The sequence below is a fragment of the Vigna angularis genome, chromosome 1 (genome assembly GCF_016808095.1).
Source record: "Vigna angularis cultivar LongXiaoDou No.4 chromosome 1, ASM1680809v1, whole genome shotgun sequence".
Lineage (NCBI taxonomy): Eukaryota > Viridiplantae > Streptophyta > Magnoliopsida > Fabales > Fabaceae > Vigna > Vigna angularis.
In genome coordinates this window covers 55,765,804-55,837,892 of record NC_068970.1, presented here as the reverse complement: position 1 = coordinate 55,837,892, position 72,089 = coordinate 55,765,804, and the positions used below count along the sequence as shown (strand labels likewise).

General features: G+C 32.0%; 5 protein-coding genes and 1 long non-coding RNA gene across 20 annotated transcripts in view; 3 read left to right on the top strand and 3 right to left on the bottom strand.

Moving 5' to 3' along the window:
- The window catches only part of LOC108346471 (probable LRR receptor-like serine/threonine-protein kinase RFK1), a 14,345-nt gene extending 5,619 nt beyond the window's left edge, over nt 1-8,726 (bottom strand). Inside the window, exons 1-17 of one of the 14 annotated variants that reach the window (XM_052871947.1) lie at nt 8,605-8,726; nt 8,280-8,408; nt 5,764-5,956; nt 5,495-5,566; nt 5,271-5,339; nt 5,125-5,196; nt 4,686-4,757; nt 4,499-4,570; nt 4,350-4,424; nt 4,198-4,269; nt 4,027-4,098; nt 3,877-3,948; nt 1,816-1,884; nt 1,472-1,537; nt 986-1,048; nt 706-750; nt 581-624 (exon numbers count right to left, since the gene is read on the bottom strand). In XM_052871947.1, coding sequence (XP_052727907.1) covers nt 581-624; nt 706-750; nt 986-1,048; nt 1,472-1,537; nt 1,816-1,884; nt 3,877-3,948; nt 4,027-4,098; nt 4,198-4,269; nt 4,350-4,424; nt 4,499-4,570; nt 4,686-4,757; nt 5,125-5,196; nt 5,271-5,339; nt 5,495-5,566; nt 5,764-5,956; nt 8,280-8,373 — 1,222 coding nt within the window. In that variant the 5' untranslated portion in view covers nt 8,374-8,408; nt 8,605-8,726. The other 13 variants (XM_052871946.1, XM_052871944.1, XM_052871945.1 and 10 more) reach the window with 13 other exon arrangements.
- An 8,642-nt stretch (nt 8,727-17,368) lies between these two features.
- On the top strand, nt 17,369-19,654 carry LOC108325889 (ankyrin repeat-containing protein ITN1). The gene is made up of 3 exons (XM_017559017.2): nt 17,369-17,864; nt 18,202-18,611; nt 18,817-19,654. The coding sequence occupies exons 1-3, from the start codon at nt 17,369-17,371 to the stop codon at nt 19,633-19,635; spliced, it is 1,725 nt and encodes a 574-aa protein (XP_017414506.1). The 3' UTR covers nt 19,636-19,654.
- Nucleotides 19,655-21,076: 1,422 nt separating this feature from the next.
- Nucleotides 21,077-23,814, top strand: LOC108332389 (seipin-2). Its single transcript, XM_017567641.2, has 2 exons — nt 21,077-22,239; nt 23,125-23,814. The coding sequence occupies exons 1-2, from the start codon at nt 21,151-21,153 to the stop codon at nt 23,584-23,586; spliced, it is 1,551 nt and encodes a 516-aa protein (XP_017423130.1). The 5' UTR covers nt 21,077-21,150; the 3' UTR covers nt 23,587-23,814.
- A 2,538-nt stretch (nt 23,815-26,352) lies between these two features.
- Nucleotides 26,353-28,588, bottom strand: LOC108323735 (nodulin-26). 2 transcript variants are annotated; one of them, XM_017556358.2, is made up of 5 exons: nt 28,365-28,586; nt 27,960-28,184; nt 27,394-27,591; nt 27,010-27,071; nt 26,353-26,801 (listed from the first exon to the last, which is right to left on the bottom strand). In XM_017556358.2, the coding sequence occupies exons 1-5, from the start codon at nt 28,473-28,475 to the stop codon at nt 26,579-26,581; spliced, it is 819 nt and encodes a 272-aa protein (XP_017411847.1). In that variant the 5' UTR covers nt 28,476-28,586; the 3' UTR covers nt 26,353-26,578. The 2 variants fall into 2 exon arrangements, with proteins under 2 accessions (XP_017411847.1, XP_052727916.1); XM_052871956.1 differs by having other exon boundaries at nt 26,592-26,801; nt 26,895-27,071; nt 28,365-28,588.
- Nucleotides 28,589-35,288: 6,700 nt separating this feature from the next.
- Nucleotides 35,289-37,347, bottom strand: LOC108323733 (nodulin-26). The gene is made up of 5 exons (XM_017556345.2): nt 37,161-37,347; nt 36,767-36,991; nt 36,445-36,642; nt 35,715-35,776; nt 35,289-35,631 (listed from the first exon to the last, which is right to left on the bottom strand). The coding sequence occupies exons 1-5, from the start codon at nt 37,275-37,277 to the stop codon at nt 35,415-35,417; spliced, it is 819 nt and encodes a 272-aa protein (XP_017411834.1). The 5' UTR covers nt 37,278-37,347; the 3' UTR covers nt 35,289-35,414.
- Nucleotides 37,348-68,320: 30,973 nt separating this feature from the next.
- Nucleotides 68,321-69,343, top strand: LOC128195034 (uncharacterized). The gene is made up of 2 exons (XR_008246588.1): nt 68,321-68,487; nt 68,753-69,343. It is a non-coding gene; the product is annotated as an uncharacterized LOC128195034 (long non-coding RNA).
- Nucleotides 69,344-72,089: the final 2,746 nt, after the last annotated feature.

Below are 72,089 nucleotides of genomic sequence, written 5' to 3'. Positions count from 1 at the left end.
AAAGTTTTGATATGATAATAACAGTCAGCACATTATATAGTATATATCATTAAAGTATAAAGCTATAACGCTTTTAGGTAAGTTGGGCTTTTCAAGCACGGATTTAAGTTGTCAAAGTCGATTCACTGATACATTTATCCAATTCTGTATTTCCTACTGATCACATTCAGCAATATTCTTTGTCAAAATAACTATCTAGAAATTAAAAACGTATAAATCAAGTTAAAAGTAAATGAGATTAAGCAATTGACTTAAAAAGAGAAAAAAATTAAAATCAAAAGAACAAAAAGAAAAGAAAAATGATAAACACAGGCATACAAGTATCAGTATATCTACCATTATAGCCTTCTATGTGAGTTCATTTAATATGTTAAGTGAATACATGCATGCATATACACTGAAGTAGGTGTGCAAGGATACTCTATAACTTTCTAGGCTAAAATGAATGAAACCTCAAATGGATCATTCATTTTTGAAGAATAGGGAACGGACGTGAAAATGCAAATGAAAATGCCATGCAAATTCTCTCGGACTTGATCAAGTAGCAAAAGGGCCCAAATATAGAATAATATGTACTTACATGCAGGACAATTGGAGATCTCTAAACAGGGAAGAATCTGCTGTCTGTCAATAATCATGAACAACAACACAGTGATACAAAATACTTCAATCAAATTATTAACAACAGAAAGGATAGGTTCTTACAATTTGGTCCCGAAGAAGCTCCGGAACAAGTTTAAGTTTAAATTTCTGCCCAAGTCAAACAAGATGAAACAATAACTAGTTTTTCAATTACATCAAACATGAAGATATATATAAGAATAAAACAACAAAAGCACGCACTCTAACACTACTGTGCCTACTGCACTCACACACATACACTATCTTAATTTCCCGAAACTAGAAAAGAGTAAGAAGTGCAAGAATTAAAGTGTATAAACAGCAAAGTTATGAATAATTATTGCAAAAGACTTTGGATTCTAACAGGTTATCTCTACAAGCAGGTTCATCTGGTCCTTGCCACGTAAAATTGTTGTAAGAAAGATCACTGCAAACGAAACAAATATCAAAATAAAAAATTATCAATTGGCAAATTTTTTCACTATACCACCATAAACAAAATCATATTCTTCAATTAGTGCAGAATCCATCCAAGATGCTATTTTAGGAGAGTGGAACCAGAATACTTATAATAGATTCATAGCTAGAAAGCTGTAGATACATAGAGGAATAAAGAAATATTTGTAAACAAGAACAGTTTGTAATTAAATTAAAATAATGTTCTCACAATAGAGCAAAACAAATATAGGAGTTTCTACACAGTGGAGCAGAAAGATATAGAGTCAGTGTGCTTAAAATCTAAATTGCTTTTGTGGATTGCAAGAACAACTGCTCATATTACACTTGCATTGGAGTTAAAAAGGATACTTTGCAATATTGGAGTTAAATGAGAAAGAACTAAGAAACATACACGCTGCTTCCATCCGTCAAGACTGACTTGGGAATATTTCCACTTAGCATGTTGTGAGTTAGGAAGCTGGAAAAGAAAAAAGAAACAACAGAAAAGGGTTTACTAACTCCAAGGCAATAAAAAGGGAACATTTTTTATTGTATGTCTCGTTATATGGTTCTTTCTAAACACAAACTCGGCTTGAGGAAAAATATCAAATAATACCTACTTCGTTCCACACACATGAAGATATTCTCGCCATAAAATTTCATTTCCTTTGTGATAGTTGAGAGGTATAAGGTAAATTACTTATTCTACTTTTAGTTCAAAGCACAATCTCTTAAAATTTCGAGAAGCTCACTTACAGAAATCTCAGATACCCTGCATGTCGAGCATCTGGTATTTTCCCAACCAACTTATTGAAACTCACGTCCCTACAAAAGTTGAAGAAATAGTACAAAATCCATGGTTAACAGTTTGGATTCTGAAATAGGGTTATGTGAATGTACCAGCAAATTGTTTTCTTATGAATTATCATGATTATGCAATCAAGAATCTGAATCATGTAATTTGTTCATTGAAGCAAATTTTTTATTTATAAAAAAATATGTATTGTAGCATTCTAGAAATAAGTAATAAATGCAATTTAAAATGAGAAAAGTGAAAAAAGAAAGATTAGGTTCTGGCCAATAATAATAATAACAAAAAAAATAACAGCAATAAAAAAAAAACAGTAACAACAAATGGAGCTGGTAACTTACGGGTGGTGCAATTTGTCTCCACCATGACATATAATGATTAAATTAGCATAGGAATTGCTCCATGAAATGCAATATACATGCAGAGTTCCATTAGAAGTAGTACTATATATTGAATCAAGGGTAGATAAATTAGAGGAGATGACTGGTTTCATTTGTATCATATAACTGATCAAATGAAAAACATCAGATGATTTAATTTTACTATAGTTTTCCATTACAATTAAAAGTTCATGGTCTCCTTTTTACTTTTCTTGGGTTAATCTATTCTATTGCTCTAATTCCTAAGTACTTAGCAGAATGACTTTCTTCAATTGAAAATACCTTATATCCAAGGCAACGTTTCTTAATTTCACCAAGATTTCTATTATGACTAAACTGAAACTTGATACACTCTTAGGGTAAATGTGCATAGTTTTGCCCTGCAAGATGTAATGGCGATTCTTGGATTTCAACCAGCACCTCCAAGTCACAAGGCAACAACTTTATCATTGGTTCAAGGTTCACCCTCTTAACTTCATAGACTCAAGCACTTAAATAGTTTCATTGTACACATTCAGTTGCAGATACAGGTGTAAAATATGCATGAAAAACATAAAAGAGAAATAACATTGTTATTGAATTATTTTTATTTCAGTGCCAAATTTTTAATTAGTTATCTTAATTTTGTACAGTAAGTCCAAAATAATATTCTTCTAGGAATAAAATCTTGGCGGGGGTGAAAACTTTTCTTTATAGATGTAATATCATACCTTTGGTTCAATTTATTAAGAGTGTTGAATTACAAGTGTGAATGTGAGTGACTTCTGCATTGTATGTTCTCTCTTTAGCAGAAGCTTTCTATCTAGGAGTACTTGACAGAGGACTTTAGAGCTTAGTCATGACCGCTAGATACTTGTGTACCAATTTTATGCCCTTAGGACTAAAAAATTTAAGAAAGCCCTGGTTGCAAGGTTAGGAGGGAGAAGTGATGAACTCATTTAAAATTGAAAGATTTGAAGCAATTTAACATTGACTGTGGATGTCTATATACAAGCTTTCAAGTTCTCATCTTCTTAGGTAAAGAAATCATCGTAGGACCAATACTAGGGGTTATTTCATAGGAGGATTTCAAGCAAGTATTAAACCGAAACTACATATAAATTTCAATCTGCCTCCATATTTCGGTAGTTATGGGATGCAGCAGTTTCAGCTGTGATGAGGTCATTGAAGAGAAACAGAGGAGGAATGATAAGTGAGGCCACTAAAACATATGTAACAATGTATTATCAGTAGTAACAGTCATGTTAGCAGTTTAGAGCAGAAAGTAGGAACAATTTCATGTTATTAAGTATGTGGGTAATAGGAGGATGGGGGGATAACAGTGTCGTTCTATGTAATTTGGACAGAAAACTCATCTATACAGGAGTCAAATACATTGGGATAGCAAGTTCTGTTGTATTCTGTGTATTGTGTGTGATTTAATATAGTTGTTTTTCAATCTATCCATTGGTGTTGTATTCGATATTTTTATGTATGTGAGTTTGCCTCTGTTGGTGTCTATACATGTATAAGGAAATGATAATATTTGTATTTAAGGAAAAAGAAATATTGTACTTGTATTTGCTTCAATGATAGAAGAATTGAAAAGCAAACTTTGACAAAAAAATATCCAAAATTTCTACTTACAACATCTCCAATTTCTCCATACTCCACAAGTAGCTTGGAAGAACTCCAATAATATGGCAGTTTCTCAAAATCCTACATTGAATTACTTTACATTAAACAGTAGCAGAAAAAATATTCCAAATAGTTTTTTACAAAAAAAATTAAACATACAGTATTTTCATTCGTGTCATGTTGATTAAATTGGGAAAATCCTGACTTGGACCATTTATGTCACTAATCCTCCTGTATCAAATTTACCCGCATGAGATAAATATAGATGTAACAAGAAAACCAGGTGAAAACATTGAACTAATAAAAAAAATTAGTAGACATTTTACTTACAATTGATATAAATTACTCAAAAGAGATATATTTGATGGGATAGGTCCCTCCAGTCCACTTGCAAGCATGTCTCTTCAATGATGTACATTATAATGATAGTAAATGTGAAGTATTGTTAAAACAAGAAAAAAGCAAGTGAATTGCAATCTCACAATCTTTGAAGATATTTCCAATTCTGTATGAAGAAGCTAGGTATTTCTCCGCTAAAATTGTTGTCACTTATCCTGCTGCAGTGCACCATGAAATGACATTTTTCAGGGGAAAGTATTTACTTTCTAAGTAACAGTTAATCGGAACTTACAATTCTGTCATATTCTGCAACTTAGCAAGTGTCACCGGTAACTTCCCAGAAAAATTATTGGACGATAAAACCCTGCAAAGATAACATTGCATGTAAAAACAATCAGATACAGAGTGTAATCTTTCAAATTTATTCTGACAGTAATATAATGGAATCTTGGAAAATAAATACAAATCCATTGCCTTACAATAGTTCCAGCTTAAATAGACTTCCAAGTTCGTGGGGAACAACACCAGAAAATTGGTTTGCTTCAAGGTTCCTTTTTGAGGTCAGAGAAAAAGAAGTGAAAAAAGAAGAAAATTTAGAGATGTCCAATGAGAAAATAAGATCAAAAGCACTACCCCGTTAATGATAAAGTAATCATGCACTAATAAATTTATGTACAGTTTGCTGATTAGAGTTACCCTAATTTTCGATGAGTTGGCCGTGTAATTTTTTTACAATAAAAATTAAATTCACCATTAATATCCTTTAAGAATAGTGACTAGGTAATCTGGTAAATAATCACATCACATGACTAGAATATTGCTTGAAACTTCTGCAAGCATATATAATGACACAAAAAAATGAGCCAGAAATTTAGTTTCAGAGAATAACTAAATGAGCAAGTTTATTTATAAACTTACAGGTATGTTAGAGTGGTAATTCTTCCCAACTCTATAGGAATTTCCCCTGACAAATGATTAGCAAATACAGAGCTGCACAACATACTGTATTTAATACTGAAGGCCAGTAACTAGATGAATATTTCAATTAATAGAGAAGAACTTACATTGAAGTTAAATTTGTCGAACCCCATTCCTTCGGAATCGTACCACTTAGGTAGTTGAAAGCAAAATCACTACAACGAAAGCATATTTCATTTTAATTTGCAACATGACAAGTTAAAGTTCCACCAAAATGGTAAGAAAACTAAGTTGAGACCAAAAAACGAGACCTAAGTTTTAACTTAAAAACTGCATACGGAAGTACTTTTAAGATGTTACAAGTTCTTACACTTTGCTGAGGTAAGGAAGCTTAACCAATTGAGGTGGAAGCATGCCAGGAAGGTTGACCTTCTTGAAAAGGCTAAAACATGGAAAGTTATTTTAAACAACAATTAGGAGCAAAGCAATTTCCAAATTCAAAGTCCAGAATGATTTTCTTCTGATAGATGCTACTATAAGGAAACTATAGATTAAAGTATAAACAACTATCTGTGTCAAAAAATATAGCAAAGCATAAATTACTTCAAAACATTCAGGATAAGGTAAAGAGAATTTTACATCTCTACTACGTGACAGGTGTTGTTTTCAATAGAGCAATCACAAACAATTTTCCTTTCAGATTCTTTAGGTGGATCTGGTGTTGATCTCAGCATTTTAACAGAACAATAATCACTGTCAAACTCCCAATAGGTGGCCCCCATCGTGCTAGTGATTTCCTTAAGAGCATCAACTGTAATTTTTTTGACAGTCACTATAACATAACAAATCAAAATGCATGGAAGAAAAGGAAACAACATCAATCAATGTTTGAACTAGGAGTTCAATAAAGATAGACCTTAGGTATCCATATATATAATCAGATGAACTGACACCAGAGATTCACTGTCTAACTGATACCAACTAGAAAAAGCGGCAAAGTCTTCAAATCAAAGAGGTTTACATGTTTGAACTGCACATAATGTCATTGACAATTGTACGCAAGAAATTATTGGTTTAAAAGTTTAATAGAAAAATCTAAGAAACTTTTAAAGAGAGAAGAGAGATATTCATACTCCAAAAGGTATCATATTCATATCAACTAGTTTAGAATTGTCGTACTATAAATTCTTATAGAGAAAGTGACATCGTTTAGAATTGTCATGGTATCATATTCATATCAACTAGTTGGTTGCTGGAGCTGAAAAGGTAAATAGGAAAAAGGATATCTTTAACAAGAACAAGCAATCCCAGGATTAAAACCATCAAAACTGATTTATTGAATGAATTATTTCTGTGAAAAGTTTAGTTACTCATTATATCTTTGAACGTTAACTTTTTATTTATAACACCATTGCTTCTTACTCTATGTGTGTATGCATGTTTGAACTCCAAGTGTAAATCTAAATTCTACGTTAGGTAAACATGAGAAAATCGAAAGCTATATGAAAAAAAAATTCATAAATTCATTATTTTAAAGTTTTGACTTGAGAATGATGTTAATTCTTTTATGTAAGTTGGATTTATATCTGTTAATGTATTTGATTATGTTTTTATTAGATTATTATTTTCTAACTTAAAAAAATTGCTGTTAGAATTTATTCATATTTACTCTGTGTAAATATCTTTGTTGCATATCTCCTGCAATCTCCAATATTAATGTAAAAATATTCTATGTTGTCTATTTAAGAAAAGAGCGCTGCAGAATAAAAACAAACAATTCTAAGAAAAGAAATCTCTCATATGCTATCTCTTATCTTGATATTTTGACATGGAATCAGAGCGTGGTCTCTGACGTGGTCTTTTCTTGAGTTTTAGTGTTATTTCTTGTGGGGTATCTTGGGATTGAAGTAAACACTTCTTGTGGATGGTCAAACCTTCCACGGTCATCTTCTTTTTGTCTTGATTCGAAAAGTTTCATGAGTTTGCTGCACCATCTTCATACGCACCACACAAGTTTGAGAGGTTGGTATGTCTATCCGGTTGTCATCTTCTTTTTGTGTTGATCCAAAAGTTTCGTGAGTTCGTTGCACCGTCTTCATGCGCAGCACACAGGTTCGTGAGGTTGGTGTTGTCTACCTGACTGGCCGAGCTCCTTCAAAGAAAACCGAGTTCCTACCCGGCTGGCCGACCTCTCTTATCTTGATATTTTTACAATATCTCATTTATATTGTCTCTTTCTAATGAATCCTCTATCGAAAGAGAAAGAAAAACATCAAGGAGAATCAGGTTTGTCTTGATGATCAATTTAGAAAACACCAAGGTTTTGAGGTTGATGAACCCTATCACTTTAGAGATCCAAGATTTAGGAATACGGTTGCATAAACATAAAATAACAAAATATTCATTTAATTCAAAGGAATCAGAGTCTTAACCAAGTACAAGATAGAAACTATTCAAAACTCTTACCAAGTTCCTTTTAACCCAGACTTGGTGTGCTTTAATGGTGGATACGAATTTCAAGTTCTCACCTTTAAGAATTCTCTAATTTTAAAGTAATGAAATTGTCTTCATCCAATTTTAGAATTTTAATCTGTTTTCAAATTTCTTGCTCCAAGAACATATTTTACCATAAAATATTTTTACTTCTCTGTAAAATGAATTACACTATTAAACTCTGGTATTAAATTTAAAAACACACTATCACATACTTCTCTTAATCAGATTGATAGAAAAAGAAATACATTACAAAGCTGAGGAAAACTTGTCTTACTAACGGAGTAGTAACAAGACAGGGTTCCTTTATTTTCCTTTTTATTCATTTCTTTCTTTTTATTAAGATGAACAGGACGAAATTACAGAGAAGAGACTGTTCCTACTGTCAAATTAATTTTCAATTGGAACAAGTTCTGACATTTAACAGCAAAATGACACCTTTACCAATACGGGTCATACTTGTACTTTCAAAACTACAGAAGAAGTAGCAGAGATCAATTAAGATGCATGATGCAAACTTTTGCATAACATTTTCTTGGTTCAAGATGGCAGAGACAAGACAAGATGCTGTAATACTAGAATATGCGAGAGTGGTCCTTTTCAGACAAATGGTTAAACAGGTAAAATAAGCTGCAAACTAAGAATGAAATACTGATTCTTACCCTCCTCTTGGGGAACTTTGCATTCTGCATATTCTAGCCATCTGAAACAACTCGGAGTAAAGAGTAAGAAAGCAAACAGTATCCTAGGTAGCATCCTTAGGCACTTCGTACACAGAACGTGTCTTTGACCTGCAAAACCAATTAGTTGTCTTGTTGTGTCGATAACTTAAATTTGCATCTGAAAATGAACCGAGCAAATGGGCAGCTAGAAACATGAGATTCATAAGAATGGAGGTTGGAAAAGAAATACTCTCTACAGAAACAGTGAGAGAATACGCACGTGAAGGGTGCTTTGTTTTTTCTTAAACAGTGAGAGAACACGCACCTCCTCCATGTTGATAAGGTGATAAGATAAAGTTTGAATGCCACTTTTTGTTGAATGACACCTGAATGTCTGATCTTTAACACTATGAATAATAAAATACTTTGTAATCTATCATTTTTCTGCCGAAAGTCAGGTTTGCTAATTGTTCTTGTAGGAGGTTTAATACATATGTCTCTACAAGAATATATTATCCGTTTTGGATTAAATTTTTATAAATTTATTTTTAATACTATTTTAAATTTTTTTATATAAATTCGTATTTATCTCTTATTTTATCAGATTTTATAATTAATAATTTTATCCATTTAAATTTATATTTTATGTTCAACGAGTAAGAAATATTAAAGAAATTAATGGATGAACAAAGAAATATCTACTGTATTATTGTTCAGAAAAGACCACTTTAACACACGAAAGCTGCTTTTCGAATACAGCCACTCAGGCCTTGACGCCATGTTGCTGTCGCACTGCAACCAAAAAATTACCAACACATGCCATAGCAAATCGTGCTCTACCAAGAAAAACCAATATAAATTTTAATATAAATAAGTTAATTACTTTAGCATATTTGATTATACTATCTCAAAAATATCATTCAGCTAATCCACTTCTTATTTTTAATATTTTTTATTTATTGTATAATTTGTAATTAACGTGTTTAAAAAAAAGCAATTTTAAATATGATTAATGAAATAAAATTGTAATATCTTTCTTTTAACTTTACGGAATAAAAAATAATTTTTGGCTGCTAGAAAGAATTTATCTGGTCTTGGTTTAAATATCAATAAGCAATTGAGCCCATGTATGTCACAGCGTCACATAAATGTTATAAACGTGTATATGATTCCAAACATCCACGTCCAAGAATAAATTCTATTTCTGCACCTGTACTTACATTTTGTCTTTTAATAATCTATTATTAAATGTCGCTTTAGAGAATATTATATATATATATATATATATATATATATATATATATATATATTAAAAAAATTATTTCATCTGATTTTCTTACTAATATTTCATTTTTAATCGTATTAATCTTTCTAAAATCGTATTAATGAATTTTAAAATAGCACTCTATTATTTTATTATAAAAAGCTTATTTATAAATTATGTTAATCGAATTTCATTTCATAAAAATTATAATTTTGTAGAAACTTTTTAATTTTTTTTCTTTTATCTAATTCTTTGAGTTAGTCTCTCATATGTTTGACGATTAAATATTATCAGTAAATTTATGGTAAAGAGATCTACACTTAATCAGAATTTAAAACTGAGTAAATTAACTCTTTTCTCTATTTTTTTAATTAGTTTAACATTTTTAAATACACGTGATTCTAATATTCATGTATGTGATTCAAAATAGCTAAAAGTGAATCTTTGTTTAGGTTTGATCATTAGATTTGTGATTTGATGTATGTGAAAGAACTAGAGCTCTAAGAGCAACTTTGAGTCAAGGATTTTTCTATACCAAGTAAGGCAAGCTAGATTAAGTTTAAATAGTACTACTAAATGATTTGATAAACTAATTGTGACGTTGTGATTGGTATAGTGAAATTTAACTATTTGGTATAGTGAAATTTAACTATTTGATTTTATGCTTGTATATATATGTGTTGATCTAATATATTTAATTGGGTATCTAGTTGTTTGAGGTGGTATGTTATAATCTTTGAGTTAGAAATGACCAGAGATTGGCCTCACTTAGGTATATTGGATAGAAAATTTGGTATGTTAGCTTAGAAGAAAAAATATCAAATTGAATTGCTTATGTTGTGTTGATTGGTTGTTGGCAGGAATTTCTCTATAAGATATTAAATTGATCAAAGTGATGTTTCCTAAGCTAAAATATACTCATATTGCATTCAAATGAAACATAAATAACTCAAGAAGTGTCAAATTGACCAATCGAAACTCAACTTTTTTGGTGCAATGTCGGACACCCCTGTAGTGCCACTAGGCGGCAACCAAATAGGGCCTTACTATCTCAATTATGTTGGGCATAACTTTGGTATTGCGAGGCAAAATATTGACAATGAGCTCATTATTTTGATAGAGTTTGGTGCCACCTAGTGAACGTTGGATGTAATTGGAATGTGTTGGGCACTAAAAGGGTGTTAAGCGCCACCTTGGTTGCATTGGGCATAAATCTTCCAAGGGCACCTTGTTTGGTTGTGCTGAGTGGAACTCTAGGGGCAGTAGGAGGAAATTTTTGGATTCTTAGTTTTGGTTAATCTTTTAATTTCCTTATATCACTTGTATATATGTGAATGACTGGTTGGGATGTATGTTAGAAAGTGGGCTTTTAAGCCTAACTCAACCCCACAAAACCGACTTATAAGGTGAGGTTTTCACTCCACTTATATATTATAATTTGACCTTATCTCTAGTCGATGTGGGACTTCCAACACACCCCCTTCATACCGAGGTATAAACATCTTGAGTGTGATAGTAGAAATGGATGGTCCGATAGTGGCCCGACAACGGGTGAAAATAGAAATGCCCAAGAAACAAGATATATCGTTAGGATAGGCTCCAACCATGGCTCTGATACCATATTAGAAAGTGGTTTTAAGCCTAACTTTACCCCACAAAACCGGCTTGTAAGGTGAGATTTGCACCTCACTTATATATTATAAATTTGTTTTATCTTTAATCGATGTGGAACTTCCAATATTTCTTGTTTCTTGGGAATTTCTATTTCACCCGCTATCGGGCTGTTATCGGACCATCCAATTTCTACTATCACGCACGAGATGTCTATACCTCGGTGTGAAGGGGGTGTGTTAGAAGTCCCACATCGACTAGAGATAAGACCAATTTATAATATATATATATATATATATATATATATATATATATATATATATATATAAGTGAGGTGCAAACTTTACCTTAAAAGCCAGTTTTGTGGGGTTGAGTTAGGCTTAAAAACCACTTTCTAATAATGTATTTGAAAGTATATGAATGCTTGTTTTAAGAGTGTAGGAATTCATAAGGAGTGAATCTTATTGTATGATGATGCCATTAGATGTATTGAATTGAGATTCTAGAAGGGAACTGATCTCCTTACTTTACTGGCATGAAACTCACATAGAGAAAAATATTTAGCTATGAGAGTTGAAAGTGGTATTTACATCTAGGTACATAGGAGGCAGACCCATACATAGTCGATGTAGGGATTTACCTTATCATATTTGCAAGATGAGGAACAAGTATCCTCTTTTCTTTGAGTATAATGATAACTCATGTGTATTAGAAAGGATCGAATGATGATAGGTGCATGGTCCCTTAATCTCTGCAATACACTAAACTTTCATAAATAGTCTTATGACTTATGTCAACTTTAGTCATGAGGGTTGAGCCATGAGAGCTATGTGTGTGTGACGTGTTGAGCATTTGATTTCTGATGCCTAAGTTAAGTGTGATATGGTGTGGATGTTGTGATTTATATTTCTATAGAAAGTAGTATATTCTTAATTTACTCTAGCTTACAATATGTATTGTGGTTGTTGTAATAATAGTAAATTTAACCAAAGTACATTCTCAAATAAATTTTATTATGTTTAATCTTGTATATCCTTTTACCACCTTTATCAAGTAGAAAACTAATTACTTAAAGTATATTCTTGATTAATTCTTGTTAAAGTTTTCATCTTTAATCAAAGTACATTCTCGATTATGGATGAAAACTCATTTTATCACATGAAAGTTTCTAAATTTAATCAAAGTACATTCTTAATTAAAACTAAAATCCCTTTTAACTCATATTATACATATACATGTAGATTAACATTGTGCTAAATTTTTACTATGTGAAAATAATTATTTTTACTTGATTTGGAGACAAAAGACATCAACCATAAAAATAAGCAACCACAGTAATCAAAATAACAAACAAATTTATTTCATCTAACATCAAAATTCAGTTAAGAAATGATAGCAAAATCAACTGCAAAGGTTTAAAACTCCATGAAACGCAAAAATAACATAAAATTAGAAGAGAATAAAAGGAGGGATGTGAAAGGACAGGGAGAGGACGAAATTAGGTCCCTAGAGGGTTACTAAGCTCCTTTTCTTTAAGTAGAAATTAGGTTGGGCCTTTTCTATTGTTGTAATTTTCTTTTTTGATAATGTAATCTCCTCCAATTATTTTCTAAATAATCTAATATATTTAAGATATATTTGATTATTGTTGAGATCTAAAACAATTTAAGAAAATCTTGTCAAAATAAAAAAGACTTGACAAATATTATTTTTGTATTTACTAATATAGTTAAATATGATAATTATTTAAAAATATTAAATAAAATATCTAAAAATATATTTTCCCTAAATTGTCTTTTATCATAAAAATTTATCAATTATCAAAACCTTTTTATGTGGAAAAAGGTAGAGAAAATCGCAATGTTCAATTTTTGTTGCTCGTTCCCTCTTCTTGACTTTGCCAAATTCAGTTTGGTTTAGACAAATTTCTTCACTTTTTAATGCATGTCTTGTTTTATTCATGCGATTATTGGCTTGACCTTTTGTGATTTTGATTTTTTGTTATTCTTGACTTTATCTTTAAGATGTCATGAAGCTTCAATCTATTTATTTTCACACCTCCATAAGCTTAAGTTAGTTATAACTACATTAAAACACCTCAAATTATCTAAATAACATTTATGCAACTAAAAATTTGTTTTTAACATGTTTTTGTATCTCATACTCAATAAACCAAATTATAACTATGTTTATGAGATATACATAGATTAATGAAGCATAAGTATGAGCAATATCAAAATTTTTAAATACTACGATGATGAGAATGTGTATGTACATACTTGCCCCGTCATTGTCACCACAACTATCTTCGTTTCAAATTATTAAAAGACTCTTAGTTTTATTTTAAAATTTATGCTAGTATAATTCTTCATTATTATTGGGCAATAAAGAGAAAATAAAATGTGTTCCTTTAACACCTAATTCTTTATAGTGTTTTGTTTTTTTTTTTTGGCTTTATTTTTTGTAAAATAAATTATTTAATATATATTTATGTGAGTACAGGTACAAGTACGAGTATACTCATTACATTATGAGGTTATTGATGAGACATAAATTTTATACCTACTAAGTAATCGGGACATGGACAAGCATGAATTTTGTTAGAAGTGAACTTGAGGCCTAACTCATCCCCACAAAACCGGCTTGTAAGGTGAGGTCTGCACCCACTTATATACTTTAATTTGGCCTTATCTCTAGTCGATGTGGGACTTCCAACACACCCCCCTCACGTCGAGGTATATACATCTCGAGCGTGAGATTAGACATTAATGGGTGGTCCAATAGCGGCCCGATAATGGGTGGAACAATATGCCCAACAAACAACCAATAATGCTAGGATAAGCTCTAACCATAGCTCTGATACCATGTTAGAAGTGGACTTGAGGCCTAACTCATCCCCACAAAACCGGCTTGTAAGGTGAGGTCTGCACCCACTTATATACTTTAATTTGGCCTTATCTCTAGTCGATGTGGGACTTCCAACAAATTTCACTTCAAGGATGAGAGTGAGTACAATTAAATTTGTACTTATCCCACCCTCTTGGCATCCCTACTTGACATCTATTTGTTTTAGCTCAAGGTTAAACTCAAAAACCATGAGCAACAACATCCTAATGGAAATGTGTTTCACCACTAAAGAGAATACATCATTATAATCAACATCTTGTTTCTAAGTGACCGCTAGCCATCAATCTTACCTTTATTGTCTAAAAATCCATTTACAACTAACCATTTTAGAACACATAAATCCATGATGATTACATTTTTACTCAAATTATTTAGAACATATCATCTTAACTTTCTTAGAGTGCATTTGAAACTAAAGTCATTGTTTTAACTTATACTTATCTAATTCGTATTATCTAAGCTTCGGTGAACATCAGTAGTAAAAATCAACTTTTAGGCCTTAATAGATTTTAGATGAGCCTAACCAGATGAGTCTCACTACAAGATCTAATATGTTGAATTTCATTAGATGATTTGATGAATCATACATGGGCTAAGTGACTTTAAGAGTAAATTCACACATGCTTACTGAACGTTTTGATATGTGTTTTTGTGCAATTGTAAAATAAAGTTAAGTTGCATATTGACTAGCTAGACTAGTGTAATTAAATGGTTTGATTTGCTGAATTTTGATAGACAACCTCTCAATGGACCAACATTATATTTAATTTAATTTGCTAATTTGAATTGAACTATTTTATTGAAAAAGTGTGCATCCAATCTAATCATGGAAAGAAGTTGTTATTCTCAAATAGTGATATGTTGCTTGATTTATTTCTTTAAAGAAAATAAGCAAATAAATTTTGAAGATATTATTAAGACTTTCTTTATATAACATTTTATGCCAACAACCAATGTAATTCTTTACAAAAAGGTGTTTATTTACACAAAATATTTATAATAAACTCTCCACAAAGACATATGACAAACATTTTCAAATTAAGACAAGTGTAAAACATATAGATGATCTACACAATAGTATTAAGCAATCCTTCATTAGATTGTTGGATCGAGTTCTTAAGAGCATAGATGCAATTATAACTTGGCTCCCCTAGCCTCCCTTATAAGATAATTGACGCTTCTTGCAACGATCTTTCCCTTAGTAGTTGACCCACTAGTAATCAAACTATTTGACGATGACTTGATCACTTGACCTATGTCACAGGATAATTGTGCAATCCTTAAGAATCTCTCCCTAAACAATTGTTCTATTGAGAATTGAACTCGTAATCATGTTTTAATACCAATTTTTAGATCAAACACTTATCACTAGACCAAAATATATATTTTATAGTCAATATAAAATCTTTTCTACTTAAGAGTGTAGAGCATCATAATTCTATTATGACTTGACTTACCTAACCTCCATTACAAAATAATTCATAAAACGTACAATATAAATGAATGTACAAAATGAATTTTCATCATACAAATCCACGATACTATCTTCACTAAATAAGAGGATTAAACAATATTTACTTTGTAAGTTATCATACCATTTTTCACCACACAATCATAAAGAGTAATTAACTTTATACTATGACAATTTTGTTCAGATTTTGAACATACTCTTACCAAATCAATCTCTATATTAAAATTTTTATGATTAATTTGGCAAGTATTAAAATGCTTATCATTAAATATTGATAATGATATTTTATTGATTGATAATGTAAATTTTTATTTATACGTATTATTAAAATGTAACATTATAGACTTAATTAAATTTTATAAATTGATGTGTGAGATGAAGTATTTATATATAATTTGAATATATCTCGAATTGATATTTATGAAGTTTGCATTACACTTTTCATACATTAAGTCTACATAAAAGAGGTTTGTAAGACACAAATGTTGTAAATATATAATGCCCCTATGTGATATATTAAGTTCATAAGAATCGTACTAAAGAAAACTATCAATTATTACTAGTGCAAAAACAACGTATAACGTCCGCGTTCAACTTCTAATCACTGAATAACCAACATTAAAAATGACCGGTGACATTTTTGTAAATAAATGCAATTGTAGAACGTCGAAGCCCCCATTCAATTCGACGTTGTCAGTCAGAAACCAAAGAGTGACCCTTTTTATTTTTTTTTTTCTTTTTTCTTTTAAACAACAAATAATACGGTCTAACCGTAACTGCTTCGATATCATTTATCAGCCAGGAGCCAAAAAGTAACCCTTTTTAATTCTTTTTTTCTTTTTTTTTAAACCACATATAATACGTAGAATTTTGTAGGAGCTTTGACGTATTATTTGTCAGCCAAAAGTTTTTCCCTTTTAATTTGAGCGGGAGATTGAAAATTCATTCACTCTATCTTAGCGCACGAGACCCTCTTCTCTTTTCAAACTTTTCTCGAACGAAGTTTGACGACCATCACATGTAATCTTTCTTTCATTTGATACAAATGCATGTTATTAATTAACTACTTTATGCATAATTTTCGTTTGTTTTGACCGTTGTTTTCGTGTTCTTGTCCTTCATAGGCGCATTCTGTTTTCTTTGTCACCGGTGGAAACACTTTATTCCGACGAACCCACCTTTTGAAGGTTAGTTTTCGTTTTCGTTTTCGTTTTGAAAAACTTATTCGTTGAAATTGTTTGTTGTTGTTTTTTGTTGAACTTGTTTGTTGTTAGTTATTTGGTTGAACTTGTTTATTGTTCTTGTTTGATTGAACTTGTTTATTGTTTCTTTACGTTGTTTGTTTGAACTTGTTTATTGTTTCTTTACGTTGTTTGTTGTTGATATTATACTACACCTTCATAATTCATGCTTTATAAAATACAAAAAAAAAACAAAAAAATTTATTTAAGGTCGAATATTAACAAAATTCGATATCAATTTAACGTCTTTCGATGTGACGTCGACCTCAAAGACATAAAAGGCTAAAAAATAACGACGATATTTTTGTACTTGTGTATTAGAGTAATATATCTTGTTTAACACTATTCTTACACAAAATAATATTTTTGTTAGAGTCTAGTTTAGTTTTTTCCACGTCTAACACGAGTGCATTTCTTAGGGAAAAGAGAAGAGCATGCTTTCTCCCTGCGTTGAGATCACATGCATTGCGTCGCTTTGCTTATAGTACGGATCTAAAGGTTAAGTTTCTTGTGTCGCCACTGACTCATGATGAAAGGAACACATGATTGTGAATGACATAGCTCCTTCGATTCATTTCATCACTGTTTATTATTCATGGATAGAACGAAGGTTGAAGATAATGTTAATCAACACGAACCCAACACTCCGAAGAAAGCCACTTTGGTCCTCTCATCTTCCGGGAACGCTCTTCTGGTTTCCAACTCCAGCAAGTCCCTTTCGTCCTCCAAGCCCGTCGCTGGCCAGAAGAGGTACGTCAGGCAGGTGACGGGGCGCCACAACGACACCGAGCTCCACCTGGCGGCACGGCGAGGCGACTCGGCGGCCGTGAGGGAGATTATAGACGTGATCGATGCCCAGATGGTAAGGACTCAGAGCAGCTGCGATTTCGATGCGGAGGTTGCGGCCATAAGGTCTGCCATTGTGAATGATGTGAATGAGTTGGGAGAGACGGCGTTGTTCATTGCCGCTGATAAAGGGCACCTTGATGTGGTCCGAGATATTCTGTTATATTCTTCTACCGAAGGGATTTCGTTGAAGAATGATCTAGGGTTTGATGCCTTTCACATTGCTGCTAGCCGTGGTCACTTATGTATGTAATTAACAACCTCAACCTAATCAAATATTCACCTCTATTGTTAATTTTCTATCTTCTTCCCTGCCTCTGAAAAAAGTAATATTTTTACCATGTGACCAGAAATAACTAACAGCTAGAAGAGTATGCTCTTTAGGACAAAACATGACTGCAAATTTTAGGTTGGAATTTGAGTTTTTACCTTGAAATTTGTGTAACAAATGTTTTTAGTTGGTGCTAATCTTTGTTGATGATTAGGACTAAAAACACTGAGAAAATACAATTTTTTTCTCATTAGGTAGGCTATATCTACCAAACCTTCAATAGCTAATGAGAACTAATTCCATTTTTGCAGCTATTGTTAAGCTGCTACTAGAATATGATCCGGGGCTTATGAAGACAGTTACCCGATCAAATGCAACCCCTCTTATATCTGCAGCCACTGGGGGGCATACGAGTGTTGTTGAACTTTTGCTGTCACGTGACCCTAATCAAATAGAATTATCTAGATCAAACGGAAAGAATGCACTTCATTTGTCTGCCCGCCAGGGACATGTTGATGTTGTAAATTTGTTGCTCGCGAAGGATAAACAACTTGCTAGAAGAACTGATAAGAAAGGCCAAACTGCACTGCACATGGCTGTGAAGGGTGTGAGTTGTGAAGCAGTGAAGAGCATTCTTCGAGCTGATGCAGCAATTGTCATGCTGCCAGATAAGTTTGGCAATACTGCATTGCACATAGCCACAAGGAAAAAGAGGGTAGAGGTTTGTACAATGCCTGAATAACTCGACAAGATATTGCTATTATTCTTAAAACATGTTTGAATATAACTTTATATATCAGTTGAAAATATTATTTATGTTCATGATATGTTTATTAATTATGATCTTTGATTATGTGATGATGTAAAAATTGTTAGAATGATAATGCAGAGAGAATAAACTCCTATGATATGTTAGTTTAACGCAGATAGTGAATGAGCTATTGCTTCTTCCAGACACGAACGTGAATGCCTTAACAAGGGACCACAAAACAGCTCTTGATATTGCTCAATCCCTTCCACCATCAGAAGAAATATTACAGATAAGAGGTTCCCTAGTTCTTAACGGGGCACTTAATGCGAACAATCTGAACCAGCCAAGGGATGAGCCCATCAGGAACACCGTGACGCAAATTAGAAATGACGTTCGCTCACAGCTCAAACAAACTCGCAAAACCAACATGAACGTTAACGGAATCGCCATGGAGCTACGGAAGTTGCAAAGAGCAGGTATCAACAATGCCACCAACACAGTAACGGTGGTTGCAGTTCTCTTTGCGGCGCTTGCATTTGCTGCCATTTTCAGTGTTCCCGGTGGAGATTTTGATACTGGGGCGGCAGTGATGGAAGGCACAATACCTTTTGAAGTCTTCTTTTTGTGCAATTCCGTTGCGCTTTTCACGTCACTGGCTGTTGTGGTAGTTCAGATCACCCTTGTGAGAGGGAGAACAAAGTCTGAGATGAGGGTCGTGAAGGTGATCAATAAGATGATGTGGCTAGCATCTATATGCACCACTGTTGCATTCATATCAGCGTCTTATATAGTACTTGGTAGGCATCACAAGTGGGCTGCAATACTTGTCACTGTTGTTGGGGGAGTTACAATGGTTGGTGTTCTTGGTGCTATGACGTACTATGTGCTCAAGAGTAAACGTTATCAAATAGGCAGGAAGAAGAACACATTCATGAGTAGATCAAACTCCGGCTCAGAAACTGAAGTAGAAGCAGCACAAATTTATGCCATTTGAAGAGAAGGTTCATGTTCTTCTATATATGCTTTACTCTCTTAATTCTTAACTTAGTCCTTTTTAAGAATTTCAAAGCAGTTCTTCTGGAGAATTCTAATAGGGCTAGATTAGAAAAAAGATTGTAGATCAGAAAATAAACATGTAATGCTTTTTGTTGGCAAATCTATTGCATTCCATTACCTTACCGTCTTCAATAAGGTTCTAATATATTCACCGCTACTTTCTCTTGTTTTTATTAAATGTGAATATTATAATGAAAAAGAATAATAATTTGAAAAATAATGTGAACAAATAAATATAAACTTTCACATTAATTAAATAGCTAATTTTTATTTTAAAAAATAATATTATTTCAAAATTTTGTTGGCTGAAATGAAGGTTCAATCTCTTCATTTTGAAACAAAATTACCATTTTCTATCCATTTCTTTAATTCTTTTTATATATAAAGTACACTTTTCAATACTATGAATTGATTTTGAAAACCTCAAATAAAACAAGTACATATTAGAATAATTATATTTCTTATCCAATCTATCTGCCTTTTAATCTTTGACAAATTTTCACAAGACACTCATTGTTTTCATCCATAACAATTGACTGTCCCAAACGAACTATCTATGTTATTGATCATTCTCGTGACATGAAAATGAAAAGATTAATAAATATACATTTCCTTGCTATAAAATATAAAGGATTTTATTTTACATAAAGGCTAAAAAAAATAAGAATGTGTTTGATTTGTGTGACTCTCATATGAACTTATTTTCATATCAATATATTTGAAAAATGAATGTTACAAAAAATTTGTTGGTAACAAAAATTATGAATGAACTTACTTACGATATGGAAAATATTAATATTTAAAGTGCATCCGTGATATGGAATAGTAACTATATTTATATATCCTGAAAACTTACTAAGGTCTTAAACATTTTAATATTTTTTCAAATAAAAAAAAAATCTTAAGGTTATACATCCTATAACATTATAAAAAATATGGAAAACAAACAATCATCATAAAAGAGAGAAAAATATTAAAGTTAGTAATTCATTCACCTAAATTATTGAAATATAAAGCGTCATTCAATGAAAATGCAAAATAGAATATCAAAAAGTAAATTACAAAAAAAATGTTAATCATCATGAAAATACTGTATTTTATTTTCATATTGAATATTAATAAGTATATGCTGCTTTCTCCTGAGAACGTGTGAGTTGTGTTATAAATTAACTACTCAAACATGAGAAATCAAAAGAGATTTAAAGTGTAAGTACACTTCTTTTTATTTTTAGAGGAAATGTTTATTAGTTTATCCTAGAAAAATTGGTGGCAAAAAACGTGTAATTTTTTTTTAAAAAAAGAAAACCACTAGCTTTTTGTGTTTGTTTTGAAATATAATATTTTTGTTGTTTTCTTAGAAATATGCTTTCCTTTTTCAGAAAGCAAATTCTGAATTTGGTGGCTTCAAAATGACCCAGCCTCTCAAGTTCAATATTCCATCATTTCATCTTCAATGGACTCATCGTTTCAAGGCCCAAACAACCAAAACGACCAAAACGACGACGTTTTCCTCGACGCTCTACCGCACTGCCCCTTCAACCATTGCCCCGCTACCGCTGATACTTCGCCGGAATCTTCCGCTGAGGCTTCCATTCTTTCCGACCTCAACCCACTCTCCCCAACTCCGGCGACCACAGTCCGCCGTCGTTCGACCCGACGTCATTCTCCGGCTAGGGAGCCCAAGAAGACCTGTTCCGACGACAGTTCGTCCACCGTTCCCGGAGAAAACCTTCGGAGCGATCGAAACCTCGAAACTCCGAAAGAAAACGAGGATTCCCCCGAGAGATGCGATTCGAATCAAAAGAAACTTCGTTCCTCTCCATCTCCAAGCGTTGCCAGCGAAGAGGGGAATGAGGAATCGACGTTAACCACCGCCGAGAATGACGACAGAACCACCGATTTCGCGGACTCGGCCGTGGTATTCGGTAATTCCCCTATTAACTTGCTCGATTATATAACTGGGTTGGTTATTAGAGCAATTGTGTTTCAAATCAATGCTTTTTTTGTGTTAGTGAAATGCCCAGTGTGGCTTACGGTACACGCTTTCATGTTTTTTATGGACCCTTTTGGAGCAATTAGAAAGGGGAAAGGATTGTTGGTGGATATTTTGGGTAGAGTGTTGTGTGGTGTTTGTGGGTGCATTGGTTCTTCAGCTCAGGACTGGTTAAAAGAGCACAAGTCTTTGTGGAATGTTGCATTTAGGTGTGGATGGGGATTGTTGTGGTCGGTCTATGTTTGTTGCATTTTGTTTGCTCTTTTCGTTTGTTCTCTAGTGGTGAGTGGGTTTTTCGTGAAGAGTTTGGTTGAGAAGCCTTTTCAGATGAGTCAGGGTTTTAACTTCGATTACACCAAGCAGAGTCCTTTTGCTTTGGTGCCTGTGATGTCTTGTGATAATGTTAGGAGCGGGCATGATTCTGGAACGAACGTTGCTGTTGTAAGTCGGATGGGTAGAAGGGTTATACCTGCTAATCAGAAGGTGCAGGTCGCTGTTTCATTAGTGGTGCCAGAGTCAGAATACAACACAAACCTTGGCATCTTTCAGGTACTTATCACTTATCTGATTCATTTTAATTAATCCAGAGAATTACATGAACTTCTTGCATGATGTTTTACTTGCTCTAGTATAAACGTGTAGTGTTAGTATGGGGATCTTTGATGGTTGTGGTTATAGTGTTTATACTTTTGAAGATAGTTCTGTAGCATTTGAGTGGCAACCGGGTGCTTGCTTTAATTCTAGATTATTTATTTATTTGTTTATTTTTGGCTTTATACGAGTATATGGATTGGAGTTTGGACAGAATAAATGATTCCAACCGGGTGCTAGTGCTTTATGAATTAGTTTCTTTGAACAAGTTCAATAGCTTGTACTGTGGCTGTGTAGATCGGTGCTGCTCTTGGTCATCAAAAGATTTTTCAGCCATTCAACTTGCTTGGTAGGAGTTGAACTGGCTTAGAGAGTCCAATCCCTGGTGCCCTCATTGTTAAATTTTAATGGGTGACAACAGGGTAGAGAATTATCAGCACAATCCTCTTCTGCGATATATGCCAAGTGTGGTATTCACGTGAATGTCATGTACTTGTGTTAGAGATGACGACACTTCACTGCCCTTTACATAAAAGCTAAAACTTATAACTCAAGTGATTCTTTTTGTCTTTCTACGTACTATATTTCCTATCATTGTGGTGTTTATGCTGTAAAATAGCAGTTACTTGCATTAATTAGGCAAAGAAGGAATCAGTTTTCTTTGATTGCGTGATCATGATTTCTTTAATAATTTCGTTTTGTTTAACATTGCCATTTCCTTTTTCTTGTATTGTTCTGGTTAAAAATCTGAACTGTGATGGTGATTGATGATAATTGCAGTTCATTCATACTTCATAGGTTCCTGTTGCTTACGAATTCTTCTTTGAATTGTCTATTTTGTAGATCAAGGTAGACTTCTTGTCCTTTGATGGCAAAACAATTTGGACTGCGACCCAACCTTGCATGTTAAAATTCATAAGCGAGCCTATCCGGCTAATGATGACATTCCTCAAGATTGTACCACTTGTCACTGGTTTTATATCAGAAACCCAGACACTGAATGTCAAGCTGAGAGGTTTCGTTGAAGGAAATGTACCTACTTCATGCTTAAAAGTAACACTAGAGCACCGAGCAGAATATCCACCTGGTGCTGGCATTCCTCAAATATATGATTCATCAGTTATTATTGAATCAGAACTTCCCTTAATCAAGAGAATCTTATGGCGTTGGAAGATGGGCATATTTGTATGGATCGCAATGATGGCTTTCATGATGGAGTTACTATTTGTTTTGGTGTGTTGCTTGCCTATAATTATTCCAAGAACCAGGCAAGGTAGTGGTTCTGCTCCTGTTACTGGTAATTGAAGTAATCTTCAGGCATCAAGTTGTGGAAACTAGTTTCTTCCAAAGGCATCGTGACCACAACAGAAGATTTTTCTTTTTCTCCAATAATATTACCTAGCTTTTCATGACATGTATATCTTGTTTAGTGAGGCATCCTAACTTCAATTCTTTTGTCCTAACCTGTACATGTTTACTTGTAATGTTACTTTGCCATATCTTTGTCCATATGAATTTTACCCATTGTCATTATCGTTTTTTTATCAAGAATACTTAACTTTATTTGAAAAGAAAATCAGACAAAATGTATAGCAAAACTGAAAATAATATTTGATCATAGAATACTTGTTGGTTGTCAGATATTAAACTAAGTTAACCGTTTCTCCAATCAAAGAATATGCTTTTTTGTGGTTTGTGTGAAATGGGTACAAAAGCAGGGATAGTTTTTTAACTATGTATTGGTTCGTTTTGCCCTTGTCTCCAATTCGTTAAAAACAGGTTAGAAGAGTGGATTGCATAGTTAACTCATGGGTTATAAAAATCATGCTTCATCCTTTTTAGGGTGCACTGACTTGACCCTTAAAAATGAGAAAAAGGGAATTTTTTATTTTATTTCTTATAACTAACAAAAATTAAAAAAATTAGTTAATGGATCTAAAGTATATTAATAATTTAATTTAATGTTAGATGAATTAGTGTTAGATGAATTAATTTATAAAATAAGTTAACAGTGATAATGAATAAATGTTATGCCTTTTAACACTAAAATACATAATAAAAACTTTAAGCTTAAACATTAATAATACTTATTAAATGTTTTGAAATTTTTAACAATTTTATAATAAAAATCTTTAAGATAAAAAATAATAATAAATTTATCTGTGAGAAAAAAAAAATTATACAATAAAAGTATTTTTCGTATAAGTTGTAACATCTTATATTAGTGTAAAGAAACTATTAATATATAAATGAACATTTATGATATCAAGTCACGTAAGGACACGTATACAAAGTCCTTAAAATCTCCCAAAATGTAAGATGTAAAGTATCCAAATCCAAAACATGCATGAAAGTTTTTCAAAAGATAAGATATAAAAGAGTTGGGAGGATATTAAGTATTTATATATAAATATATAAATATATCTCAAAAAGACTTCAACTTCTTCTCTTGGAGCACCCAACACTAGAACCTCTGATGTTCTTTGACTTGGAACGCATCTAGCAGAAGGAGGCGCCCAATACCAAGTGCCCTAGAGCTCTCTACTAAGGAGGCACCTAGTGGTTTTTAATGTAATAACATATATCAAATTCTATAATTGAGTACCATCTTTGAAAATTACTATCAACTATTTTGTAGGTCTTAAACTTATTCTAATTTTTCATACACAACAAAATTGAATTGAATTTAGCTCGTAGGATCAAAAGTTAGTCATCCAAAGGGATATCAAGCCTAAGTCCAACATAAATGTTTAAGAGTTTGTTTGAACTTTTTTTTACATAAATAGTTACAGGAAAAAATTCTATAAAATTAAAATTTTTATTCTAAGTTAAAAATAAAAACTTAGAAAAAATTTATACGAAAGATTTTGCAGATTCTTTTTAGTTTAAAGAAAAGTTACATTTTTTTTTCTCTTTAAGAGTGTATAAATTTATCTAAATATGTACTGAGTTAGATTTATTATTATAGATAAAACCCAAATTAACACATTGGTTATCATTAACATATCAAGCTATATTATTATAGACAAAACTCAAATTGACTACTAATAAAATTTTAGTTAAATATATTTTTTATCTTTTAACTTTTTATGAAAGTTAAAATTAGTCTATTTTCAAAATTTTGGATCAATTTAGTCATTCATTTTTAGAAATGCATGAATTTAATTTTTTTAACTAAATTTTAAAAAAATTATTTGATGTTTCAGACATGTTTTTTATTTAACTAAATTTTATTCAAATTTCATCATCAAGCGCAATTGAAACATCAAATAAACCTAACATAATTTGATTGAAAGGACTAAATCCACAAAATGTATATAAACTTGAAAGATCAAATTAGATGAAAGTTTTAAAGAGAGACTAATTCAAATTTTCACTATAAGTCGAAGAATAAAAAACATATTTAATCTATAAAATTTCACTATAATATAGTAAAAAATATTAAAGAAAAAAAAATTAAGTAAGTGGTCCTAGATTCATATTTAATTTTACTGTTGATAAAGAAAGCATTAGTTTAGCATAATATTCATACGTGTAAAGAAAAATGATAGTCTTAATATATAAATTTTAGTTTTGTCAATTTTATTTAAATTCTATGAATGGTTAAAACAATTTAAAGTGTGGTTGATTTGTAGTAATTTTTATGTGTTTTTAAAAAGAAAAAGAAACTGTAATTATGTTTAGAAAACTTTTTACTCTTGTATTGTAATAGGACTGGATTTTTTTTATTGTGCTAAAAATAAAATATATCAATACTTTTGGTACTAAATTGATTTTTTATCATTTACTATATTCAAATTTGAAAACAAAATTCAAATAATGGTAATTTTATCATTTTGTAATATATATATATTGTTTTGAAATTGGTTTAGAAAATATTTATATATACATATTTTATTATATTTATAAAAAAACAATATATTATTAAATAAGGTTCATAGTATATAACTAGATAAACATATATCGTAGGAATCCGAAGCAAGTCACAAAATCTAGCAACAGAGAGTTCATAAAATGAAAAACAAAAGGCAAACTTTTAATTTCTTTATATGAGTTTTACAGCAACATAGACGTAAACCCATTAAGATTGATCTAGTAAGAAAGTTCAGTATATTCATAATAATAACCTAAACTTGATGAATTGTTACATTACATTGACACTGTAAAACGAAGAACAGAGAAAAAGGTATACAAGTATCTCCTCCCTTTACTTGGTTCTGATACATGATCTTGAAGATAATTAAAATTGGTGAGAACTAAATCTGCAAAAGTTACTCCTTTAAACCACACCTGAAAATCATCTAGAGCCACCACTATGCCCTTTTCCTTTGAGGAAAGACGCACTTTGGGTGATCTCACGCAGTGGCTTATCTGTGTAACGAATACTGTTATAAACCCATGCACCAACCACAGCCCCAGATGTTGGAGACACTAAATATATCCATATTCCTTTGAATTCATTGTGCACTAATGCAGGGCCTAAGCTTCTTGCTGGGTTCATTGATGCTCCTGTGATCGGTCTGTCACATAACAAAATCATCAAATCATGTTATCAGTAATTACATAATAACATCATTTTCATTATGATATCACGCTAATGCACGAGATCATACTTTGACCTTTACTTTGCTTCCGAAAGGTGTAACATATTTGGCTGAATAAAGCATTTTTTTTAATGTGTGTGCATAGTAATATTCAATTAGCTTTGGATAAGATATGCAATAATACCCTGCAAACAACACATTCAACAGCACAGTGGCCCCAACGGCAATCCCAGCCAACTCACCGATCTGCAAGATTGGAAAACAAATAAAATGAATAAATAAAGGCCACCATGTCACACGGTCCAAGAGAGACAAATATTCAAATCTGGATTCTTGTTTAGTATAAGACGTATCTTGTGATGCAAACTTGTAGCTTCTTCCAAATGATTCAAAACGCTACAAATATATTCAGACAACAAGTCCATTTTTAGTGGAGGTGATTAGCCAACCGTAATTGACTGTAAACTTGTTAATAAAAATGTTTTTGTTGCTGTTATCGAGAGCTAATTATATTATGTATAACCAAACAAGAAGCAAAACAAAAATTAAGGAGGGAATAAAACTTCACCGCTCTGTTATCGGTGGCCACCCCAGATATGACAAACATAAGGAAAAACGTGATAATGAATTCAACCGCAAAAGCTTGGGCGTGAGTCCCAGATGGAAGTGTTCCTGAAAACTGGTTCTCATTGCCACTGAATATTAGTCTGAGAGTCCCACTTGCAAGTGTGGATCCAACAACCTGTGCTACGACATAAACTGGTACCTACAATGTTCAATCAAACATAACTATAACCATGCCAATCATTTTAAGACGAATCGAGACAAGTAATTAACGCGTTTTTGTTTATCAATTATATATAAACTGGTGAAGGCAAATATGTATTTTAAGGTGAGATGTTATGTTTATACAACACATAGTTTTCTCAATAATTCCGTATGTCACATCAACAATTTTTCTTTTACTTGTCGTCTTATCTCTCTTTTAAAATTTAAGTTGCATTGAAATATTGTATAAAATAACCAAATTTCTCTTACAATACAATTTCCAATGATACTATCGTTTGACCTATATTTTCCCACCTACTTTAACTAATCGTGAATGAAGAAGAGAAAATAATGTGTTTGGTTCACCTGCTTCCAGGGAAACCTTTTGGTGGAGGCAAAGGCAATGGTGACAGCAGGATTGAAATGGGCACCAGAGATGTGACCAACCGAGTAAACCAGCACCATCACGACTAGTCCCCAAACAATTGATATCCCAGGAAGTGTTACCACGTTGTCGTTGTTCTTGTTTACAACCACTGCAGCACACCCTGCGAATATCAAGAAATACGTGCCCACCACCTCAGCCACCAACTGTATCCATCAAAGAAACAAACACCATGTTGGCATTTCCAATCTCAATGCTTTTAGTTCAACATGGTCAATAGATTAAGATTATGTTGATTAAAAGATATGCAGTGTAGTCTACAAAAAAAAAAACTAATTTTATCCTCTTTCTGCGGATTCAGGCAACGAAAAGAAATTAGGACACACCTTTTGCAAGAAAGAAACATTGAGACAGGAGCGTGAGTCTTCAGTTGTTCTAGAGACATCCTTGTTTACATCTAATACCACCTCGTGGTTTGTTGTTGAATTCTCGTCCATTCCAGAAAGAAAAATGAAGAAACAGCAGATAAGTGAAATGCTTCGTACAGTGAATATGAAGATAGGAGAAAATGGAATGTGATCTCTATTTATTTATCAGATGACGCGGCTATGGTGATGAACATGATGCATAGTAATACTATTTATCTGAAAGAGCTTACCCAATAAATAGTAATAATAATAATTGTTTTGTTTCCTTTTCTTCTTTGTTTTTGACTTATTTTGTTTCCTTTTCTTTTTGTTCTTTCTTTCTTAGTCAAAATAAAAAATTGATGCGTAATTAAGAATTATAAATGAATTTAACTAAAACGCATCCTCTTAATTAATGTTAAATTAGGTCTACCATATTCTCACATAAGAAACCAAATTATTAGAATTTTACATTAAACAAATGAGGAAATAAAGAATTAAATAAATCACAAATATTTTTAAGCATGATATTGGAACAATTTTCTATATTGATCGCGGCTATATTTTTAATATGTGGACGCGAAGATTTCGAAGATTGATGTCTACCAAATTATTTAAGCACAGTAGATTAAAAGAATTAAAAATGGGCTAGAAGATTCAACTATTTACGCGGAGTATATATGTCAAAGATTCACTCGGCTTCTTCTCATTGGCAAATTCAATATTTATTTTTTCACTAGTGACACTGTAAAACGAAGTAGAAAACCAATTAGAATAAATTGTTCTTCTCTAAAAGTAATTAATTTGTACTTATAACCTATAGGTAGCGTTAGACAGAAACAATTATTAAGTCTAATCTGTTTAATTATATTAAAACTTAACTTTTATTTTAGATAAATTTTAAATAAGTAAAGATTTCAATATCTTTGCAAATATATTTTTTTAGCTTTTTATTATTTAAAGAGAACAATTTTATTACTACCGTTTGCCGTCTCAGATTATATAGTAAAGAGGACCAACGTAGATAAAGACTTCACGAGACCAATTTAATTTGAGTGTGTCAAAGTAAATTATTCTTGACCACATTTTGTTTGTGTTGTGTTGAAGACAAAATGTTCTTGGTATAGAATTTGATTTTTGAAGTTTGGGTGGATGTTTCGGAATTTTCGAAATGATAGACAGAAGTTGTGTTAGCAAAAGATAAAGTTAAAAGATAAAGGTATATGTAATTTTTTTATGACGTCATCATTACATATGATCACGTTTCTTCTTTTATAACGTTGAATTGTTTCCTACAATGATCTTAAGAGAGGAACAATCTTCTGCACAAATTAACTTATTGGGTTTAGGATATACTTGATTATATAAAACTAAGTCAAGGTTTTTAAAAGAAATTCTTAAAATAATTGATTATGATAAAAAATAATCTTTATCACAAGTAAAGTTTTAAAAAATACTATTTTTAATAATAACCAATCAACTTGTGCAAACTTGTTTTTTTATATATTTTGAATATAATTACTTGTTGTGATTTGTCTTCAATCTTATAATATTAATAACGTTTTTAGACAAATTAGGTCATAATACATTTAAGTTATTGAGTATCAAGCTTAATTATTTGTTATCTACTAGGTGTAAAGTACCAAACTCAAACATTATTTATCTGTCACCTATTGAGTATTGAGTGTCAAACTCAAATACTACTTATTTTTCATTTATCGGGTTTTAAGTATCAAAGTCAAGTACTGCTTACTTATTGTCTATCAGGTGTCAATTATTAGAATTAGATATTGTCTACCAAAACTAAGTACTACCTTTTAAGATTATGTGTTGTTTACAGAGTTATGTGTCGTCTATTAGGGTTAATGATGAACTACCCAACCCCAAACTAGTTAGTTTGAATGACTTTACCCAACCACAAGTCAGTTTATTTGAATGACTTTACCCAGCCATAACCCGACCTGTTTGAATGCCTCTATCCGACCACAAGTTGACCTGTCTGAATGCTTTTATCTGGCCACAAGCCAATCAATTTTTGCTTTTACTTGGTCACAACCTGGCATTTATAGGAACAACTAATTATTTCTACTCGACCACAAGTCTGCCTATGTGACTACTTCTACTCTACCACATGTTAGCTCGCCCTACTACCTTTCAAATTACCAATGCTAATAACTTATTATTTTCTAACTTAGCATAATCTAGATCAAACAATTGGCTCATTAAGTGAATTGGCCACCTATATAGGTTCACCTAGGCCTATATAGGTCCACCTAGACCTATATAGGTAAACCCACAAACATCATAATTATCCTATAAATAGTACAACAATTTGGGTAAATAATTTACGTTCATATTTACATCATTAACTATTATATTATGCACCCAACTAACTTAGGTATTAAAGTATCTTTTGCAGGCACACCCTTCTTAGTCTTGAAGAAATGCGAACTTAGAACATATCATTTAAAGAGTAAGGAGTCTTTGTAATAAGGAGTTTGAAGAGTCTACACAGGGTGTGCTGGTGGACTCTGTAAAAACAATGGCACCCATCGTGGGATCGATAATGGAATATTTTGTCCCTTAAGCCCTCCACTTGAAATGATCAATCATTCCCCCTTAGAACTCGACTAGGGGCTTATGTTCCTACCATACTATATAGTCCTACATTGCTTAGGATTCAAGGTCAAACATAATTCAAATACTCCTATTCCACCCTTCGAGACGCCATTTAAGGGCAAAACTATTGATAGATGGGGCCAAGCCCAATTATCTTAGTTTAACATTTCTTTTATTTTTATAAAATAGGTGTAAAATGTGTTAGGCATGTGGTAGGTAGGAAGGACTTTTAGTCCTATAAATAAACATGCCAAAACATCTTGTGATTCACTTTTGAAAATAATGAATTGATTTTTCTGTAGAGTAAACTCCAGAATTAAGTTCCACCTTGAAAGTCAAGGCTAGGAATCCCAACAGGGTTTCCTCTAATCACCTTTCATTTCACATTTTCCATTTCCTTCAAATCCCATTAGATTCTCTTTCCTCCACCTAATCACCTTTCCACCAATCCGCTTGTGGCACATCCGCATCACCCACATCCTCTCTCGAATCTGCGTCATCATCGCGCCACATCTTCATTTCGTTCCACTGCCTTCACGAGACATCCTCATTCTCGCAACACTATATCTTAAGAGGCCGAAACCTAATTTTCGACCTCTGCTAGGGTTCTTCATTACTCGCCCATTTTTTCCCCATTTTGGCCATTTGAACCACTGATTATCTTCATCCCTACCGGTTAAATTCCTCCTTCCACTGATTTCCCCGATGTGTTACTTCCTTCTCCCTGTTCCACCGATTCTTCGAATCAATCTAAGGTTTTCATCATTTGTTATCAGTTTTCCTCCAATTAACCTATTTTACTGATTGGATCTTCTTTTCCACTGTTTATCTTGTCTCCTACCACCAAATCTTCAAACTCTACCAAATATAACTTTGAACCTGGGGTTCTTAGCGAGTTCCTCTTCCATTGTGCTATCTTGTTGATGAATGAACGCGTCGCTCCTGATACAAGTTGTTCTTCCGCTGCCTCATTTGCTTCTTTGTTTCATTTTCGCTGCGATTTTCTTCAGAGGAAGCTTCAAGGAGGTATAAATGTGTTTGTGACGCTACAATCGACTTCTTCCTCGGACCTCCGTCTATCAACCATGACAGAGTTTTATACTCCAAAGTAAACTATACCTTGGATATATTGTGATTGACTTTAATGATGTCACTCAACGGACTCAGGATTGGAACAATGGTGCTCACCATAGGATCAAGGTATAAACTGTGAAGTACATGATGCTTAGAAGAAGTAAGATGACAAGCACAAGAGAAGTTGGAAATCCTCTCGTGAGATGATCGTGCTAATGGCAGTGCAAAAGGACTTTCTCGATGGTCCTCGACCTTGTTCGATCTCTCTAGCTTTCGATTGTGTTTGGCCTCTCTAGCTTTCAACTTTGTTCAACCTTGTTTGGCTCTCAACTTTGTTAGGCCTTGACAATCTTAGCCTTGTTCAATCTCAACTACTCTTGACTTTGTTCGTCCTCGATACTAAGTCTTGTTCGGCCTTGATGGTAATAAACATAGGTTAATAATATATATGTTAAAAGATAATTTTTAATTAAAAAATATTAGTATAATATTTATACAAATATTTGGTCTTAATTTAGAGAAAGATAATATTGCTCCATTTTGAAAAAAAATTGAAACTAAATTAAATAAAAAAGACATGGAATAAATTAAAATCATGATAATAACACTTTACACTGATATTAACATTGGCACTGACATGTAACATTGTCCTGTCAAATAACACTAACTGTTGCACATATCACACCAAAAGCCTGTTGCACAATAACAAACAATATTTACAAAAAGTTAAAAATTTTAAAAATCATAGATTTAATGTTGTTAGTAATAATGTCGTTAGTAACAAACTTAATTGAGACATTTTTCAAAAATTAGGATGCAATTAAAACTTTTAAAAAAAATAAAAACTAATTTGAAACTTTCACACCAAAATAGACCAAAAGAGTAATTAATTCACAAAATAATTTATTATCACGGTTGATAATACTTGATTAATTTATGCCACACATTAATTTAGTTGTTTAATTTATGGTTGTTAATAATATTTTATTGATTTAGGTCAACTAGATGTTGAACTCTTTGTTTCTAGTTGTTAATTATGATTAATTAATTTGTGTCAAGGATTAGTTCTTAATCTTTTTTGTTTAATTTATAATTTAAAAAAAAAAATTGGATGAAACTTAAGCATTGAAACACTTCACAACAAACGAAATTACCAGCGCAAATGTTTGCTTAAATATTCTTTTGTTGATATTGTCACTTAATGGCAACATTTCATTTAAATATATGTGACGCTTACTAGTAAAATTTTGTCAGAAATAGTATACACATAACATAACGAATGGGTTAATGTTCATCCGTAATCTTGCTGCAATTTTTTGTGGTAATTTTCGATAAATAAATGTATATTCATAATTACTAACCATGATTTCTTTTTGAAATATTGTTGAAAATTTTTAATGAAAAATATTTGTTTGTAAGTTTTACTTTACAAACAAATTTTTTTAGTCTAAATTCTATCATAAAAAATATTACTACAAGAAATTTATATTTAGGACAAAAAATAAATTTGTTGATAAAAAAAATTTATAGTTAGATTTTAAAATTTTAATTATGAATAAAGATATTCATCAGCAATACTTAGTAAAATATGTCGATAAATTAAAATTTTAAATATTAATGAAAATATTTGTCGTATTTGAAATAAAATTCTTTAACCATTTATAGTAAATTTTGTCAATAAAAAGCTTCAAATTTTCTATTTTAGGTTTGATAATTTCGTAATAAATTTGTTAGAAATTGAATTTATTTAAAATATACCAATAAATTCTTCCGTAATTAAAATTTTTAAAATATGTTGACATATCTATCGATAATAGAATTTTTTAAAAATTTGTTGATGATTTATAATTTTATTATTGACGAACTTTTTCAAATAAAATGGACGTGAAATTTAAAATAATTTTTATAAATTAATTAAGTGTAAATATGTGAAAAGAAGAGAATAAAGAGAGGAGGAAAGTAGGAGGAGAAAGAGAAGTTGAAGACAATAATAATACTGGAGGGTGACGACAGAACAACATTGCAACAATGGAGGCTAGGACGACACTGACATAGGTAGAGAGGAGACAGAGATGAAAAAGTAGAAAAATAAAATAGAAAGAAGAGGAAGAGGAGGAGGAGCTAGTGGTGGTGATGGCAACAACAACAATGGAGAAAGATTGGAGTGGTGAAAGAAGAAAAAAAGAAGAGAAAAAATAGGAAGAAAAAGATCTAATAATAATAATTCATTGATAATTACTAATAGATAATTATTGATGGATAATTATCAACAATATTATTTATCACTAATTATCTACAAACTTTTTATCATCAAGAATACGTTTATTAATGGATTTTTGTGATTACTGAACAAATTTTATTCATCGAAAATTACCATTTTATAGTGTCTGTTATTTATGAAATTTGGACCATTACGAATGTATTATTTTCTTGTAATAAAGATTATTAAATATCAACAATTATTTTTATCAAATAACAATCTTTTTATGGAAAGAGTAATATTCACATAAAAAAACTTATAATTATTAATTATTTATCTCTTATGTAAACTATTATCGAGCTAAAAATTATGTCATTCTTTTATACTAGCACAATTCATACAAGTAAGGTCATATATGAAAGTAATTTTAATCAATAAAAAACATTGGTCATTGACAATGAATTTTGTTAAGTAACAGGCATTTTCTGGATTGAGCATTTACTACTAAATTAAAAATATATATAATTATGATTAATAGTTAATAGACATTTTTTTTCTATCTTAGGAAGATAGTAGTTTAAGTTACATGATTCAATTATGACTATAGTCCATTTATTTTCTTGCAACAAATACAAATTTACAGTTCAACGAACAGTGTGTATAGGTTACATTTTCTCTGTGTTTTACTTGAAAATGAACTAACAACTAACGTTCAATTAGAAAAATTTAACAAAATTATCCAAGTATAGTTATTATAATTTTCTTAGCATTTCCGCTAATTAATGATCTCATGAAATTATTTTTATATTCATAAGGTAAAATTTTAACTTTGTGCCATTCCTCACCGTCCGCAATTAATAGCATTGAAGAGACCTACAATAATGACTCTTTATTCTGTAACTTTTTTGGCAAAACTCTGTTCTATTATTAATAACTAAGAATTCTTAGATCAAACGCAAGATGTTTTGGGACAAGGAAATGAAACAAAACAGTGTAGTTTGTTAGAGTGGTTTACGCAAATCTTTTGTACTTATTTGGAATATTACTTCAACAAGGAAAAATTACATGCAAGAAGTTATTGACTCATGGCAGAATTAGAGGTAATGAAAAGATTAGAACATCTGCATTTGGTTAAACTATTTGGTGGCACCAGTACGTCCTTTGAGAAAAGAGGCACTCTTGGTGATCTCACGCAGTGGCTTATCTGTGTACCGAATGATATTGTAGACCCATGCTCCAGCCACAGCTCCAAGAATTGGTGCCAAAATGAATATCCATATTCCTCTGTATTCTGAGTGCACAAAAGCAGGTCCAAGGCTTCTCACAGGGTTCATTGATGCTCCTGTCACTGGCCTGTCAAATATCAAACACTTTCATCACTTACTATTGCAACAACAATATTTTCCATTTTATTAGGCTTTGGATTCGTTAACTACCCTCCAATGATCACGTTCAGCAGTATTGTAGACCCAATTGCAATCCCAGCCAACTCACCAATCTGCATAATTTTAAATTCAAGTCATCGTAACCAAAGCATCAAATAAATGATCTTCATAAGAATATTTCGTGCATGAGCCGACTTAGATGGTATATTTTCTCTTTTGATTCCACTGTTTAGAATGTAAGAATGATCTGATCTTCTTCTTTTTTACATTACTTTACTACTAAAAAAATAGTTTAATTTTTTATGAGGAAACATCATCATGAAATGTCAACCATTAACCTCAGTGTTGCCATGCCTCTCTCCATTTCTTCCTGACATTATAGCGAAAAATGGATTGGGTTGGTCACTTTTTGACTAAAAAACGAACGAGCCAATGAAGTATTCAATTTTCACCACCCAAAACATTAACCCAACTTTTTTTAATTAAAAAACCACTCATATTGGATTAATATTGTAAAAAGACCGTGAATTAATATTGTCTCTAGAACGAATTAATGTTTTGTGCTACAAACATGTTGTTAACATTCTTTAGTACTGTTTGTGAGGGAAAGTCTCAGGTTCAAAACATTCAGGCTCATGAAAATATCTTGAATCTTGGGCAAAAGTTAATGATCTTGCTTAGTTACTATGGTTGAAAAGTAATATTGTGTGTAAAAGAAGGTTTTCAAATCTGATTAGAAAGCATGTATCAAGGATAAAGAGCAGGGTGAGAGAGATGTTACCGCTCTGTTATCAGTGGCAACCCCTGATATGACAAACATTAGGAGAAATGTGATTATGAATTCAAACACAAAAGCTTGCAGATCAGTTCCAGTTGGAAGTGTTCCTGAAAACTGGTCATGCTTTCCCATAAACAACAGCTTCAGAGTTCCACTTGCAAGTGTGCCTCCTAGCAGTTGAGCTGCAACATAAGCTGGTACCTGTATAATAACAAGTTAGGAGTTTACTTTCGAGTTTTTTGAAGACAAACAAAGAAGAAAAATAGTACAATTTCCAAATAAACCACCAAGTTTATAGTCTAGAAAATGGTTGTGGCTGCGTCACCTGCGTCAAGGGAAACCTTTTGGTGGAAGCAAAGGCAATGGTGACAGCAGGGTTGAAATGGGCACCAGAGATGTGACCAACAGAGTAAACCAGCACTGTCACAACCAGCCCCCAAACAATTGCTATCCCAGGAAGTGTTACCACCTTGTCGTTGTTCTTGTTTACAACCACTGCAGCACACCCTGCGAATATCAAGAAATATGTGCCCACCACCTCGGCTATCAACTGCATGTGTCCATCAACAAACAAAAGTTACCAAACCATGATACTGTCATGTCCAATCTCAGTTCTTCTTGTTCAATATTTCACAACAAAATATAGATTATACATATTGCAAATTGTAATAACAGCATTATAATTCTTTGTTGGGTACAAAAGCAAGACTAGGAGGCACCTTCTGCAAGAAAGGAACAGAGACAAAGGAGTCGGAGCGTTCCACAGTTTTTGGGGTGTCCTTGGTTACATTGACAACTACCTCGTGTGTTTCAGATCCTCCTGAATAATCAGCCATCGGAGACAGTGAGCAAGGAAACTACTCGGGAACAGAATTAGACACTATCATGTACATAATTAACAACTCCAATTTATAGGCAACCAAAATGTTGTTTGCCGCCGAGAGACGGAATAATTTTATATTATCAAACAACTAAAAATGATCATTCCCTTTTAGGTATCTAATTAGACGTGCTTGTAAAAAGTGTTTTATACTTATTTTTTTTTTAGTATAAGTTCTTCTTTTTTGGTAATACGAACTCTTATAATTTTTTTCATTTTCATGTTAGCTATTGTGGAATAAGTATAAAATGGCTTGACCTGATTGAAATGGAAAGGAATTACCCTGAGAATTATCGCAAACCAAATTCATATACGCTGAAAATGAGTTTAATTTAAATGCATTGATAGAGTAAAGTAATCAAATCACATGTTATTAGCAAACTTATTATAGATTTTTATCGAATAATGGATGAAAATAATACACTTTTTTAAATATGTTAAATTAAATATATTTATTTGTATGTAAGAAGATGTGGTAAGAAGTTACGGCAGTAGCCAAAAAGGAATTTAGTGTGTGCAGATATTCCAAATGAAAAGGAAAAAAAAAAAAAGTATAGAGAAAGAGGACAAAAAGGTACCTACCTTGGACTTATCTCAGGAGAGAGAAGACAAGTGAAAGCCTTTAGATCCTATGACACGGTTTCTATGACCTTGTAATGTAAGAATACAACATAACTGTGTTAAGTCAAGAAAAAAAAAATATTTATCAGTGTAAATAGTGTTTATTTATTTTATTTGAATAATAATAAATCTTTATCTATATAATGAGGTTGTAAGTTCATATTCATATGGTACAAAAAGTTATATAATATTTTTATTGATAGGTTTCTTATTAATATTTATTGATTTCTTTTTTTCTATTTTCTAATAATATGATTTTTTTTCCTATAAATATGAAACGAGGAGATAAGTATAACACAAGTAAGAATAGTCTCCATCAATGATCAAAGATAGATATTGCATGAACGATATCATATTTTAATATTATTTATTGATATAAAGCATCCCTTGTTTTTTATAATAATGTTAAACGTGAATTGAAATCATCAAAGAATAATTTAATCATTCTTAGCTTAGTTAAGATGACAAAATGAATTATGAATATATTTTCTTAAGGTTAAAATCAATTGATGTATAAGTTTTAAAAAAAACACGGTTTTATAAGAGATTTTTGTCCACCTCTTGGTAAATGTAAAGATGAGTATAGATTGAGACCTACTTACTATGAAAAACTAAAAGTCATAATATTTCTCACTTAAAAGTAGAGGTGTACAAAATTTAGTTATTTAAACAGCTGAATTAAACTTATCCAAACCAAGCTAAAATGGTTTAGAATTAAATTAGTTTTCAATAATCAGTTTTAAAGTAAATTGATTTTTAAAATATTGTTTGTATTATACGTAATTATCCAATATTGTGTCTTCACATTATTGTTGAAAAAGTAGTTATTTTTAAAATAATTAGCAAAGACTGGAACTTTAGAAATATTGTTTTTTAAATCTAAACAGTTAATTAACAAAGGAATAAATATTGAAAAGTAGTGGGTAGGATGAAGCATGTAATTTATTCGTAAATGAAAGTATTTGTTATTCCTTCTTAATTTGATGGGTGGTTGAGAATAGAAATTGCAGGAAAAATGGGTGTTTGATATTAAATGAATGTAGCAAAAATGGCTTATAGAGCATGGGAAGTGGTTAGTTAATTTGCCTCTGAAAATGCATTTAAGGCTGAACCAACTAACTCCACAATGTTTTATTCCTTTTTCTGCTTTTGGATGCAACGGAGGGAGTGGACGCACTTAAATAAGACGGAAAGGCTATTTACGCTTTTCGTTTTTTGGTTGAGTTTTTTAACACGAGGTTTAATATTTCTTTTATCTCTATTTTTTTATTTAATTTTAGTTTTGTTTCTAATGAAATATTAATAATCAGGAGGATATTTATAATTATAATATATGGTACCAAAAAACTATTTTCTTACTCACTTATATTAGAAATTTAATTTATAATGGTAAAGATATTTTAAATTTAAATGTTGTAAAACTACTAATGTCATTAATACTCTCTTTTTTATTATTTGTTTATACGATTTCTCCCTTTTTATTAGAGTTATTTTAGTTTTAAAATAGCAATGAAATGGATGTTATAAATCTTGTAAAATCAATATACTCATTGCTGCATTAATATAATTCTATATCGATTTTGAAAAAAAAAAATTATTTGTTCCATTCTTGATATATTCTCAACTTTTTTATCTTTAACTATAAATCGATGTCGGATGACTGATTTTATGCTTATATTTGATATAAAAATATGTCTGCATTCTATGTAAGAAATATACATCATTAATATTAAATTATTTAAACGAAAAGTAACTATCATTCACAGTTTACATTGATTATAATGATAGTTAATGAAAAAAAAGCACATTTTTAATTTTTGTTTTGTTTTGAGAGTACATTTAGCTTATAGAGTATAAACTTCCAACCTTGAGTAAAATATAATTTTAAATTTTGAAACAGTCATAAAAAAATATCAATAAACAATAAAGTTACATTTTACAAAACTTTTAAACAATTGAAGTAGCTTAATATCATTCTAAATAAAAGTTCTTAATAAAAAATAACTTAAATATAAAGCATGTTTATCTATTTCTAATTTACAAAAATTTGGTTCAACTATGATATTATCAATTAATGTTATAAACAATGATTTTTTTTCTTAAATACATGCAACATAAAATAAATAATATAAAAGTATATATTATTTATTAAAATAATAGCATGATCTTATCCAATTTCCATGTTTGCCCTCTCATTCTTAAAAATATTCCCCAATTAATTATATTTCTTTGATTTCATATGTACCGTATAATCCACGTACAATTTCATACTCTATTTTCTTTGTAATTCAATTTCAAAAGTCTAAATTGCTGAAAATGTTGTTTTTCTATATTATGATATGCATGGTATATCTCTAACTATTTGTGAACATATTTCACAAAACACAATATTACCTTACCGCTAAATGATAAGTGGCTTATAAACCCATTGTTCGACATATGACATCTTTTATTCAAGGTTTAATTGATTCAGAAGTTCTTATTTGTGCAGATTTGCGTCAATTAGGTCCTTGTATTTTGAAAATGTTTAATTTGGTCCTTATTTATGTAAAATTGAGTCAATAATGCCCTTGCCGTTAATTGTTGTGGACGACGTTAGATTGTTATGGCATGCTGAGGTAGTGTTTACTAACCATGTGGCACAATAACAATTCATTACGTGGAATTATTTTATTTTAAGTTTAAAATAAATTATATTTAATAAATATAGTCCTCGTAAATGAAGAGATTTCAAAGCTCATAAATGTCTTACCATTCTAAATCCAATCATAAACAAATTCTCTATATTTTTGTTTCCACAATCAATCAACTCCACAATCTCATCAGATGGAGAAGAAGAAAACCTAAAAATGGTTTAATAGCCCTCTTCCGTCGACGCCCTCGCCCTCTTTCATCGCGCCCTCGCCCTTTTTCACCGCGCCGTCGCCCCACACACCACCTCCCACCTCTCCTCCACCTCTAGAATCGCCTTCCTCTTCCTCACCCTCTCCCCTCTCTGGGAAACCTTCTTCTCACCCTCCCACACCCACCTCTTCAACATCTACATCCACGTCTACCCCCCAATCTAACCGCCTAGTGCACCTCCCATGCCTTACAGTCTTACAGTGTTTTTTGCTTATGGCTTTGGCTTATGGGTTTATGAACTTTTAGTGTGTTTTTATTGATGAGAAAGAAGTGGAAAAAAGGAGCCAATTTTTCTTCTGTGATAATTTATCTCTCACTGGTGAATTGGTTGATTTATCTTTGCACTGGATTATTCAATTCCTTTAGTGGTTTTGTCTTCTGGACATCGCTGCTATGGTCACCAATTCTTCACGCACGCCACATGTTTGTAAATTTGTCTCAATGGTACTATCCTCTCTCTACTACCACCCTATTCCTTACACTGTAATAACCCAACGCCACACAAAACCTTTCTCATTCTCTTTCTTTATCTCTTCCACCTTCAGATTCTCCTCCACTCTCTCATCTTCCACTTCCGCCACTCACCACCCTCTCCCCCTTGACTTCTCCCTCTCCCAACTCCTTGAACTCCTCCGCCGCCAACATCGTGCAATGTTTCTATGCTGGTTTTGAGTCAACTCAGAAGACTCTGCTTCAGGTGTTGCCCACAGTGTTTCACCGCTAACAATTTGTTGATTCCACTGAAAAATCACCGATAGATGACGCCAAAATCGTAAAACCAAACTTCATCCACAACTAATTTCTCATTATAACCTTATTTTCTCCCAATTTCGAACCAGAACAAATCCACGAAAAACCTTATTTTCCCTAATTTTCTCGCACACTCAAAATATGACCCCAAAATACCAAACTTAATCCTAATACGTTTTAATTTCATTTCAAGAAATAAATATAACATTTTGTTTTTATTAAATTTACCATATTTTAAAGTTTTTAAAAATTTAAAATCAAATAAATCCACGTAATGAGTTGTTACTGTGCCACATGGTTAGTAAACGCTACCTCAGCATGCCACAATGCAAAAAATTTAACGCCGTCCACAGCAATTAACGGCAAGGGCATTATTGACTCAATTTTACATAAATAGGGACCAAATTGAACACTTTCAAAATACGAGGACCTAATTGACGCAAATTTGCACAAATAGGGACCTCCGAATCAATTAAACCTTTATTCAAATAACACTCTCCTCTACTTCATGCACTTATAGTTGTTAGCATTCTATCTTTCTGACTCTCCAAATGTTGTTTCCTTAATATTTGGATTAGCATAAAGCCTTGGAAAACTATCTAGAGAAAAAAGAAAAAAAACACCAATTCACTTGTTTTCTCAAAAAATAATGTTATTATGTGTTCTTATTTTTCAAATTATGTGTTGGTAATCCAAATATGAGTATAAGTTTCACATTAGATAAAAATGAGAAAATTGAACACTGTATAAGAATGAAAACTCATAAACTCATTGTCTTAAGAATTTTTTGTTGAAAGTAGTGTCAATCTGTTATGTAAGTTGAACTCAAATCTCATTAATGTTGAGTCTCTTCAGTGGTCATCTCTCGAAAGACCCATAATTTGTACCAATGGTTTATCTTGGTGACTAGTTTATATGAATATAGTAAAAGGTACTCATGGTTGGTAACACTTATGTTTGAGTGAAAGTATAGTGATGTGGAAACAACTAACCTTTGAGGGGGAAATTATTAGGAATCGAGTGTGAATCTAGTCCCATATTGAGTAAAGATGAGAAAGTTGACTCACTTGAAAGACTCATCATATGTGTGTGTGTGTGTGTGTGTGTGTGTGTATATATATATATATATATATATATATATATATATATATATATATATATATATATATATATAAAAGGTTAACTATGTTTTTGATCCCTCAAGTATCAGGTGTTTGTGGTTTTAGTTCCTCTTTCAAACTTTAATTAATTTTCATCACTCTCCTTAATAAAACTCGCAGATTTAGTCCTCGAACACCAACAACGTTAATTTTTGTATGACTTGGCTAACGGTGTGCCACATGTAATAAGATACATAAAATTTTTGGATGTTTTTTCTGAAATTGAAAGTTACTGTTTTTTTTTTAATTGAAGCTTAGATTAGGGTTCTTTACTTCAACTAAAATTCATATCACTTGAGTTGTGGGATTAGAGTTGTGCTTGGTATGTAGTTCGTGAAATACGAAATTGGCATTTAACCTGTGATTTGTTTGACTGTCATATTACCCACATTTATAAATTTATCCACCAATACTTGTGCAATCCATTGTACACTTGCACTTGTGTTTCCAAAAACCCTTCTACATCTGTGATGCTCAACAAGAGTCTTCACCTTAACCGTATGGTTGTGTCCTACCTTGCTAGCCATAATTAAAAAATCACATTTCTTTTTACACATAGCCCTAACTCTGATCATTCTTGACAAATTGACCTTTTTTTCCCTATAAAACATTAATCTCCATTAACTCATTTTTAGAATCTTTCAATGAACAAAACTTCATCCCCAATTTAAATATGAAGGTCTTCTTCATATCATTCGCTCTATACTTTGGAAACTTCTCCCTATTCAAACTCACACCGTTATCACTTTGTACATCCAAAGACAAATCATTAGTATTGTGTTCTTCATTTATGTCATGATCTCCAACTTCTTCATTAATGATAAATGACCCTTCTCCAACATTGCTTCTTCTCCTCACTGTTTCTTTTTCATTCTACTCCACTTATCCAATACAGGATTAATATTTCTATGATCATGTACCACCCTCTCATTATCCATCCCAAACCCATCATTATTATTTGTCATTCTTTATTCTTCAATGTCATATCCTTTATCTTTAGTTAACGCTTTTCTCCTCAACCACATTCCCCTTTTCCTCAACCACATTAGCCTCTTCCTCAGCCATGTTAACCTCTTCCTCAACCACATTTGACTCTTCCTCAGTCATATTGACATCTTCCTCAACCTCACTAACTTCTCCTCCATGGCCTTTACATGTCCTACCTCTACCTCTTCACCCATGTTTTCGTCTACCGCACCAACAACTATAAAGTTAATTACTTGAGCTTCATTAGTAACATGTTCGACATATATTTCAACCTCTTCGTAATTGGCCTTTGTATAATTAGCCAAGTATAATGCTTCTTTGTCATCACTCAGTATTCTGAGACTGTTTAGTTGTCTTTGTTTGGACCCCTTCCACCATAATTTAAAATTTCCATGATATTTGAAATCCCTAACAATTTCCACTAATTCAAAGTAGGACCACCGATCATGATCAATTTCTTTAATTAGGTGTATCTCTCCCCTAACATACTGTAGTCGTTGTTGTTTAAGAACTTGTCCATGTGATGCAAAGAGACTTCGAAAACCATTTCCAAACCTACATTGTAACATCAACACTTTAGCTCAAATAACAAATACCCTAAACATAAAAGAAAACAAAAAATTAACTTGCTTACGCGTTTCTTCAAATGACGATTGCGTTGAAGACATCTTTAACAACAAGCACAACAATTTGATTGAAGTAAAGAACCTTAATCATGATTTCGTTAATTCAATTAAAGTAAAAAACTATAAAGATTGAAGTAAAGAACCCTAATCACGATTTTGTTAATTTCGATTGAAGAAAAGAACCCCTAAAGAACCCTAATCTGAGCTTCGATTAAATAAAAACTAACTTTCAATTTCCGAAAAACATCCAAAAATTGTACACATGTCATCGCACTTAGCACACCATTAGCCAAGTCATACAAAAATTAACGTTGCGGTGTTTGAGGACTAAATTTGCAAGTTTCATTAAGGAGAAGGATTAAAAGGAAGTAAAGTTTGGAAGAGGAACTAAAACCAAAAGTGGATGCCCTGAGAAACCAAAAACATATTTAACTATATATATATATATATATATATATATATATATATATATATATATATATATATATATATATAACTCTTTATACTCAGTACATGCTTTTATATATGACTGTAATATATTAGTTATATGATTGTCTAGTGTGTTTGTTGATTATCACATCTATAATATTTTATTTAATAGTTTTACACTGTTAAATGAGATGTTACATCTTAAAAATTTACTATTCAAATTGACCATTCGAGTTTACCAAGTTCTCATGAATTTATATAAAATTGAGTTTGATAACCTTGTTTGACACGTTAAAAAACTTTAATGTAATTTGGTTAAAAAAGACTACATTAATTTATTTTTAAGTTAAGAGGTCAAAATATATCAAGATTTCTAGAAATTTTAATTTCAACGTTAAAATTAAGAAACTAAAACCATATTTAAAAGTTAAATTTAGTCATACAAGAACTTTTACTTGAGTGTTTTTCTTATTTCTCTATAAGAAAACAAAAAATGAAGCTAACCATATATTCTATTGAAAATTAGCAAACAAGATTTGTTTTACAATGAAATAGACCAAATTCGAAATATAAAGGTTCTCGTTTTTTGAAATAAAATATTAAAACAGTGTAAAACAAATATAAAGTTGATTTTTGTCAGTTTTATTATAACTGGAATCTTTTTAGCAGGTGGATGTTGTTATGGCGGAGCAGCAGAAATATTCGGATAAAAAAATCTTTGTCGGCTTAAACTTGGCCTATTAATTCAATCTTAGGCCATCTTAAGATTGAGAAAATCAAGGACACCTTTTAATTATATTTAACTGGCGATTAAATTTAGATGACATTTTCATATTAGGGTATCATCGTCTGTATATTTATTTTCATACTCAACCACAATATTCCCAGTCCATGTTTGGAAATTACGAGAATTGAGACCCTTCAAGATTTTTGTTTTTAGTATTTCAGACATTGTTACAACATTAAAACTGGTATAGTGATGATGATACATGTTTATATATTGTAAAAGTGTACTCTGTTTGCAGCAATTTACAACTTATACTTTTTAAACCATTGTTTTAAATATCAATTCAACAAAATATAGCTTTTAAGTCGACTTTTGGAAAATTTTAATACATATTCTATGTTCAAAACTACCATCCTTTTCATTTTTTGTTTAAATATTACTATAAAAAGTTTTAATATTATTTAGAGTATGTTTGGATATGGAAAGCACAGAAAAAAATTTAACGAAAGTCGAAAAAACAAGAAAGTAAATTATTAGAAAACGCACAAAATAAACATTTTAATTGTGTTAAACTTTCCTAAAAAAATTGAAAAAAATAATACATAATGTTGTTATTCGAAAAGTTAAAGAATAAGAATTAAATTATATATATATATATATATATATATATTTATATTATTAGATATATTACATTATTAAATATCTTACTTTTATTTTTTATTTTTAGTTAATATGTTATTATTTTTTATTTATATTTTGAGTTTAATTTATATATTTTTTATTATAAATATAGTATTTTATATTTATATTTAACGAAAAAGAATTAATCACATATACAGTTTTCTTTTTCTATATATTGAACACATTTTCATTATATATCTATACACATTCCATTAGTTGAGTCTCAATAACTCTTCATTTCTTATTTGATATGAAAAATTTCTACCAATTCTCACCACATGAGTCATTTGTCCATTAGACTCAATGTATCATTAAATATGAAAATCTCATGAAAAATGCTTTATCTTAATACATATATAACACATCAACAAGTAGTATGTTCATTATTACAACCTACGTATGTAATCATAGTAATACTAGGAACATTAGTGTGTTTATTACTTACAAACATAACAATAAATTCAATCTTAGTATGAATAATATGTTCATCAATCACTCTTTGTCATAACAACATATATACAATAAATAAAAGTATTAATGTTAAAATATAACAACTAGTCACATTTAGTTTATATTCAATAGTTGAATCATAAAACCAACATAAAAATGTCATTTGAGTTATAATTACATTGTTTAACACACAAATTACTTAGTTTAAGCAACAACAATATTATTTACCACTTTAAAATCGTCTTACACTTGAATGATATATCAAAATTTGAGCAATACTCCATGAGATGAGAGAGAATCAATATCTTCCTCTCTTGAGTAATAATTATCAATGTTTGAGTACTCAATTTTTAGTGGATAGAATCAACATTGACTCGACATTGCTCAAGTAACATACCATCATTTGAGTGACTACAATTGATCCCTCTAAAGTGATTGAAATCTTTTAGAAAAGAAAGTTGATATAAGATTTTTCACTCAACTCTCAAGACAAATTTTGAATGACCTATACAAAGTAGTTGAATGGTCACATGAGTGATAATACTACGCACATGCAATAAATACTTCCACTTTGAGTGTCACTTAGTGGCAACCCATCATTCAACCATTATACAGAGAACAAACAAACTCATTACATCACACAAGATGAACAAATAAAGCCAATATTTCTTAACTCTTCTAACATGTATCTAACACTTAATTGAACTACTAGAACTAGTTAATATACCATCTCCATCCAAATATGATTATATTGAACCTAATTCATGATTAACGATTCACAATCAACACAGCTTATAAGAAAAGTAATGCCTTATATCTCAAGCCGGGGGGGGGGGGGGGGGGGGGGGGGGGGGGGGGGGGGGGGGTGTTAAATTGGATTAGCCCTTTTAAAATAATCTTTTCAAAATCTGTATGAGTTCTTTGACTTTTTTGAAATCAATAAACAAAAAGTGATGAATCAACAATAAGAGAGAAATGGTAGAGAAAGATCAACACAAACAATCTATACTAGTTCGACTAATCCCAAGCCTACATCTAATCCTCCTTCAACAACCCTAGTTGAAGGGATTCCACTATAATTTATTGAGTTCACAGAAATACAGAGATATCTCTCTCAATGCACTCCTCTCCACACTCAAAATCAATATAGCCATACAAGAGATGCATAACCTCACTCTCTTACACAACCGAGAACAATCACAGCTCTCACCCTTGGCAAACCCGCACAGGTACACAATCACAGATTGTTTATGATGAATCTGATCTCCAAGTCAAACTTCTTTAGTGTAGATCAAATCAAAACAACTTAAGCACACTTTCTTGAAAGAATCTTGATGGGTAATAAACCAACGAAGCCTTGATTCTCCAAGATCACTTCTTGAATGCTCCTGTAATCAAAACTTAATGAAAATGTTAGTATCTGAAAGTGATTGCAAATTCTTGTTTTGAAACAAATCTCAAGACGCATATATATATGATTTTTTTGAATCGTGACGCATTATAATTGATTAAGGTTTTTATGTAACCTATTAAGTTTTTGCTTATGTTTTAACAAATTATCCTTAATATGTAATCGATTATTTCATTACATAAGCCAATTATTAATTCAATTAACAATTATAACATATCAAACTATAAATGCAAAAGGAATAGACAAAGTAAACTGATTTAATTTATTAGACAACTTATGTAATTGATTATTGAAACACTTAGCCAAATTGTATATCCAATTTCCATTCTAAACATATTATCTGTTGGGATACAAACAAAGTCCCACATCGGATAAAAGAAGAGTTGGACATGGGTTTATATACACATAGATACCTCCATTGGTAAGAGACCTTTTGGTCCGTAAGGGCTTGACCCAAAGCGAACAATATCTTACTACTGTGGAGATATGTGTGTATATTGAACCTCTCCAATAGTGGTATCAGAGCCCATGAAATCATGAGAGGTAGAGAGCAAGAGATGCTCCCAAGTGTACTCAAGGATTAAAAAGACTTCCACAATAGGGGAGGAAGGAGAACCATAGTCTTTTGTTTGAGGGAGGGTGTTGGGATACAAACAAAGTCCCACATCGGATAAAAGAAGAGTTGGATATGGGTTTATATACACATAGATACCTCCATTGGTAAGAGGCTTTTGGAGTGGTACCAAAAGTAAATCTATGAGGGCTTGGCCTAAAGCTGACAATATCTTACCAGTGTGGAGATATGTGTGTATATTGAACCTCCCCAACAGTGGTATCAGAGCCGATGATTTGTCTTGGTGACCGGCTCAGACGAGTATAATGATCCCTATACCGAAAGTCTTCCTGGCAAAGGGTATTCAGGTAAACGAGTTCCGTTAAGATACGGCGGTTTGGAATGCCTAACTCAACCCCACAAAACAAGCTTGTAAGGTGAGGTTTGCACCTCATTTATATATTATAAATTGGCCTTATCTCTAGTCGATGTGAGACTTCCAACACACCCCTTTCACGCCAAGGTAGTAGAAATTAATGGGGTGGTCCGATAGCAGTCCGACACCGGGTGGAAACAGAAATGCCCACTTAGAACTCGCTAGGATAGGCTCTAACTGTTAGAATCGCTGCAGCGGAATTATTAGCGTGGTAACAAACCAAGAGGGGGGTGAATTGGTTATATACTTTTATTTTGCCTTTTTAATATTTTTCTCTTAATTCTTTCTTACTAAGCAGATAATTGAATGTAAATAACAGAGTAAGGGAAAGAGAAAAATTGCACAGGTGATTTTATCTTGGTTCAGATCACTAGGATCCTACGTCTAGTCGCTTATCTCAAACAAGATAAACCTTTTTCACTATCACAAAACAGTTACAAATATTAGTCACACAGAAAAACAATTTGCAACAGTTTAGAAATTACCACCTCTCTTGAAACCACAAGAGATGAACTTACACCTTCTTTGAATCTTCACAAAGGATGACCACCTCCTTCGAATGCTTCACGAAGGATGAATCTCTTCCAGACACTTCCTCAGACACACCAAGGATGAACAAGCTATTCCTCTGTCACCACAGTACCACTTCAGGACTTTGCATACAAGAGTTTCCTTAGCTTCAACAAATTCACAGAGTTCTCAAAGAATTCAGAGATCTTTTGGCACAAGGGAAGAGTTGTTTATGAGAGAAAAAGTGAGCCAATTTATAGACTCAGCCTAATACCCTTCCATTCTTCGAAAACGGACCATCTAACGCATTTAATCGATTAACATAAGTATTAATCGATTAAAATGAGTACAACGGCTAGTTTTTCAAATCTGAAATCCCCAACGGTCAGTGTTAATCGATTATTCTCAGGATTAATCGATTAGCTAATCGATTATTATACACTTTAATCGATTATTCCAGTGGCACTTGGGTTTTCAGGGCCAGCCTCGGTTTTAATCGATTGAAACTAGGTTTAATCGATTAAAACAGAATGAGGACGAAACTCAACAGCATTTAAATGTAAATTACAATAATCGGTCCTAATACATTTGTGAGTACTACTTCATCAACTTTGATTATTACAAAAGCTTTATAAAAATACATAAATCTTCAATTTGTCTTGACTTGTGCAACTCTGTTCATCATCAAAACTTCATAGTTGATTTTTGCCAACATTCTCCCCCTTTTTGATGATGATCAAAAATTCCTCTGAGTTTAAAGCTTTTTAATAATCTGAAACAGTCACAACTCATAAAAAGAGAGATTAATAGAAAATAATAATTTTAAACTTTCTTCTCCCCCTTTTTTGATCAGAAGAAAAAATGCGTGCTCCCCCTAAATAAAAAGAGATAAGGCATATTGAAAGATGAAATAAACAACACTTTTTATTAAGGATGCACATAATCATAAAACCAAACAAACAAGACAAGCAAATAAGTCCTAGAATTCATCACTTTCATCACTAAGAAGATGTTGCTCTTAACCAGAAACCCTAGTGTCTAAATTTCGGAGATGAGTACAAATTTCTTCATGGCGAATGTTTTGGATGTTCATCATCTCAGTTTGAAGGCGAGTCATCTCAGTCATTTGTCTAGAGAAACTTTCTAGACTGTATTCCTCATGGACTTGAGATGGGCCAGCAACATTTGTGGGATCAGGCATTAGAATATCTTCAGCTTCATCTTCATTACCCTCAATAGCATCCTCAGGATGTATGTAAGATTGTCCCTGTTTGATAAAACCCATTTGTCTTAGGGAATTATCTCCAACCTTATGACCAAGGAGGACAGTCTCATGGTTTTCATTGGTGATATCCACTCCTTTGAACACACAGATTTGGGAAACTAGGAGAGGATATGGAAGAGGGGCTACATCTAACCTTTTGGCCTTGTACATAATTGTCTTAATCAGATGAGGCCAATTGAGAGGAATGCTCTGAAGAATACCGTACATGATGATGAGATCAGTCTCAGAGCATTGGGCATGATTGGATCCTCTAGGGCACAAAATCCAGACAATGAGGTAGTGCAGGAGACGTTCTTCCATCTTGAGTCCACCTGCAAGGAAAAGACGCGCATTGTGCTGACGAGGATTGCGGAGAAAGGACTGGTAGACCGCTATCTTGTTGAATTGTGCAAAGTCATCTGGGATAGTTTGAGAATGCTCTAAGACAGGGACTTTTGCAACATTAGTCCAAATGTCATTGTCCAAGACAATGTCTACACCTTTTACTCTTGTTTGAAACACCCCATCTCGGATCTTTAAATTGTAATAGAAAGTGCGAACGAGATCCGGATAATACCTTCCACGGAGTTCCATAAGGTGTTGAACTCCTTGTTCAATGATGAGATTTGGGAAGGAAAAGTTGTAAGATATATACCAGGATAGATCAATGAATTTTTGCTTGATCAGCTTCCTTTCCTTCCAGAATCGTGAGAAAGATAGTTGATCTGCTTCATCGGAGAGCCACCCTTCTACGGTAGCATCTCTTGTTGGAACAAGATTCTTCGAAACAGCACTGGTTCTTCTTCTCCTCCTTCTTGAAGATTCAGCCATTGAAATAAAGGAAAGGCAAGGGTTTGGGTGAAAGAAGAGAGAAAGTAGAAGAAATAGGCTTAAAGTTTGTTCAAGTAATGAAAATGGGGACCAAAGGGTGTATATATAGGCTTAAAAACGTGTCCCAACGGTTAGATTTGGAGAATATGGTCGTTTATGGCCGTTGGCAACGACTAGATTTCGAAAACAAATTTTTAAAAAAATGTCTGGAGCGTATTTAATCGATTAAAGGAAGTTTTAATCGATTATGTAATCGATTAATACTTGGATTAATCGATTAATCCAGTCGCAAATCTATAGGTAGCGTTTTTAATCGATTTGCAAGCAGATTAAATGTGTTAAACAGCGAAAAATGCAAGATTAATTCCAAATATGCCTATTTTACTATTTCTAATATTCCAAGATCTCTCCTAAGCTCAAAAAATCTATCCTTGGGCAAAGCTTTGGTGAAAATGTCCGCTAATTGATGCTTAGAATCTATAAACTCCATTTCACAATCACCTTTTTGGACATGGTCTCTAATAAAATGATGCCTAATTTCTATATGCTTGGTTCTAGAATGCATGACGGGATTTTTGGTGAGTTTTATGGCACTGGTGTTATCACACTTAAGCGGAATATGATCCAAATGAATACCGTAGTCTTCTAATTGTTGTTTCATCCATAAGATCTGTGCACAACAACTACCCGCAGCAATATATTCAGCTTCAGTGGTTGACAAGGCTACACAGGCTTGTTTCTTAGAGTGCCAAGAGACTAAGGAGCTACCGAAAAAGTGACAGGTTCCACTGGTGCTTTTCCTATCTATTTTACAGCCTCCATAATCAGCATCAGAAAATCCTACAAGACTAGGTGCAGCGCCTGAAGGATACCATAACCCAAAGGATGTTGTCCCCTTAAGATATTTAAAGATACGTTTTACAGCAGTGAGATGAGACTCCCTAGGGCTTGACTGAAACCTAGCACACACACATACACTTTGCATGATGTCAGGTCTACTAGCAGTGAGATATAATAAAGAGCCAATCATACCTCTGTATTTGGTCTGGATTACCTCTTTACCTGTCTCATCTTTGTCTAAGTAGCAGGATGTCCCCATGGGGGTTGATGCTTCTTTGGCATTGTCCATCGCAAACTTTTTAAGAATTTCCCTGCAATACTTGGTTTGAGATATAAAGGTTCCTTCCTCCATTTGTTTGATTTGAAGTCCGAGGAAGAAAGTAAGTTCTCCCATCATTGACATCTCAAATTCTCCCTGCATGGACTTAGCAAAATTCTCGCAGAGAGTTGCGTTAGATGAACCAAAAAGAATGTCATCTACGTATACTTGAACAAGTAGAAAATGTTTTCCATTCTTTTTAATGAATAAGGTTGAATCAATTTTTCCTCTGTTGAAATCATTTTCTACCAGAAAATTGCTCAGACGTTCATACCAAGATCTAGGTGCCTGTTTTAAGCCATATAGTGCTTTCTTTAATTTGTAGATGTGATTTGGGATTTTAAAATCTTCAAAACCAGGTGGTTGTTCAACAAATACATCTTCTTTGATATAACCGTTTAGAAAAGCACTTTTAACATCCATTTGAAATAATTTAAATTTCATCATAGATGCATAAGCAAGAAGTAGGCGTATTGCCTCTAACCTGGCAACTGGAGCGTATGTCTCATCATAATCTATACCTTCTTCTTGACTATATCCTTTTGCGACAAGCCTAGCTTTATTCTTGGTTATGTTTCCTTCTTCATCCAGTTTGTTTCTGAACACCCATTTAGTTCCAATTACTTGATGAGTGTCTTTTCTGGGAATTAATTCCCATACTTGATTTCTTTCAAATTGGTTGAGTTCTTTTTGCATTGCGATACACCATTTTTCATCTTGAAGGGCTTCTTCAATGTTCTTTGGTTCAATCTGTGACACAAAAGCAACATTCATACAATAATTTGCAGTATTACTTCTTGTGTTTACCCCTTGTGTGATATCGCCAATTATGTTGTCCAAAGATAATCCTCTAGGTTGTTGCCATATTTTATTTAAGTCTTCATCTTGAGGATCGTCATTATTCTTTTCTTCGTTTGTCTCCTTTGATGAATTTTCACTTGTTCCTGCATCAAATTTTTCTGACTCAAGAGGTTTTGCCTCAAGGTCCACAATTTCATCAAAAGTAACATGTATGGATTCTTCTATTGTAAGCAGATTTCTATTAAAGACTCTATATGCTTTGCTAGTTAAAGAATATCCAAGAAAAATTCCTTTGTCAGCTTTTGAATCAAATTTTCCCAAATTCTGTTTTCCATTGTTTAAAACATAGCATTTGCATCCAAAGATTTTTAAATGGGAAACATTTGGTTTTCTATTTTTGAAAAGTTCATAAGGCGTACGTTTTAAAATAGGTCGAATTAACATTCTGTTTAAAACATAGCAAGCAGTACTTACAGCATCAGCCCAAAATTGTTTAGGAACATTATTTTCATTTAACATAGTACGAGCAAGTTCCTCTAATGATCTATTCTTTCTTTCTACTACTCCATTCTGTTGGGGAGTTCTAGGCGAAGAAAAGTTATGAGAAATACCATGTTCTTCACAAAAATTTTCAAATAATTCATTTTGAAATTCACCACCATGGTCACTTCTAATAGCTTTTATTCTTAAATCCTTTTCATTTTGAATTAAAATAGCAAACTTCTTAAATTCTTTAAAAGCTTCACTCTTAAGAGTGAGAAACAGGGTCCAAGTATATCTTGAAAAATCATCAACAATAACTAAAGCATAATAGTTTCCACCAAAACTTTTTATCCTTGAAGGACCAAATAAATCCAAATGTAAAAGTTCTAAAGGTTTTAAAGTAGAAACAATATTTTTTGAATGAAAGGAATTTTTAACTTGTTTCCCCTTTTGACATGCATCACATAATTTATCTTTTACAAACTTTAATTTTGGTAAACCAATTACTAGTTCCCTAGATACTAGTTTGTTAAGTTGTTGCATATGTATATGAGCAGCATGCCTGTGCCACAACCATGGGTTTTCCTCTTTAACAACTAAACATGAAATATTTTTATTTAATACGTTTTCTAAATCAATTAGATAAATATTATTATGTCTAACTCCTTTTAAAGCAATTTCAGAAGAATCACTCTTAAAAATAGTGCAAGAATTCTTCTCAAAAGTTACCTTGAATCCTTTGTCGCACAGTTGACTGATGCTAATTAAGTTATGCCTCAGTCCTTCTACATATAGTACGTCTTTGATCATCAAGGTGTCTTTGCTTCCTATATCCCCTTTTCCAAGAATTCTTCCTTTGTTGTTGTCACCATAGGTAACAAAGCCTTGTTCCTTTTCTTTAAAGTTTGTAAATTTTGTTATGTCTCCTGTCATGTGTTTTGAGCAACCATTATCGAGACACCACATGACTTTTCTTGATTTTTGTAATACCTGCAAAAGAAAGGAACAAACAAGCTATTTTAGGTACCCAACTTCTTTGTATGGGTCCTTTTGGGTTAGATTCAAATTATTTAGCAACCCAAACATATCTACCACTAGGAACACCATAATGCTTAATTTTACATTTATTTGAAGTATGACCCTTTTTCATACAATAAAAGCATGATACAACGTTTGTGTTCCCATGAGTTGTTCCTTTTTCTACCCATATTCTACGGGTTCTATTATTCTGTTTGTTTTTAATTTTAGGAACATACTCATTTTTAACAACCTTGTTTTCATTATTTTTGCTACATTCTCCTAAGGTTGTTTGTTCAGAAAAATATTTGAATTGTATGCAAGACTCACATTCATTATTAGCAACATATTTTTCTTTTTCATAATATAACACTTTACTTTTCAAATTCCTGATTTCTTATGCTTGATATAAAAATTTATTTTTCAAACTTCTGTTTTCTTCAGATGAATTTGAAAATTCAGTTTTCAAGGCATCATTTAATTTAGTGAGATTTTCAGAAGTAAACTTCAAATTTTTATTTTCTTCAAGAAGGTTGTCAAATTCAGATTTTAAATTTTTAAAATCCTTTTTCAGCTTTTTATGAGAAATATTTAATTTTTCAGATTCAATTAACAATGCAGCATATGTTTCATGCAATTCATCTTCATCAACTCGACTATTATTATCAGAATAATGTGACCTACTTACTTGGCTGACATTATCATCATCTGCCATTAAACAGATGTTAGCTTCTTCATCTGAATCGCTTGAATCTGAAATGGACTCATTATCGTCTTCCTATGCAATGTATGCTTTCTTTTTCTTGAAGAATCTTTTCTCCTTTTTGTCTTCACCTTTCTTCTGATTTGGGCAGTCTGCCTTTAGATGCCCCTTTTCCCCACAGTTGTAGCATCGATAATTTGAGGAAGATGCTTGATTATCTTTCTTTTCGTACCTAAACCTTCCTTTACCTTTAGACTTCATGAATTTGTTTAATCTTTTGATCACGAGGCTTAAGTTTTCCTCTTCGTCTGAGTCTTCATCTTCCGATTTACCTTTGCTTCTTTCAACCTCTGATTTTAATGCCAAACTATTCTTGTTGGTTTTGGCTTTTGCTTCTTCTTCATCAAGTCTTCCAAGATCTAATTCATGTTCCCTCAACTTTCCAAATAGTGCCGCCATAGTCATGGTGTTGAGGTTTTGTGACTCCGAGATTGCAGTCACCTTAGGTTGCCACGACCTGTCTAAAGACTTTAAGATTTTAATGTTTAGTTCATCAGTATCAAATGACTTACCTAGTCCAATGAGATGATTGACAATGTTGGTGAAGCGTTTTTGAACGTCAGAAATTGTTTCTCCTTGCTTCATCCGGAACATTTCATATTCTTGAATTAGGGAATTCTTTCTTGCCCTCTTTACGTCATATGTTCCTTCATGTGTTACTCTGAGCACGTCCCACATTTCTTGAGCAGTTTTGCAGACAGAAACCCTGTAGAACTCATCAACAGTCAATGCTGATGCAATAATATTCCGAGCTTTAACGTCATTCTGAAATCTTTTCTTTTCTTCAATGGTCCATTGACCACGGGGCTTTGGTTCCTGTATATTGTTAGTAGGAACAGAAGAACCAGATGCAATAACATCCCAAATTTCACAATCAATAGATTCAATAAATATTTGCATCCTTACCTTCCAGAATGCATAGTTCTCACCTGTGAATAGTGGGGGTCTATTGATTGATGCACCCTCTGCAAAGGTTTGATGTGATCCTGCCATTTGAATGACTATCAAAGCAAGCTCTGATACCAATTGTTAGAATCGCTGCAGCGGAATTATTAGCGTGGTAACAAACCAAGAGGGGGGTGAATTGGTTATATACTTTTATTTTGCCTTTTTAATATTTTTCTCTTAATTCTTTCTTACTAAGCAGATAATTGAATGTAAATAACAGAGTAAGGGAAAGAGAAAAATTGCACAGGTGATTTTATCCTGGTTCAGATCACTAGGATCCTACGTCCAGTCGCTTATCTCAAACAAGATAAACCTTTTTCACTATCACAAAACAGTTACAAATATTAGTCACACAGAAAAACAATTTGCAACAGTTTAGAAATTACCACCTCTCTTGAAACCACAAGAGATGAACTTACACCTCCTTTGAATCTTCACAAAGGATGACCACCTCCTTCGAATGCTTCACGAAGGATGAATCTCTTCCAGACACTTCCTCAGACACAGCAATGATGAACAAGTTATTCCTCTGTCACCACAGTACCACTTCAGAACTTTGCAGACAAGAGTTTCCTTAGCTTCAGCAAATTCACAGAGTTCTCAAAGAATTCAGAGATCTTTTGGCACAAGGGAAGAGTTGTTTATGAGAGAAAAAGTGAGCCAATTTATAGACTCAGCCTAATACCCTTCCATTCTTCGAAAACGGGCCATCTAACGCATTTAATCGATTAACATAAGTATTAATCGATTAAAATGAGTACAACGGCTAGTTTTTCAAATCTGAAATCCCCAACGGTCAGTGTTAATCGATTATTCTCAGGATTAATCGATTAGCTAATCGATTATTATACACTTTAATCGATTATTCCAGTGGCACTTGGGTTTTCAGGGCCAGCCTCGGTTTTAATCGATTAAAACTAGGTTTAATCGATTAAAACAGAATGAGGACGAAACTCAACAGCATTTAAATGTAAATTACAATAATCGGTCCTAATACATTTGTGAGTACTACTTCATCAACTTTGATTATTACAAAAGCTTTATAAAAATACATAAATCTTCAATTTGTCTTGACTTGTGCAACTCTGTTCATCATCAAAACTTCATAGTTGATTTTTGCCAACACTAATCATGGCTCTGATACCATGTTAGAAGTGGACTTTAAGCCTAACTCAACCCCACAAAACCGACTTTTAGGGTGAGGTTTGCACCCACTTATAAACTATGAATTGGTCTTATGTCTAGTCGATGTGGGACTTCCAACATAACTTATGAAACATATTATGGCATGCTTTCTGTTTTAATCGATTAGATACCCTGTATAATCGATTACTATAGAACAGTTTACCCTTGCTAAGTATACTAAGTTTTTGATAGGGGAAGCTAAACCTACCCTTTATATCTATGTTTTTTATGATAAACAAGAGAATGATTTTATAGTTTCATTACTTAATCTTTGTTCTTCAACCTCCATTTTTTAATCTATCTTTAATCTTTTCTTTTCTCCTCACGTTTTCTAGATGACTTACTATGAAAAACTTTATGACAAGAGACAAAATTTTAATTCCTTTTTATAAACCAATCTTCATCAACTCAATTTTTATTTTTATCTTTATTTTAATTTTATTATAACTTCTCGTAATTTGTTATGAGAAAAGAAAGGATAGGAATTGTATTTCTTATTCCATAAGAAGAGAGTACAATTTTACATATATATAATTGTTTGAAACAATATATAAACGGAATATAAATATAAAAATAGAATATAAATATATGAAGATAAATGCACAGATATGAACGGAAAATAAATTAAATCCAATATCCCCCCTCAAGCTGCAACATATATATCCTTAATGCTCAACTTGGACAACAAAGATTGAAATTGTGCTGGATGCAAAGCTTTAGTATGAATGTCTGCAAGTTGTGCTGAAGTAGGAATGGACAGGAGCTTAATTACACCAGCTTGAACTTTATCTCTTATGAGATGACAATCAATTTCAATATGCTTTGTTCTTTCATGCATGGCTGGATTTTGTGCAATTTGTATAGCAGATTGATTGTCACAAAACAGAGAAACTGGTTGTGGTAGAGGTTGTTTCAAATCATGGAGCAAATACAGAAGCCATTGAATTTCACATGTTGTGGAAGCTAAAGCCCTATATTCTGCTTCGGTTGATGATCTAGATATAGTACCTTGCTTCTTGGATTTCCAGCTAATTAATGATGCACCATAGAACACATTAAAACCAGTCACAGACCTTCTAGTGTCAGGGCAAGCAGCCCAATCAGAATCACTAAAAGCCTTGAGAGCATGTTCTGTGTTGGAGGGAAAGAATAATCCTTGTCCTGGATTGTTCTTGATATATCTCAGGAGTCTTATTGCTGCTGCATAGTGATCTTCCAAAGGATTGGAAAGAAATTGACTGAGAGTACTAACAGCGAAACATAAATCTGGTCTTGTGTTGGTTAGATATAGTAACCTGCCAAGAAGTCTTCTATAGGCCTGCACATCTGAATAGGGTTTCCCTTCTGTCTTGGAAAATTTTGTGCCTGGCTGTATAGGAGTAGAAACAGGTTGACACCCCAACAATCCTGCATCTTCTAGTAACTCTAGAGCATACTTCCTTTGTGACAAATTAATGCCCTGTTGATATCTTGCAATTTCTAAGCCCAGAAAATACTTGAGTTGGCCTAAGTCTTTAATCTTGAACTTTGCATTCAATAGAGCCTTCACAGTTTGGATTTCCTGGATGTCATCACCTGCCAAAACTATATCATCTACATAAACAAGTAAGATGGTAATATGAGCAGAATCACTTTTGACAAAAAGTGAATAATCTGATTTTGATTGTGTGTAGCCCAAAGAAAGTAAAGTAGTTGTCAACTTGTAATTCCATTGTCTAGAGGCTTGTTTGAGTCCATATAAAGACTTCAACAACTTGCAAACTTGTCCTGGTTTTTCAGATTTATAACCAAGAGGAAGAGACATGTATACTTCTTCATCTAGATCCCCATGTAAAAAGGCATTAGTTACATCTAGTTGATGTAAATACCAATGTTTGGAAGCTGCTAAAGCTAGAACCAATCTTACTGTTGTGAGTTTGACAACAGGTGAAAAAGTCTCAAAGTAATCTAAACCTTGTTGTTGTGTGTAGCCTTTGGCTACAAGCCTTGCCTTGTATCGTTCAATACTCCCATCAGCATGCCTCTTTATTTTGTATACCCATTTACATCCGATAGGTTGCTTTCCATTAGGTAGATCAGTCAAAACCCAAGTTTTGGTATTTTCTAAAGCTGCAATTTCTTGATCCATGGCATTTCTCCAACAATCATGTTTGATGGCTTGGTTATAGGTTTTAGGTTCACTAACTTGGGAAAGATTAAGGACATATGATTTATGAAGAGATGATAATGCATCATATGATAGATATGAAGAGATAGGATATAAGGTACCTGTGGATGACTGAGTGGCGGAAGAAGTAGATGACATGTTGCAATGATAGTCCTGCAGATAAGATGGTGTATGTTTTGGCCTAATTGATTTCCTTTGTGGAGTAGCAGTGACAGGTTCAACAGAAACAGGCTGAGAAGAGAAAATAACAGGGTCGGAAACAATAGAAGGAGGAGATGTAAGTGGTAAAGAGGGTTGATCAGTAACTTCTGAGAAAAGAGGTGATGGAGGTGAAATAATTTTGGTGACAAAATCCAAGGAATTTTGTGTATTAATAGGTGAGTGCTTGTCACTAGTAAGAAAAGGAAATATATTTTCATAAAATACTACATTCCTTGATAGAAAAATTTCCCTAGAATTGAAATCTAACAAAAGGTAGCCTTTCACTCCTGTTTTAAAACCCAGTAAAACACATTTTCTTGCACGAGGTTGAAATTTTGTTCTATGAGTTTGAAGAGTTGAAGCATAGCAAAGTGAGCCAAAAACTCGTAAGTAAGTAATGTCAGGTTTAACATTGTGTAACAGCTGAGATGGAGAAAAATATGTCAAAACTTTGGAAGGTAAAATATTAATGAGTTGCACAGCATAACGAACAGCAAAAGACCAGAAAATTATGGGCAAATGGGATTGAAACATTAAAGATCTAGCAACATTGAGAATGTGTTGATGTTTTCTCTCAACGACTCCATTTTGTTGAGGTGTTTCAACACATGATAATTGATGTTGTATCCCTTTTTGTCTATAAAAATATGTCATTGCAAACTCATTACCATTATCTGATCTAACAGCTTTTACATCAATGCCAAATTGTGTTTTTATATAAGAAACAAAGCCAATAAGTTGTGATCTTGTATCTGATTTACTTGTCATTAATTTAATCCATGTGTATCTAGACATATCATCCACTATAGTTAAGAAATATTTGAAACCATCAACAGAAGAAGTACTATAGGGCCCCCAAATATCAACATGAATTAAATCAAAAGGAGCTTTTGAAACAGTAGTACTTAATTGAAAAGGTAATTTTCTTTGCTTAGAATAATGACAAGCATCACAATGCGTGTATTTTGTATTGGGTAAAGTGGCATACATGTTGCGTAATTTGGTATAACAAGAAAAAGAAGGATGCCCTAGTCTATAGTGCCAAATATCTATAGAGTTATGTCTTATTGTAGAACAAGCAATAGAATTCTCAGAAGTAATAGCAGCTGGTGAACCAAGGGGTGTGGGTGCAGGAACTATCATGACATACAAGCCATCTCTTTCTTCAGCTTTGCCAATCATCTGCAGGGTTGACTTGTCCTGTATTTCACAGGAAAATTCAGAAATGTTAAGTTTACAAGATAGAGATTTAGTTAACTTTGTGACCGAAATAAGATTGACAGAAAAATTAGGAATAAACAAGACATTATGTAAAGTAAGGTGTGGGCTAAGTGAAACAGTGCCAGAAAAATGAGCAAATGAAGAGTTCTTGTTGGGTAGTGATACTGTAATTGGTGAGATTCTATGATAAGAAATAAAATGAGACAAAGAATTAGATATATGATCAGTAGCACCTGTGTCTAGAATCCATTTGGAATAGATATTACCTTGAGCCTGGGAAGAAGTGGAAGCATTATGAGAGCTCACTAGATTAGTAGAATGTGGGATTGTGGGATTAGATTGAGGAAGAAGTGCCAATAAACCATGAACTTGCTCTTGAGAAAGTCCCAAAATTGCGGAATGTGACTGTGCCGGAGAATTATTATAAGAAGGAACTACTGTAGAAGAATCTGTTGTAACATTGTGGACTCTTTTGGATTTGAGATCAGGTGGTAATCCATGTATTAGAAAGCAAGTATCAATGGTGTGGTTTGTCCTACCACAGTGAGTGCATTGTCGAGGTGCACCAAACCTTCCCCCTGAGGAACGAGCCTGAGAACCTTGATAACGAGCCTGAGAACCTTGATATGAAGATCTTCCCCGGCCATAATCATTGGCAGGAGAGGGTTTACCTCTGCCATTGAAGGTAGAAAAAGAAGGTTTAGATTGAGAAACTTGTGACGCCATGACTGGAGGTTGAGAAAGAATTCCTGATTGTAATTGTCGCTCATGTTGAATTATCATCGAAAAAATTTTGGGTAAAGAAGGCAAGGGATCCATGAGAAGGATCTGAGAGCGAACAACAGAGTAATTATCATTCAAGCCTCTAAGAAAACAAAGAACACAATCATTTTCACGATATTCCTTCATTGTCTTAGAAACAACACAACAAGAAGCAGAAGATTGGCATTCAGGAATAGGGCGAAAATTGCAAAGTTCATCCCAGAGAATCTTCATTTTAGTGTAATATGCAGTAACACTTAGATCAGACTGATGCATTGAATAAAGATCTTGATGCAATTGTGAAATTCGAACAGAATCACCCTGGGAGAAACGATCTTTGAGATCCTTCCATGCCGTAGCAGCAGAGTCAATCCAAATAATACTTGTAGCAATCTCATGAGAAACAGAATGATTGATCCAAGATAAAACTAGATTATTGCAACGCTTCCATGCTTGAACCATTGGATCTGTACCAGCTGGACAAGGAATGGAACCATCAACAAAGCCAAATTTATTCTTCATTTGTAGTGCCATAGACATCGAGCGAGCCCATCCATGATAATTGTGACCTTCAAGAATCGGGGAAACAAGCACCAATGAAGGATTCTCATTAGGATGAATGTAATAGTCATGTGTTGTATCTTGTAACGATGCGAGAGTAACAGAGGGAGTAGCCATAAAAGGAGAAGAAAAAAGCAGAAAAGCCAAGAACGAAAGGTAGAAAATGAAGATCTGGACAGGAAAAGAATTGGTTGCGGAAGAACGTGATAAAAAATTAATTTTCTTCTGATACCATGTTATGAGAAAAGAAAGGATAGGAATTGTATTTCTTATTCCATAAGAAGAGAGTACAATTTTACATATATATAATTGTTTGAAACAATATATAAACGGAATATAAATATAAAAATAGAATATAAATATATGAAGATAAATGCACAGATATGAACGGAAAATAAATTAAATCCAATATAATTATCAATAAGTTATTATATTTTATTAAATTACATTTAAGTTTATCATAGTATTTTAAATGAGTCAATGATTCTACCAAAAGTAAGAAAGATGGAGACTTTTGAAAATGGTAAAATAAGAAGATTCGATTATAGTCAAAGGAAAGATATCGTATTGACAACATGAGCATGATTATTCTCATAATATTAGAGCCATTTGTTTAATTAAATTTGTCGCAGAATAAGATTTATAAACACATCCCTAATATATTGGGTGAATGTCGCATATATGAAATATTTAAAAATAATAAAAGAAGACACTTAAGTTCGTGCAAAGATTCAGTTCACATGATGCACTGAAAAGAATAAATTGGGTTCACATTAACCGTAAGCATTACCATTAAGCTGATCTCACATTTCTGTCATGGCAACGTACTTGCCATTTCTAATTCCATTTATCCACTTCAGGAACCCATTACTTTACCAATTTAGCTAATAAATTTTCATTTACTAATTAACTTAGTAGCTTATAATATTTTTAAAGTTAATTTATGTAATATTTTAACTTATGATAAATTCCTAACTTGTCTTTTCTCATTTAACCCCTTAAATTTGAATATTGATCATTGTTTCATCCATTAATTATCATGGATAATCTTTTTACAAACTAGGTAACTAGAAATTCAAAATGTCAACAAGTTAGTTTAAGTTTGAATGTATATCACTTTTGTCATGCAGTTCGTCAATACATTTGATTTAATAATATTTTTAACAGTGTTAAAGTTAATGAATAGAAAAATGTTATAGTAAAAAATAAAGCATGGTTTATGCTCATTTTTTCCACCTGGTTGATGAAAAGCATTGACTCAACAGGGATTAATTGAATGCGCATGCAAAATTTTTCCAACCTCCCACTCCTACATGGAACATGTAACATGGTCAACACTAGCTTTATTTGACTTTGTCTAAAGCACTTTTATGTTATATTCACTTTCTTTGCATCTTTTTCCTTGTTTGCCAAACTGTTCATTTTGCTTTTAGATTATGGACACTGATTAACAAGGATATAATATATTAAGTTAAATATTTTAATGATCAACGGTTGAAAATGATAATATTTTGAGAAAGGATTAAAGGAGAGATACAATTAAACATAAACCCCTTACATAAAACATTTACATTATTTTCTATTTAAAATCTCAAAACAATAAACTTATAAATTTTTATTTAGAAATTTAATTAAGTTTTAAGTTTCTAATAATTTTGAAAAATATCAATTCACTTCCTATTAAATTTTTGAAATTTAATGAATCCTCAAAAATGTAAAACTTTTCAATTGTATGTCTAGTTAGATTTTCATGTTAACAATATGATCCGACAAATATATTGCTTTGTCATCCTATTTAATGTTAAAATAGTAATTGCTAATATTTTTCATTCAAGAAAGAATGAATTGGTTTTTCAATAATTTGAATCTTTAAAACTAATTTCAAAACATATTTAATTAATTAACATATATGATAGAATGCTTAACTTTTAAAATCTTTACAATCATCAAAATACTAAAAGTAAAAAAATAAAAGAAAGATCAAGAAACGCCTATCTTTTATTTTTATCATATAAAACATTTTTTAATCTATGAAACCTATCATATTACTTAGTAATTTTCATATCAAATTTCTTTATTTCTCACAATTTTTTTCTTAATCCAACTTTCTTCCTAAAAATTCATTCTTGAAGACTTTTTCTTTTTGTATCTCTATAGTCTTTTGCTGCACAATCATAATTTTTAAAATTATTAATTTATTTTTGTTAGAAGTAATTTTTGGATTACCTATTTGGAAAATATTATGGAATAAACTTTTCAAAATTTTAAGAATATGATTTGTGGAACAGGAAGAATAAAACTTAAAAAGAAATTTTGAAATAAGCTTTTCAAAACACATTAAATGCATCTTGGAACAAACTTTCTAGAATATATATATATATATATATATATATATATATATATAATCTTTTAAACGGAGTTTTCCATAACAAGCTTTTTAGAAAACATGAAATGTGTTCAAATGTGAGTTTTTCAAAATGATTTTTTTTTCGTAAAGTGTTCTCTCTCTAATCTTTTTCCTCAGGGACGACGGGTATTGTAAATTGTAAAATGAGAAAAGGTATTATAATATTTTTCTATTAATATTGTAGTAAGTTAGTAATAATGGGGTACAGAAAGGAAATGCCCTTAATCAAACCCAAATAAATAAGTCTATTGTTTCTACAGCCTCCTAATTACTAATTGAACCCCATATTATTAGAAAATACGTTCGCTATTGAAAAGTCCTTTCCAAAATATATTTCATGTGTTTCAGAAAACTCTTTTAGAATGTATTTTATGTGGGATATTCAAGATGGAAAGATATTATATTGTTCCAGAAAGGTTGTTCTGGAAATCTTATTTCAGAAATATTTTTTTCGAAATACAGTTGATGTGTTTTGGAAATTTTATTTCAAAAATTCCAGAAATATTGTTTTGAAAAAAATTTCAGAACATGTAATCCTGAAGTTACTTTTACTAAAGATAAACTATCATTCTGAAAAATTGGGGGAGTGCATGAGAATGTATATTTAATTTAACCAACATTTTCATAAAAATACAAGCAAAAAGAGAAAGACTTATCACCAACGATTATTATTTCATTTATTTGCTCTTTGAAACTTACAAGCAACTTCTTGGTCATATCAGCAACGATTATTATTTTTTGTATTAGCAAAATTGTCACGGCAAGTCTAAGATTATTAGATTCAAAGTCAACTCTGTGTTAAGACATATCAATAGCTATCATAACTCAACTTATAAGTTGACTAATGAATTTAAACTTTTAAATAGACCAGGAAATATAAAATCTCAAAATATTTTACTAAAACTTTTACACAATGATGATTAATGATTAATTATTATTTTTTTTATTATTATTATAATAGGTTAACTGCTGTATTGCCCTATTATTCCCTTCCCTGAATATCAGTCAGTAATTCTCAGCAGAACATTTCTGCAGATTGTTGGATGAAGATCAAGAACAAGAAACATTTTGGATTGGAATATAGACCAAATGTAGAAGTGAAAACTGAAAATGTCAGAGAGTTCTGATAATGTAACTTTGATTTCCATCGTGAACCTTGATAGGACAAGATAACTAAAAGCGTATCAAACTGTTCTGAAATTAAAAATCTGGCCTTTTCTTCAAGGCCATCTATGCATTATATCTTGAGGTAATTTTGCTCACTGTTATGGTATTCCTATTAAATTTTGCTTTGTAAGATTTAAAATAGAAGTGGTGCTCATAAGATCAAAATTGACAATTCACTAAGATACACATTCTCATCTAAATCATTAGTGTTTCTGGAATTCCTACTTTCAATTCTACAAACCATCATCAAAATTTGCAACAGAGGAGATACATTAGTCCAAAACAAAACGTTCAGTTAACATAAAAAGATAAACACAATTTTCTTCCCAGGACCAAGAGTTCAACAATATCAGGAAGTTTGATTTGAAAACAGGTTTTCTGATGAAATCGGGTATTTCTTCTATTAATAATGAAAATGGGCAATGCAATCTTCCTGGAGCTAAAATAATGTATGGAAGCTTTTACATTGTTAGCCACCACACACACACAAAGGCTTGGAAAAGAACTGGGAAGAACTATTCAGCCGTTAGAATGAAGCTTTTGCAACAGATAAAGCAAAAGGATAAAATGTGGTCATTTTCTCTCTATCTTCATCCAAATCTAACCATGTGTCAAGTTTGAAGAAAAGCACAGACTGAATATACAACAACACGGCAACAAAAACCAAATAGACACCTCCATCTCCACACTTTATCAAGTCATACATAAAACAAGACAAAAAAACAAAACAATAGTTCCTGAAATTTGTTAGGTAGGCAGCACACAGATCCAAGAGAGAATAGATCTGATATCATCTGATCTCAGAGATGGCACAAGAGAAAACCTGGTGAGGCAACCGCAATGCCTCAGATTTAGAGAAGCACATGTCATCAAGGTCTTCACTGGTGCACCACCTGCACTTTGAGTTCTCTGAGCACTCTGACTTCAACACCAGCTCTCCACAACCGGGGATCACCTTATGCCTGCTGCTGAGTCTCCGTGTAGACCAATCCTCCCCCAACCCACAAAAGGGGTGGCAGAAAAGGAGCAAGAGGACAAGGAACACTGCCTTGGACTTCAACACCATGGAATAAATGATTCAAACCTAAAAAACAGATTTTTTTTCTTCACCTTTCAAAATGGTTAATGCTAAGCCGCATCACTTTCTTTCCCACAACACAACAGAACCAGAGCTGATATTGAAGAGTGGACCTTCGGATGCAGGGAAAGGATGCTGTTGGAAAGACGGTCTTTGTTTGAATGATTGAAACTGGGGCTGGCTGCACCTCACTGTGCTGTGTCAGGTCATGTGGGTGGGGTTTTAGATTTTAAATATTAAAACTTTGAGGAGTTTGGTCTTGGTTTGAGTTACTTTACTGTTCTTAAAATTCTGTGATACATTAACAATATTATTATATTCTCAGAAAAAAGATAATATCTTTATAGTAGTCAAATTTATTTAGAACATGTTCTGTATTGTAAATCATGTCTGAAACTATAAATTTAAGTATGCATTAGAGTGTTTAGTACGTACATTCACTTCAAATATTAGTTAACCCGTCTCATCAAGGTCTAATGATTAATAAATAATTGAATGAGATGGTTTCCTGGTTTCAACGACATCGTTTTCTTGATCTCCTATGTAATAACAACAGTTATAAAGTACAGAAACCTTAACCTGAAAACTTGTGGCCAGGGTGGAAAGTTGAAGGTTCCTTGTTTGACACGAAGGCGCCTAAACAGACCCTTTTCGTTTTTGACTATGAAAGTTCCGTTCTTCTGTCATCAATTTGAATTTTCTCTGCAAGTTACAGTGTGTGTATAGTTTAGACGTTCAAAAGGTTAGACAGAGCGAGGTCCACTCAAGCTTTAACATGAATTATGAATTCATGTTTAAGTTTGGTTGACTTAAAATAAAACACGTACTTAGACTCCTACTTCGATTGTGTCTTAAAAGTTGTGACAACAACAAATCAAGCATACATACCCTTGGCTGTTTGGAATGGTGAGTTTTCTGTCTTTGGCTGATAATTTATGCAAACACAGCACAGCTTAAAATTTGAATGGCAGAATTTGGTGCTTGTTTTAATGGAGGTTAATTAACGATTCTGATTTTAAGGAACAAGTTGAAGAAGTAGCATAAATTTAGCCAAAAGGGTTTCTTTTCTAATACACCTGATCATCTGTTTCTGTTTGGTAAACAGTTTTTTTTTTTTCTATGACTTCAAATATCATGACATTTCTTTCATTGATTTGTGGTGCTTCAAAAGGAGCATTATGATTCTTTTTATCTGGTATTGAAGGACACAGTACGAATTCATCCAGCAGAAGAAACATTGAAAAAAGAATAAAGACGAAAAGGATTGGTTAGGCTTTGTATTCGGATTCTCCACTGTTGAAAATACTGAGTATGGATACCAGTTTCAGTTGTACACTCCAACCTTTGTTGGAAAGTGATATGCAGATTGGACCAAAGTTTTCAGTCAAATGACGGCTATTTTTCTTGATGGTGATATGAGATGGAATCGATGCCTTAGAGAAGGAAAGGAATTAGTGATGTAGTATATTCTGGAATTCTCCAATCCAATGCAGAATGCACGGCATCATTAAAAGATAGAAAAGATGCTTAAAATAGTTGTAGGCCATGAGTAGTTTCCTAAAATGATTAAAGGCCATTACTATTTTCATATTGCAAGTATGCAATCATGGAAGTTTATGCATAGAAATCGAATCCTAAAGAAAGTTTGAGCGGAAATAATGAACAGGATAAGTTTATCCCCTCTGATATCAGACATGTTCTGTCCAGAAAACCTGTAGTGACAATGTATGTGATCAAGAAAAGCGTCTAAAAGGATCTTTTTACTTTGTTGGTGATGATTCTGAGTTTTGTTAAAGCTTATTTTTGCAATGATTACTGAGTCAATAGGTTTGACTGGAAAGAACTGGAGTTGTGACTTGTTGGCTTAATGGTAAAGAAAAAAACATACTTTTATACACAAATATTTTACGTTCATTTCATACTCATTTTTCTTATTTTTTATTTTCATTTTTATTGAAAAATACAAAAAAAATATATTATTTTATGACTATTTTATTTTTATACTGTATATTAAATGAAAAATGTGTCAACTTATTATTACTCAATGATAAATTCTCCGTATATGAAAAGAACCGTTAAATTTGGTGACACTACTGTCCATGGCATAACATAATTTTTTTCCATATTTCTCCGTATATGAGAGTTTTATAAGCCCCCTTCTTCATATTTCTCGAACTCACTCCCCCACAAATACAAATAGGGATGGTTCCTACAAATTCATTTAGGTCAAGGGGGTGGAAAAAAAAAATTCCTGTCCGCGAATATATTTGAATAAAATTCGCGACAAATACTTACAAATGTTTATTACATAGGTTATGATTTGTTTATAAATAGATGGAATATGGATATTATATTATTCGACCAACGAGTATCATTGACAAAAGATAAAATTAAAAATTTATTTTATATTTTATTTAATTAAATTTTTATTAAAATAAAATTAATTTATATTTTTAGATTAAATTAATTTATATTTCTAGATTAAATTTAATTAAAATTAAATTTGAGTTTATATTTTATTTCATTTATATTAAATATTATATATCTTTATGTAATTTTATTTAAATTTTATTTTTAAAATGTATAAAATATATATGTTTTAATATTTATAGGTATTACCTGCAAGTTTTAAAATATTTGTAGATTTTTCTGAAACAGATATCCATGAGTTGTGGATAGATTTTTCATTTTAGGGTCAGATTGTAGGTAGACTATTCGTACCCGACCCGACCCATTGTCATCTCTAGTCAACTTTACTCACGCGGATACAAACAAAAGGTTAATCTAATGTCAAAAATACTTTTAAAACTACAAGCATTTTTTTTTATAAAACATTTGTTGAGAAAATGAAAATAAATTATTTCTTCGAAATATTATTTATTAATTTTCAATAATGTTTATAAAAGAATTAAAAGAAAAAGTTAAATAATTAAGTTTTTAAAAAAAGAACAAATATACTGAATATAAGAGTAAATATTGAATATATGAGAAAATATTTGTCTCACATTTTATTCTTTTTCGTTTTCGGAAAGATAGTCAATTTAGTCTAGCATATTGATATGATTCATTTTTAGTACAATAAAAATAATTAATATTTTAAAACAACACTTTAATATTTTATACTTTAACTTTGTTAATGATTAATAATATAATTGAATACATGTTTCATTTTACCAATCGTCACTTGTAAACTAAAAAGTAATGTTAATATGTAATTAAACTTAAAGAAACTACTACAAATCTTAAATTTACAAAAAGAAAAAGAAAAAAAGTTATATGAACAAATGATTGTCTATTAATTTGCTATAATTTTGATTGATTCATTTGTTAAAATTATTCATGTGATTAATTTTATGAGGTTTAGATATGTTATTATAAAGTTGAAAAAAAAAGTTTTGATGATGTCTTAAAGTCAAGTCTCAAGTGTTTTTGTTGCAAAAAAAATTTCATGAAGACTTGTTTTGTGTTAAAGTTTTTGTAATTTAGTAGATTTATGTATAGGATGTGGTTTATCTTTTATTCTATATATTGTTTGTCTTAGGTTGCGTTGAAATTCGTTTTGAATCAGAAAACCCCATTTTATATTCAAGATAATCGATTATCAACTTATAATAATCAATAATCAATTATGACTTGCTTAATCGATTATCACGAATAATTATGAGAATTTGTAAGCAAATTGTTGATCATTGTGCATTCATTAAATGCATAATCGATTATCAAGTGGATAATCGATTATCACAAGTTAATTAGTTAACAACGGATTTTTGGAAGTATTCTTGAGTGAGCTCTCTATAAATTGGATTGAGACTCTCATTCTAAAATACAAAATACATTGTATTCAAAATTCTTATTTGTTGTGTGTTGTGATAAGTGTTCTAAGGTTTGTGTAACCCTTGTGTTTGTGGCTTTGAGAACTTGGTGTTGGCATAGAGCGAGAACTTTCACGGGAGTTGTGATTGAGTGTTGTTGTTGTTGCTGAGTTAAAGTTTGTCATTCTTTGTGAAGATTCAAAGGAAGTGCGTCATCCTTTGTGAAACATTCGAAGGAGGTGTTCATCCCTTGTGGGTTTCAGGAGAAGTGAGTTTCATCTCTTGTGATAACAAGAGAGGTGTTCTAACCTTAAATTGTGTTATTTTCTTTGTGATTATAACAATTTATTGGTTTGTGATAGTGAAGCGTTAATTCTCGTTTGAGATTAACAACTGGACGTAGGATTTGAATGATCCGAACCAGAAAAAGTCACATGTGAAATTTTCTCTATTCTTTACTATTTTATTTGTTTAAATTTTTATTAAAGGACTTATATTCTTACAAGAAAATTATTAAAGGTATTATATGCGATAAGAAACCAGTTCATCCCATCTTGGTTTGTTGTACACGCTAATCATTTCGTTGCACCGCTCTCACAAGATATTTGTATTAATTGTTCGTAATCCTTGAATTGTATCATTTGAATTATAAATATAGGACTTTTTCTCTATGTAATAAGATATATAAAATTAGTT

Excerpts from the sequence above, each read along its gene's own strand:
- LOC108323735 (XM_017556358.2), bottom strand. The coding sequence starts at position 28,475 with ATGGACGAGAATTCAACAACAAACCACGAGGTGGTATTAGATGTAAAC. Across the intron at positions 27,592-27,959 it reads AAAGGTTTCCCTGGAAGCAG|GTACCAGTTTATGTCGTAGC; the intron begins GTGAACCAAACA and ends TGAACATTGTAG. Across the intron at positions 26,802-27,009 it reads TTGAATGTGTTGTTTGCAGG|ACCGATCACAGGAGCATCAA; the intron begins GTATTATTGCAT and ends GTTATGTGACAG.
- LOC108323733 (XM_017556345.2), bottom strand. The coding sequence starts at position 37,277 with ATGGCTGATTATTCAGGAGGATCTGAAACACACGAGGTAGTTGTCAAT. Across the intron at positions 36,992-37,160 it reads CTGTTCCTTTCTTGCAGAAG|TTGATAGCCGAGGTGGTGGG; the intron begins GTGCCTCCTAGT and ends GGACACATGCAG. Across the intron at positions 35,632-35,714 it reads CTGAACGTGATCATTGGAGG|GCCAGTGACAGGAGCATCAA; the intron begins GTAGTTAACGAA and ends GATATTTGACAG.
- LOC108332389 (XM_017567641.2), top strand. The coding sequence starts at position 21,151 with ATGGACTCATCGTTTCAAGGCCCAAACAACCAAAACGACCAAAACGAC. Across the intron at positions 22,240-23,124 it reads CAAACCTTGGCATCTTTCAG|ATCAAGGTAGACTTCTTGTC; the intron begins GTACTTATCACT and ends TCTATTTTGTAG.
- LOC108325889 (XM_017559017.2), top strand. The coding sequence starts at position 17,369 with ATGGATAGAACGAAGGTTGAAGATAATGTTAATCAACACGAACCCAAC. Across the intron at positions 17,865-18,201 it reads TGCTAGCCGTGGTCACTTAT|CTATTGTTAAGCTGCTACTA; the intron begins GTATGTAATTAA and ends CCATTTTTGCAG. Across the intron at positions 18,612-18,816 it reads CAAGGAAAAAGAGGGTAGAG|ATAGTGAATGAGCTATTGCT; the intron begins GTTTGTACAATG and ends AGTTTAACGCAG.